General features: G+C 44.5%; 1 protein-coding gene across 1 annotated transcript; it reads left to right on the top strand.

The window, feature by feature from the left end:
- The first annotated feature begins 14,204 nt into the window (after nucleotides 1-14,204).
- LOC129813385 (isthmin-2-like) lies at nucleotides 14,205-60,658 on the top strand. Its single transcript, XM_055865728.1, has 8 exons — nucleotides 14,205-14,233; nucleotides 18,041-18,239; nucleotides 30,112-30,357; nucleotides 33,373-33,662; nucleotides 34,077-34,156; nucleotides 51,436-51,573; nucleotides 53,840-53,908; nucleotides 59,114-60,658. Exons 1-8 carry the CDS (start codon nucleotides 14,205-14,207, stop codon nucleotides 59,629-59,631), a joined length of 1,569 nt encoding a protein of 522 aa, XP_055721703.1. The 3' UTR covers nucleotides 59,632-60,658.
- Nucleotides 60,659-64,471: the final 3,813 nt, after the last annotated feature.

Raw genomic sequence — 64,471 nt, forward strand, 5'->3', positions numbered from 1 at the left:
TGTGCAAGTTAACATTTTACATTTAAACAAGCTATCAAGGAGGCATGTCGACTTTGAGCAACAACAAAAAAATGAAGGTCTCCCTGGCAACAGGAACCCTCAGCCACTCTGTTGCCCTGAAAGTGCTGTACCTGTGTGGGGAGCACACGTGTCAAGATTACATGCCTACAGTCAGGTTCTGTGAGGTAATAATTTTGTATTCATATATCTGACCTCACTTATTGATCACTCATTGAGCTCAGGGAATTACATTTAAAATGCAAACCAAGCCATTTCTTGTTATGTAACAGATCAGAGGCCTCAGGTCAACAATGACAATCTGCACCAAACTGTCACATTCCCGAGGGAATGGAGGAGGTACCTGCTCTACTTAAAACATGGGGACAAACCTCTATACAACATCAACAGGTGAATTGCTATGTTTAATGCACAACAAAACCACAACTTTAAAAACCACAGCAATATCTGAAGTTGTTTCTCAGCTTCCGTCCATTGACAACAAATACACTGTGAGAGCAGAATCTTAAATAGAGAGGTGTGTGTCACTCAAACTTTCACAGAAATTATCAAATCAGTGTAGAATTTGCAGGAAGAACATGTCACATGCACATATCTCAGTGAGAATCAGTGATTGAGAATGAGGAATCAGTTGGTATTGAGAATGAGGAATCAGTTTGTATTGAGAATGAGGAATCAGTTGGTATTGAGAATGAGGAATCTGTTGGTATTGAGAATGAGGAATCAGTTGGTATTGAGGATGAGGAATCAGTTTGTATTGAGAATGAGGAATCAGTTTGTATTGAGGATGAGGAATCAGTTGGTATTGAGGATGAGGAATCAGTTGGTATTGAGAATGAGGAATCAGTTGGTATTGAGGATGAGGAATCAGTTGGTTTTGAGAATGAGGAATCAGTTGGTTTTGAGAATGAGGAATCAGTTGGTATTGAGAATGAGGAATCTGTTGGTATTGAGAATGAGGAATCAGTTGGTTTTGAGAATGAGGAATCAGTTGGTATTGAGGATGAGGAATCAGTTGGTTTTGAGAATGAGGAATCAGTTGGTATTGAGAATGAGGAATCTGTTGGTATTGAGAATGAGGAATCTGTTGGTTTTGAGAATGAGGAATCAGTTGGTTTTGAGAATGAAGAATGAACAGATGTTCAATGAGAGAATTGAGAATGAAGAATCAGAAGAAGTGATTGAGTGAGACGTTCTCATCCTAGATGATGTTTTCAAACTTCATCTTGGCCTGTTAGAAAAAAAAAGATTCAAAACCCTTTTCTCTCTGTGTAACACAGATAAATTACCCTAAATTACTAGTTGATCTCCTAGCCATCCAGTATAGTTGATCTCCTAGCCATCTAGTATAGTTGATCTCCTAGCCAGCAGGTATAGTTGATCTCCTAGCCATCCAGTATAGTTGATCTCCTAGCCATCCAGTATAGTTGATCTCCTAGCCATCCAGTATAGTTGATCTCCTAGCCATCCAGTATAGTTGATCTCCTAGCCATCCAGTATAGTTGATCTCCTAGCCATCTAGTATAGTTGATCTCCTAGCCATCCAGTATAGTTGATCTCCTAGCCATCCAGTATAGTTGATCTCCTAGCCATCCAGTATAGTTGATCTCCTAGCCAGCAGGTATAGTTGATCTCCTAGCCATCCAGTATAGTTGATCTCCTAGCCATCCAGTATAGTTGATCTCCTAGCCATCCAGTATAGTTGATCTCCTAGCCATCCAGTATAGTTGATCTCCTAGCCATCCAGTATAGTTGATCTCCTAGCCATCCAGTATAGTTGATCTCCTAGCCATCCAGTATAGTTGATCTCCTAGCCATCCAGTATAGTTGATCTCCTAGCCAGCAGGTATAGTTGATCTCCTAGCCAGCAGGTATAGTTGATCTCCTAGCCAGCTAGTATAGTTGATCTCCTAGCCAGCAGGTATAGTTGATCTCCTAGCCATCCAGTATAGTTGATCTCCTAGCCATCCAGTATAGTTGATCTCCTAGCCATCCAGTATAGTTGATCTCCTAGCCATCTAGTATAGTTGATCTCCTAGCCATCCAGTATAGTTGATCTCCTAGCCATCCAGTATAGTTGATCTCCTAGCCATCCAGTATAGTTGATCTCCTAGCCATCCAGTATAGTTGATCTCCTAGCCATCCAGTATAGTTGATCTCCTAGCCAGCAGGTATAGTTGATCTCCTAGCCAGCAGGTATAGTTGATCTCCTAGCCAGCTAGTATAGTTGATCTCCTAGCCAGCAGGTATAGTTGATCTCCTAGCCATCCAGTATAGTTGATCTCCTAGCCATCCAGTATAGTTGATCTCCTAGCCATCCAGTATAGTTAATCTCCTAGCCATCCAGTATAGTTGATCTCCTAGCCATCCAGTATAGTTGATCTCCTAGCCATCCAGTATAGTTGATCTCCTAGCCATCCAGTATAGTTGATCTCCTAGCCATCTAGTATAGTTGATCTCCTAGCCATCCAGTATAGTTGATCTCCTAGCCATCCAGTATAGTTGATCTCCTAGCCATCCAGTATAGTTGATCTCCTAGCCAGCCAGTATAGTTGATCTCCTAGCCATCCAGTATAGTTGATCTCCTAGCCATCCAGTATAGTTGATCTCCTAGCCATCCAGTATAGTTGATCTCCTAGCCAGCAGGTATAGTTGATCTCCTAGCCAGCCAGTATAGTTGATCTCCTAGCCAGCAGGTATAGTTGATCTCCTAGCCAGCAGGTATAGTTGATCTCCTAGCCAGCCAGTATAGTTGATCTCCTAGCCAGCCAGTATAGTTGATCTCCTAGCCATCCAGTATAGTTGATCTCCTAGCCATCCAGTATAGTTGATCTCCTAGCCATCCAGTATAGTTGATCTCCTAGCCAGCAGGTATAGTTGATCTCCTAGCCAGCAGGTATAGTTGATCTCCTAGCCAGCAGGTATAGTTGATCTCCTAGCCAGCAGGTATAGTTGATCTCCTAGCCAGCCAGTATAGTTGATCTCCTAGCCAGCCAGTATAGTTGATCTCCTAGCCTGTCACGGCTGTCGAAAGGAGAGGACCAAGGTGCAGCGTGGTGAGCGTACATTTTCTTTTATTAATCAAAATGACGCAGACAAAACAATAAACATTACAAAAACAAACTGTGAAGCTCAAAGGCTATGTGCCCTAAACAAAGTCAACTTCCCACAAAACATAGAACACAAAACATAGAATGCCCACCCCAACTCACGCCCGGACCAAACCAAAATAGAGGCATAAAAAGGATCTCTAAGGTCAGGGCGTGACAGTACCCCCCCCCCCCCCCCCCAAAGGTGCGGACTCCGGCCGCAAAACCTAAACCTATAGGGGAGGGTCTGGGTGGGCATCTATCCGAGGCGGTGGCTCAGGTGTGGGACGCAGACACCGCTCCACCGCTGGCTCACCCCACTTTGGTGGCACCTCTGGTGCGGGGACCCTCACCGCCGACCCCGGACTGGGGACCCTCGTTGCGGGCCCCGGACTGGGCACCCTCGTTGCGGGCCCCGGACTGGGCACCCTCGTTGCGGGCCCCGGACTGGGCACCCTCGTTGCGGGCCCCGGACTGGGCACCCTCGTCACCCCTGGAGGCTTCTTGCCATGGATCATCACTGGAGGCTTCTTGCCATGGATCATCAATGGCGGCTTCTTGCCATGGATCATCACTGGAGGCTTCGTGCCATGGATCATCACTGGAGGCTTCTTGCCATGGATCATCACTGGAGGCTGGACTACAGCCTGCCTAATGAAGACGACCCAGGGACCTGGACTACAGCCAGACAGCCTAATGAAGACGACCCGGGACCTGGACTACAGCCAGCCTAATGAAGATGACCCAAGGGCCTGGACAACAGCCAGCCTAATGAAGATGACCCGGTACCTGGGCTACAGCCAGACAGCCTAATGAAGACAACCCAAGGGCCTGGACTACAGCCAGCCTAATGAAGATGACCCGGGACCTGGACTACAGCCAGCCTAATGTAGATGACCCGGGACCTGGGCTACAGCCAGCCAGCCTAATGAAGACGACCCAGGGGCCTGGACTACAGCCAGCTTAATGAAGACAACCCGGGACCTGGACTACAGCCAGCCTAATGAAGACGACCCAGGGGCCTGGACTACAGCCAGACAGCCTAATGAAGACGACCCAGGGGCCTGGACTACAGCCAGCCAGCCTAATGAAGATGACCCAGGGCCTGGACTACAGCCAGCCTAATGAAGACGACCCGGGACCTGGGCTACAGCCAGACAGCCTAATGAAGACAACCCGGAACCTGGACTACAGCCAGCCTAATAAAGACGACCCAGGGCCTGGGCTACAGCAAGCCTAATGAAGACGACCCGGGACCTGGACTACAGCCAGACAGCCTAATGAAGACGACCCGGGACCTGGGCTACAGCCAGCCAGCCTAATGAAGACGACCCGGGACCTGGACTACAGCCAGCCTAATGAAGACGACCCAGGGGCCTGGACTACAGCCAGCCTAATGAAGACGACCCAGGGGCCTGGACTACAGCCAGACAGCCTAATGAAGACGACCCAGGGGCCTGGACTACAGCCAGCCTAATGAAGACGACCCAGGGCCTGGGCTACAGCAAGCCTAATGAAGACGACCCAGGGGCCTGGACTACAGCCAGCCTAATGAAGACGACCCGGGACCTGGACTACAGCCAGCCTAATGAAGACGACCCAGGGGCCTGGACTACAGCCAGCCAGCCTAATGAAGACGACCCAAGGGCCTGGACTACAGCCAGCCAGCCTAATAAAGACGACCCAGGGCCTGGACTACAGCCAGTCAGTCTTCCTCATATCCCTATGATGCTACTGAGACCTATAGACGGGTGGATACGATTCTAGCTGAAAGAGAGACATGGGAGTCTGGGTTAGTGTTACCAGGTCAGGTCCTCATCAGTACATGGAGCAGAGGTGGAGCCATCACTGCAAAGCATCAGCCTTCCTGCCAGCTAGCTTCAAACCCAGATATACATACAGGCAGGCAAAACTTTAAAGATGTATAAAGCTGCTGTGATGGATCCACGTTTCACAGGTGAATGAGATTTAAACTGATAGGGCAAGATGATGTTGAGTAATAGATGTGTTATTATTCTTCAGAGTGGGTTTACTAAGCCCTGTCACATGATGATTAACATATTGTAACCCTAGAAACGTTTTGAAGGGATACATTTTCTCCCCGGAGAAGCCCAGAAGGAGGTCTTGGGAATGATCCCTGTTTTCTCACCGGTAAAACTCCATTTGAGAATGCCCTCCGGCTTTCCCGGGGGTGTTTGGGAAGTTGGGAAGTCTCAGTTACGCCTGGAAGCATGTGGGTCAGGACTAAAGCTGGGTGATATGGCCTAAAAAATCGAATCAAATATTTTTCAAACTTATGGGCGATTCACAAAATATATCTAAAATGTTTTGTGTGACAGAGAGAGAGCGAGAGCGCCAGGGCTGAGGTCCGTCAGTTAGTGTGTTAGCCAGGGCTGAGGTCCGTCAGTTGGTGTGTTAGCCAGGGCTGAGGCGTGTCAGTTGGTGTGTTAGCCAGGGCTGAGGTATGTCAGTTGGTGTGTTAGCCAGGGCTGAGGTGAGGGTCTGGCTGGGGCGTGAGGGTCTGGCTGGGGCGTAAAGGTCTGGCTTGGGCGTGAGGGTCTGGCTGGGGCGTGAGGGTCTGGCTGGGGCGTGAGGGTCTGGCTGGGGCGTGAGGGTCAGGCTGGGGCGTGAGGGCCTGGCTGGGGCGTGAGGGTCTGGCTGGGGCGTGAGGGTCTGGCTGGGGCGTGAGGGTCTGGCTGGGGCGTGAAGGTCTGGCTGGGGCGTGAGGGTCAGGCTGGGGCGTGAGGGTCAGGCTGGGGCGTGAGGGTCTGGCTGGGGCGTGAGGGTCAGGCTGGGGCGTGAGGGTCTGGCTGGGGCGTGAGGGTCTGGCTGGGGCGTGAGGGTCTGGCTGGGGCGTGAGGGTCAGACTGGGTCATTTTTAAAAATATAATTTTTACTAGGCAAGGTAGTTAATAACAAATTCTTATTTACAGTGACGGCCTACTTGGTGGGGCCTGGGAGGGCATAGGCCCACCCACTGGGGAGCCAGGCCCAGCCAATCAGGATACGTTTTTGCCCACAAAAGGGCTTTATTACAGACAGAAATACTCCTCAGTTACATCAGCTGTCCAGATGGCTGGTCTCAGACGATCCTGCAGGTGAAGAAGCCGGATGTGGAGGTCCTGGGCTGGCGTGGTTACACATGGTTGGACGTATGCCGGTTGGACGTAGCACCAAATTCTCTGAAATTACGTTTGAGGTGGCTTATGGTAGAGAAATGAACATTAAATTCTCTGACAACAGCTCTGGTGAACATTCCTGTTGTCAGTACACCAATTGCACCAACCATCAAAACTTGAGACATCTGTGGATTGTGTTGTGTGACAAAACTGCACATTTTAGAGTGCCGTTTTTTTATTGTCCCCAGCACAAGGTTCCCCTGTGTAATGATCATGCTGTTTAATCAGCTTCTTGACATGCCACACCTGTCAGGTGGATGGATTATATTGGCAAAGGGGAAATGCTCATTAACAGGGATGTAAACAAATTTCTGCCCAATTTTTTTTTACATGTTGCGTTTATATTTTAGTTGAAAATATTAAAATCTGTTTGTTTAAGCGAGAGATATATTCGTTTTTTTGCATGGACTCCGTCTCAATCCACCGCATCCGTCGATGTCAGCCTTCCGCATCTGCGGTGGAAGGTGGCAGAGCTACACCGGTGTCTCACAGTGCTACACCGGTGTCTGACAGACCAGGAGACAGATGCGAAAATATGTCTTCTCACCAAAACCCCTGTAGTGTCCGAACAGTTTGGGGTACAAACTGACCCCTCTATGGTGTTCTCCGTTTTGCTTTACGACCCCCACATGTGTCACGGGAATTATCTGAAGTTGTTACCGCCAATCTGCCAACTTCTGCCTGTAGCGTCAGAACAGTTTGGGCTACACACTACGTTGACCTTACCATGGAAAGGTGAGACTCTCACAAACGCGTACATGTCGGTTGTTTTGCTCTAAGACACCCACAAGCCTCACAAGACTTGTCTGAAGGTAGCAATTTATGTAAGTAATGTATACAGAGCCTTCAGAAAGTATTCACACCCCTTGACTTACTCCACATTTTGTTGTTTTACAAAGTGGGATTAAAATGCATTTGTCATTATTTGTTGACAATCTACACAAAATACTCTGTAATGGGAAAGTGATTTTTTTTACAATTTGTAAAAAATGACATGTGAAAAATAAAACAGTAATATATCTTGATAAGATAAGTATTCAACCCACTGAGTCAATACATGTTAGAATCACCGTTGGCAGCGATTACAGCTGTGAGTCTTCCTGGGTAAGTCTATAAGAGCTTTCCCCCCCAGGATTGTGCAACATTTGCCCATTGTTCTTTTTAAATTTCTTCAAGCTCTGTCAAATTGTTTGTTGATCATTGCTAGACAACCATTTTCAGGTTTTGCCTTAGATTTTCAAGCAGATGTAAGTAAAAACTGTAACTCGGCCACTCAGGACCATTTACTCTCGTGCTGGTAAGCAACCAGTGTAGATTTGGTCTTGTGTTTTAAGTTTTGTCCTGCTGAAAGGTTAATTAATCTCCCAGTGTCTGATGGAAAGCATACTGAACTAGGTTTTCCTCTAGGATTTTGCCTGAGCTTAGCTCCATTCCATTTGTTTTTTATCCTGAAAAATTCCCCAGTCCTTAAAGATTACCAGCATACCCATAACATGATGCAGCCACCATTATGTTTGAAAATAAGGAGAGCGGTAAGCAGTAATATGTTTGGGGTAGATCCAATACAACATAACACTTTGTATTCAGGACAAAAAGTTAATTGCTTTGCCACATTTTTTGCTGTTTTAATTTAGTGCCTTGTTGCCAACAGGATGCATGTTTTAGAATATCTATATTCTATACAGGCTTCCTTCTGAAATCCCTGAGTAGTTTCCTTCCTCTCCCGCAACTTAGTTAGGAAGGAAGCCTGTATCCTTGTAGTGACTGGGTGTGTTGATAATCCAAAGTGTAATTAATACCGTCGCCATGCTCAAAGGGATATTCAATGTTTGCTTTGTTTTTTACCCATCTACCAATAGGTGCCCTTCTTTGCGAGGCATTAGAAAACCTCCCTGGTCTTTGTAGTTAAATCTGTGTTTGAAATTCACTGCTCGACTAAGGGACCTTACAGATAATTGTGTGTGTGGGGTACAGAGATGCGGTAGTCATTCAATAATCATGTTAAACATTATTATTGCACACAGAGTGAGTCCATGCAGCTTATTATGTGATTTGTTACTCCTGAATTTATTTAGGCTTGCCATAACAAAGGGGTTGAATACTGATTAAATCAATTTGAGCTTTTCATTTTTGAATTCATTTGTTTTAAACATAATTGCACTTTGACATTATGGGGTAATGTGTGTAGGACAGTGACCAAAAATCTCAATTTAATCAATTTTAAATTCCTGTAACACAACAAAATGGGGGGGAAATCAAGGGGTGAATACCTTTCTATATGGGTGTGCTTTAGTGCCAAAAAAAAGGCTTAAATTTGTGATAAAAAATATAAATATATAATAATTTCCTGAACTTTCTTATAATACAAAATATAAAAACAAACGGATTTATTTATTGACTATCTGTTGTGCCATGTATGAATATGTTATTCAATATGTTTCTATGGGCTAATAGCAGTAAAACCAAATTAGCCAAATTCATGAAATCTTTTTTTTAATACTTACGAGGGTCCTTCAATTTTAAATCAGATAGCTAAATGATCCTTGGTATCTTAAAACAGTTCCATTTTTGTTTTATTGTAGTGTGCACCTACTCTACTCTACTCCTCTATCCTCTTGTTATCTCTCTCTTTTCAATTCAAGGGGCTTTATTGGCATGGGAAACACGTGTTAACATTGCCAAGGCAAGTGAGGTAGATAATATACAAAAGTTGAAATAAACAATAAAAATTAACAGTAAACATTACACTCACAGAAGTTCCAAAAGAATAAAGACATTTCAAATGTCATATGTCTATATGTCTAGTGTTGTAACAATGTGCAAATAGTTAAAGTACAAAATAAACATAAATATGGGTTGTATTTACAATGGTGTTTGTTCTTCACTGGTTGCCCTTTTCTTGTGGCAACAGGTCACAAATCTTGCTGCTGTCATGGTACACTGTGGAATTTCACCCAGTAGATATGGGAGTTTGTCAATATTGGGTTTGTTGTCAAATTCTTTGTGGATCTGTGTAATCTGAGGGTAATATGTGTCTCAAATATGGTCATAAATTTGGCAGGAGGTTAGGAAGTGCAGCTCAGTTTCCACCTCATTTTGTGGCCAGTGTGCACATAGCCTGTCTTCTCTTGAGAGCCAGGTCTGCTTACGGCAGCCTTTCTCAATAGCAAGGCTATGCTCACTGAGTCTGTACATAGTCAAAAGTTAGTTTTGGGTCAGTCACAGTGGTCAGCTATTCTGCCACTGTGTACTCTCTGTTAAGGGCAAAATAGCATTCTAGTTTTTTATTTTTTATTCTTTCCAATGTGTCGAGTAATTATCTTTTAGTTTTTTCAGGATTTGGTTGGGTCTAATTGTGCTGCTGACCTGTGGTTCTGTGGGGTCTGTTTGTGTTTGTGAACAGAGCCCCAGGACCAACTTGCTTAGGGGACTCTTCTCCAGGTTCATCTCTCTGTAGGTGATGGCTTTGTAATGAAAAGTGTGGTAATTGCTTCCTTTAAGGTGGTTGTAGAATTTAACTTCTCACAAGTCACCATCCCGGATCCGGGAGCACCCTCATCAGTAAAAAAGCTGACTAGCATAGCCTAGCATAGTGCCACAAGTAAATACTAGCATCTAAATATCATGAAATCACAAGTCCAAGACACCAGATGAAAGATACACATCTTGTGAATCCAGCCATCATTTCAGATTTTTTTAAATGTTTTACAGGGAAGACACAATATGTATTTCTATTAGCTAACCACGATAGCAAAAGACCCAACTTTTTTTTTCACCATTTTTTTACTGCATAGCTATCACAAATTCGACCAAATAAAGATATAAATAGTCACTAACCAAGAAACAACTTCATCAGATGACAGTCTGATAACATATTTATTGTATAGCATATGTTTTGTTCGAAAAATGTGAATATTTCAGGTATGAATCATATTTTTACATTGCAGCCACCATCACAACTCTCACCAAAGCAACTAGAATAACTACAGAGAGCAACGTGAATTACCTAAATACTCATCATAAAACATTTATGAAAAATACACAGAGTACAGCAAATGAAAGACAAACATCTTGTGAATCCAGCCATTATTTCAGATTTTTTCGGTGTTTTACAGCGAAAACACAATATAGCATTATATTAGCTTACTACAATAGCCTACCACACAGCCCCATTCATTCAACATAACGTTGGCAATAGCGAATAATCCAGCAAAAGACATACATTTTTTTCACTAACCTTCTCAAACTCCATCAGATTACAGTCCTATAACATCATATTACTGTTAAGGCAGTCAATGTCGTTCTCCTCCTCAGACGAGGAGGAGCATGGATCAGACCAAGATGCGGAGAGGTAAGTGTTCATGATTTAATGAAAATAACAGGAAAACACTACAAACTACAAAACAACAAACGTGACATACCTCAAAACAGTCCTGTGTGGTCCAACCACTGGCACAGGAAACAAACACCCACAAAACACCAGTGAAACCCTGGCTGCCTTTGTATGACTCTCAATTAGAGACAAACAATACACACCTGTCTCTAATTGAGAATCATACCAGGCCGAACACAAAACCCCACATAGAAATACAAAACATAGACAAACCCACCCAACTCACGCCCTGACCAACTAAAATGAATACAAAACAAAGGAAAACAGGTCAGGAACGTGACAGAACCCCCCCCTTAAGGTGCGAACTCCGGGCGCACCAGCACAAAGTCTAGGGGAGGGTCTGGGTGGGCGTCTGTCCACGGTGGCGGCTCTGGCGGTGGACGAGGTCCCCACCCCACCATAATCAATCCCCGCTTCTTTATCCCCCTCCCAATGACCACCCTCCCACTAACCCCACCTAAATGAAGGGGCAGCACCGGGATAAGGGGCAGCACCGGGATAAGGGGCAGCACCGGGACAAGGGGCAGCACCGGGACAAGGGGCAGCACCGGGATAAGGGGCAGCACCGGGACAAGGGGCAGCACCGGGACAAGGAGCAGCACCGGGACAAGGGGCAGCACCGGGACAAGGGGCAGCACCGGGACAAGGGGCAGCACCGGGACAAGGGGCAGCACCGGGACAAGGGGCAGCACCGGGACAAGGGGCAGCACCGGGACAAGGGGCAGCACCGGGACAAGGGGCAACACCGGGATAAGGGGCAGCAGGTCCTGGCTGAGGGACTCCAGCAGGTCCTGGCTGAGGGACTCCGGCAGGTCCGGGCTGAGTGGCAGCTCCGGACTGTAGGGCAGCTCCGGACTGTAGGGCAGCTCCGGACTGTACGGCAGCTCCGGACTGTACGGCAGCTCCGGACTGTACGGCAGCTCCGGACTGTACGGCAGCTCCGGACTGTCGGACGTCTCTGGCAGCTCCTGACTGGCGGGCGTCTCTGGCAGCTCCTGACTGGCGGGCGTCTCTGGCAGCTCCTGACTGGCGGGCGTCTCTGGCAGCTCCTGACTGGCGGGCGTCTCTGGCAGCTCCTGACTGGCGGGCGTCTCTGGCAGATCCTGACTGGCGGGCGTCTCTGGCAGATCCTGACTGGCGGGCGTCTCTGGCAGCTCCTGACTGACGGACGGCTCTAGCGGCTCCTGACTGACGGACGGCTCTACTGGCTCGGGACAGACGGGCGGCTCTAATGGCTCGTGGCAGACGGATGGCTCAGACGGCGCTGGGCAGACAGATGGCTCAGACGGCGCTGGGCAGACAGATGGCTCAGACGGCGCTGGGCAGACAGATGGCTCAGACGGCGCTGGGCAGACAGATGGCTCAGACGGCGCTGGGCAGACAGATGGCTCAGACGGCGCTGGGCAGACAGATGGCTCAGACGGCGCTGGGCAGACAGATGGCTCTGGCCGGCTGAGACGCACTATAGGCCTGGTGCGTGGTACCGGAACTGGAGGTACCGGGCTGAGGGCACGCACCTCAGGGCGAGTGCGGGGAACAGGAACAGGGCACACTGGACTCTCGTGGCGCACTCTAGGCCTGGTGCGTGGTACCGGAACTGGAGGTACCGGGCTGAGGGCACGCACCTCAGGGCGAGTGCGGGGAGAAGGAACAGTGCGTCCAGGGCTCTGGAGACGCACAGGAGGCTTGGTGCGTGGTGCCGGAACTGGAGGCACTGGGCTGGAGACAAGCACCATAGGGAGAGTACGTGGAGGAGGAACAGGGCTCTGGAGATGCACTGGAAGCCTGGTGCGTGGTGTAGGCACTGGTGGTACTGAGCTGGGGTGGGAAGGTGGCGCCGGATATACCGGACCGTGAAGGAGGACACGTGCTCTTGAGCACCGAGCCTCCCCAACCCTACCAGGTTGAATGGACCCCGTAGCCCTGCCAGTGCGGCGAGGTGGAATAGCCCGCACTGGGCTATGCAGGCGAACCGGGGACACCACCTGTAAGGCTGGTGCCATGTACGCCGGCCCGAGGAGACGTACTGGAGGCCAGATACGTTGGGCCGGCTTCATGGCATCCGGCTCGATGCCCAACCTAGCCCTCCCAGTGCGGCAAGGTGGAATAGCCCGCACTGGGCTAAGCACGCGTACTGGGGACACCGTGCGCTTTACCGCATAACACGGTGTCTGACCAGTACGACGCCCTCTTACTCCACGGCAAGCCCGGGGAGTTGGCTCAGGTATCCAACCCGGCTTCGCCACACTCCCCTTTAGCCCCCCCCCAAGAAATTTTTGGGTGAGCCTCTCGGGCTTCCAGCCGCTCTTACGTGCTTTTGCCTCATAGAACCTCCTCTCCGCTTTCGCTGCCTCCAGCTCCGCTTTGGGGCGGCGACACTCCTCTGGCTCTGCCCAGGGTCCTTCTCCGTCCAGAATCTCCTCCCAAGTCCATTCCTCTTTTCCCCATTGCTGTTGTTCTTGCCTTCCTTCCTCAATCCGCTTGGTCCTGTTGTGGTGGGTGTTTCTGTTAAGGCAGTCAATGTCGTTCTCCTCCTCAGACGAGGAGGAGCATGGATCAGACCAAGATGCGGAGAGGTAAGTGTTCATGATTTAATGAAAATAACAGGAAAACACTACAAACTACAAAACAACAAACGTGACATACCTCAAAACAGTCCTGTGTGGTCCAACCACTGGCACAGGAAACAAACACCCACAAAACACCAGTGAAACCCTGGCTGCCTTTGTATGACTCTCAATTAGAGACAAACAATACACACCTGTCTCTAATTGAGAATCATACCAGGCCGAACACAAAACCCCACATAGAAATACAAAACATAGACAAACCCACCCAACTCACGCCCTGACCAACTAAAATGAATACAAAACAAAGGAAAACAGGTCAGGAACGTGACAATTACACAATACATATATGGTTTGTTCGAAAATGTGCATATTTAGCGGTACAATTCGTGGTTGAACAATGTGAATAGTAGCCAAACTGCAAACAAAATGTCGGGAGAAATCTTGGAGAGGCACCTAATCTAATCAATAACTAATCATAAACTTGACTAAAAACTACAGGTTGGACAGCAAATTAAAGATACATTAGTTCGTAATGCAACCGCTGTGTTAGATTTTTAAAATTAACGTTACTACGACATACAGCGTACGTTAAAGCGAGACCGCGCCGAAATTAATGGCGGAATAATAGTTTAACATTTTCGACAGAAATACGAATTAACATCATAAATAGTTCTTACTATTTGATGAGCTTCCATCAGAATCTTGTACACATTGTCCTTTGTCCAGAATAATCGTTGCTCAGTTGTAGAATGTCGTCTTCAACTGTGGAATTACCAGCAAACGTTAGCCATGTGGCGCAGACGTGTCCAAATCCCCAGAATGCAGCACAACGAAAATACCGAAAATCGCAATATACTGATATAAACTGATATAACTCGGTTTAAAATAACTACATTATGATGTTTTTAACACATGTAGCGAATAAAATCAAAGCCGGATATATCTAACGCATATAATGACAGCTTTTGAGAACGCTATCCTGAGGTCTGTCTTGCGCCATGACGAACGTTGAAAAGACTGCACCCCCGGTTCCAAGAGCTCTTGTTCGGCCTCAGATCTAGCTAGACACCCCATTCCAATTCTCACTATCTACTGACATCTAGGGGAAGGCGTATGCAGTGCATGTCGACCCATAGATTACATGCAAATTAGAAAATGACCCTGGAACAGAGCCCCCGATTTGAGATTTTTCAGTTCCTGACAGGAAGGTTGCTGCAAAATGAGTTCTGTTTTACTCACAGATATAATTCAAACGGTTTTATAAACTAGTGAGTGTTTTCTATCCAATAGTAATAATAATATGCATATTGTACGAGCAAGAATTGAGTATGAGGCAGTTTAATTTGGGAACAAATATTTACAAAGTGAAAACAGCGCCCCCATATTGACAAAAATTAACGTCCTTTTCTGGATTTTGATAATTAGAGGGTATCAGCCTAATTCTGCTCTGCATGCGTTATTTGATGTTTTACGTTGTACACGGAGGATGTTTTTGCAGAATTCTGCATGCAGTCTCAATTTGGTGTTTGTCCCATTTTGTGAATTCTGTTGGTGAGCGGACCCCAGACATGGAGGGCAATGGGTTCTATAACTGATTCAAGTAAACTCAACAAATAAGAAATATCCTCTCTCTGTCAACTGCATTTATTTTCAGCAAACTTAACTTGTGTAAATATTTGTATGAACATAACAAGATTCAACAACTGAGACATAAACTGAACAAGTTCCACAGACATGTGACTAACAGAAACGGAATAATGTGTCCCTGAACAAAGGGGGGGTCAAAATCAAAAGTAACAGTCAGTATCTGGTGTGGCCACCAGCTGCAATAAGTACTGCAGTGCATCTCCTCCTCATGAACTGCACCAGATTTGCCAGTTCTTGCTGTGAGATGTTACCCCACTCTTCCACCAAGGCACCTGCAAGTTCCCGGAAATTCTGGGGGGAATGGCCCTAGCCCTCACCCTCCGATCCAACAGGTCTCAGACGTGCTCAATGGGATTGAGATCCGGGCTCTTCGCTGGCCATGGCAGAACACTGACATTCCTGTCTTGCAGGAAATTACGCACAGAACGAGCAGTATGGCTGGTGGTATTGTCATGCTGGAAGGTCATGTCAGGATGAGCCTGGAGGAAGGGTACCACATGAGGGAGGAGGATGTCTTCCCTGTAATACACAGCGTTGAGATTGCCTGCAATGACAACAAGCTCAGTCAGATGATGCTGTGATACACCGCCCCAGACTGTAACGGACCCTCCACGTCCAAATCGATCCCGCTCCAGAGTACAGGCCTCGGTGTAACATTCATTATATCGACGATAAAGGTGAATCCGACCATCACCCCTGGTGAGACAAAATCGCGACTCGTCAGTGAAAAGCACTTTTTGCCAGTCCTGCCTGGTCCAGTGATGATGTAAGGTTTTTAGGAGAGGTAATAAGTGAAGGTTTTAGGAGAGGTAATAAGTGAAGTAAGGGTTTTAGGAGAGGTAATAAGTGAAGTCAGGGTTTTAGGAGAGGTAATAAGTGGTATTGGTTCAGTGGCTCGGGTTCAGTGGCGTTGGTTCAGTGGTGCTGGTTCAGTGGTGCTGGTTCAGTGGTGTTGGTTCAGTGGCGTTGGTTCAGTGGTGCTGGTTCAGTGGTGTTGGTTCAGTGGCGTTGGTTCAGTGTTGCTGGTTAAGTGGTGTTGGTTCAGTGGTGTTGGTTCAGTGGTGCTGGTTCAGTGGTGTTGGTTCAGTGGTGCTGGTTCAGTGGTGTTGGTTCAGTGTCAGGGTTCAGTGGCGTTGGTTCAGTGTCAGGGTTCAGTGGTGCTGGTTCAGTGGTGCTGGTTCAGTGGTGTTGGTTCAGTGGCGTTGGTTCAGTGGTGCTGGTTCAGTGTCAGGGTTCAGTGGTGCTGGTTCAGTGGTGCTGGTTCAGTGGTGCTGGTTCAGTGTCAGGGTTCAGTGGTGCTGGTTCAGTGGTGTTGGTTCAGTGGTGCTGGTTCAGTGGTGCTGGTTCAGTGGTGCTGGTTCAGTGGTGCTAGTTCAGTGGTGCTGGTTCAGTGTCAGGGTTCAGTGGTGCTGGTTCAGTGGTGTTGGTTCAGTGGTGCTGGTTCAGTGGTGTTGGTTCAGTGGTGCTGGTTCAGTGGTGTTGGTTCAGTGGTGTTGGTTCAGTGGTGCTGGTTCAGTGGTGCTGGTTCAGTGGTGCTAGTTCAGTGGTGTTGGTTCAGTGTCAGGGTTCAGTGGTGCTGGTTCAGTGGTGCTGGTTTAGTGTCAGGGTTCAGTGGTGTTGGTTCAGTGGTGCTGGTTCAGTGGTGCTGGTTCAGTGGTGCTGTTTGGCCGTCGGAAGAGGCATTTAAATATAGGTTAAATCAATTAAATTAATAAAATGTATCTGTTTTTTTTGCTCTGCCTCGCCCATACAGTAATAAAAATAAAGATCTTAAATTGTTATGTTTTATTTTTTATATTAATATTTATATTAATATTTTTTTAAATTGTGATTTATCAGTGGGTTTTATCATCTGGACCCATGCCAGATAGCTATTAGGATAGCAATTGTTTATCATTCCTCCCATTTTAGTTTACATGGTCACACCCCTCTGCTTCACTTCATATCTATGTATCTTCAGTCTATGAGAAAACATGAACAAGATGAAAACAAGATAAATCGGAACTCTGTGGGAAAAGTTATTTAAGCCCCCCTAAAAATAGTGTTTATTCTCTGTTTACTTGACATCTTCAGTGTTATCATTTCTCTCTTTCATCCTTTCATTTAGCTCATATTCAATCTTCCCGTTCACAGACATTCATTCATCCGGGTCTCTCATTCATTCACTACTTTATTGTGGGCTCTCTGGTAGGACCCTCCCCTATAAAGTTACCCTGGCAGCGGGAGATGCAGGTCCAGCCCTCAGCTAATGAAGCCACTACTACTATGACTCTGTAAAGGTGAGTGGTACTGAACAGATAAAAGGGCTGGGGCTTAGTGAAGAGGGTACGCAGGGCACATGCCCTGGGGACAGACCTCCAGGGGGCCCACAACCCCAAAAAATCATCAAATAGAGGTCGGGGCACCCCAGATAGTATAAAAATAAATCACAGCAATGGTCAAATGTGTAGAATTGCCGGAAATATGCTATAGGGGGGGGGGGGGGGCGGGGCTGGAGGTAGGTGCCCCAGGGCCCCACATGCCATAGTCTGGTACTGAACAGATGGTGACAGAGAGACATGCAGTGTCAAAACCAGTGGGCTGTAGATGACAAACGGTTGTTCTCAAGCATTCAAAGAAGAGATTCCGTACAACTAACGATAGAAATATTTTCTCAGAGGAAAAATATTTATGTGTACATTTGCAGTCATAATGGTTAGACAAAGTTCCCAATCTACAATTATATCAACTTATTTCAAAGGAGTTTAAGGTCGCAACAAAAGCAGCACAGAGAAGATGCGTGCACGGAAAGCGAGCAAGGAATGAGACGGTGTGAAGTCAACGAAGGATAAATAGAATAGATACCAGCTTCGGAACGCTTTTGATACAAGAACACGTGTGGATATAAGCCGGAGATTAATCGACGGGAATTATTGATCACAGCGCCAAATGTTCCAAGCAACTTTTGAGCGTCAACATAAACGACGCTTAACGGAAAGCAAATAGCACTGGTAAGACGCATCAAATTGGTTAAAAGTTCCAGTCACTTTTAGACAATGTTGGATTAAGTATCATCTATGTTGATTTCGGATTTATATTGATGATATTTATGGACCAAATGCGAGGGTACTGAACATGTGTCTAGGACGCTAAGGGCTTCTAAAGATCAAAGGAGAGACCGACCACAGCATCCCAACACCAGCGGACTTTGTCCCAACGTGGAGAAAGCATACAGAAGATGCGCAGGCAGGTTCAGCTACTGTGTGTTGTCCTCCTGGCGACCATCCAGGTGTCAGTCAAGAGCTTCCCCACCAACAGTCAAAAAAGCGCAGTCCCCAACGGCAGGAGCACTTCGACCACGGAGGTAATAGCCTACCCATTTGATCAATAACGAGGGGTTTATGTCATTTGTTAATTTTATCTTTAAAAAAAAATCTAAACTTTCATAAACTGTCTTATGATTGGGAAATGTGAAATGTGCTGAAACTTCACAGCGTGCATTTATGACTTGATGCGTAATGTCACATTCACACCTTGGCTGCGTGTAACACATTGTAGTCTGAAATGACGTTATTGTTTAGGAATTGGCAGCATACGTCATAAGGTGAATCTATCGGGTGAAACTCTTAATTCTGAGAGCCCAATAGGTCAGAGACCGTGAACAACGATTGGATTAGTCCAAAGTTGCTCTATTCCGCAATTACATTTACATTTACATTTTAGTCATTTAGCAGACGCTCTTATCCAGTGCGACTTAGCAATCACTTTGATGAGGTGAAAACTGCAGGGGTGTCGGGAGCTGGGAAGGGCACTAGACACGTTTGTCTTCTCTTTACGTGTGTAGTCAAACAATTGAAACACATCAAATAATGTACAGCAGAGTGAATGATTTCAGGCAGTTCTGGGGCCGACAGGGAGAGGAGCAGAGAGCGTTATTTTTGGCCGATAAGGAGATGGTCCAGTTATGTTGACACCCTGTGAGGGAGGAAGGTCTGCCAGTCTGGTTGTCTACTGTGATCCTGGAGGCCTCAGTTGGTAGAGTATGACGCCCTGCAACGTCAGGATTGTGGGCTGGATTCCCGGGAACCACCCATATGCAAATTGTATGCACAAATGACTTTAAATCGCTTTGGGTAAAGGCATCTGCTAAATGACATATATATGATTGTATTATGTTGCTGAATAGACTTGCTCCATAGACTTGCTCCATAGACTTGCTCCACAGACTTTCTCTATAGACTTGTTCCATAGACTTGCTCCATAGACTTTCTCCATAGACTTGCTCCATTGACTTTCTCCATAGACTTTCTCCATTGACTTTCTCCAGTTTATACAGTGATGGGCTGTATTCTAATCCGTATGAAGATGAAGGCATTACACTTCACATAGACCTGTATTTGTTTATGCTGTTATTACTTTTACAGGTATGACTGGAGTTACTAGTGATCATGTGTCTTCCAGGGTTCAGGGAGCATGTCAGAAGTAAAGGGTCAGAGGTCAGAAGGTTAAGCAAGTGTAGCCTTCGGCTAGTACACTTAAAGATGATTTACAGAACTGGGGAGGGGTCCTCGTACTCTCTCTCTCTCATTCTCTCTCTCGTTTTCTCGTCTCGTCTCGTCCCGTCTCGTCTCGTCTCGTCCCGTCCCGTCCCGTCCCGTCCCGTCCCGTCTTGTCTTGTCTTGTCTTGTCTTGTCTTGTCTTGTCTTGTCTTGTCTTGTCCTGTCCTGTCCTGTCCAGAGAACATTGCTTTGAGTTTTAGGTTGTTTCCTCTCATCTCGTCCTCTTACTCCTTATCAACGTAGCACATAAATGACCTGGTAAAGATCTGCTGTATGAAGCTGAGCTGAACTGCAGTGTATTTTGGTTGTTTGAAGTTAGAGAGCTACCTCCTGTCTTTCTACCTCTCGATTTACGGGCTGTTTCTAGAACACAGAAACCATACCTCTCTCTCTCTCTCTCTCTGTCTCTGTCTCTCTCTCTGTCTCTTTCAATTCAATTCAATTCAATTCAATTTGCTTTATTGGCATGACGTAACAATGTACATATTGCCAAAGCTTATTTACAATATAAAAATGAGAATCAAAATGGTCAACGGGACAACAGTAACAACAACAACAATTCTCTGTCTCTCTCTCTGTCTCTCTCTCTCTCTCTCTGTCTCTCTCTCTCTCTCTCTCTCTCTCTCTCTCTCTCTCTCTCTCTCTCTCTCTCTCTCTCTCTCTCTCTCTCTCTCTCTCTCTCTCTCTCTCTCTCTCTCTCTCTCTGTCTCTCTCTCTCTCTCTCTCTCTCTGTCTCTCTCTCTCTCTCTCTGTCTCTCTCTCTCTCTCTGTCTCTCTCTCTGTCTCTCTCTCTGTCTCTCTCTCTCTGTCTCTCTCTCTCTCTCTGTCTCTCTCTCTCTCTGTCTCTCTGTCTCTCTCTCTCTCTGTCTCTCTCTCTCTCTCTCTCTCTCTCTCTCTCTGTCTCTCTCTCTCTCTCTGTCTCTCTCTCTCTCTGTCTCTCTCTCTCTCTGTCTCTCTCTCTCTCTCTGTCTCTCTCTGTCTGTCTCTCTCTGTCTCTCTCTGTCTCTCTCTCTCTCTGTCTCTCTCTGTCTCTCTCTGTCTCTCTCTGTCTCTCTCTGTCTCTCTCTGTCTCTCTCTGTCTCTCTCAATTCAATTAAATTCAAGGGGCTTTATTGGCATGGGAAACATGTGTTAACATTGCCAAAGCAAGTGAGGTAGACAATACACAAAAGTGAAACAAACAATACAAATTAACAGTAAACATTACACATACAGAAGTTTCAAAACAATAAAGACATTACAAATGTCATATTATATATATACAGTGTTGTAACAATGTACAAATGGTTAAAGTACAAAAGGGAAAATAAATAAGCATAAATATGGGTTGTATTTACAATGGTGTTTGTTCTTCACTGGTTGCCCTTTTCTTGTTGCAACAGGTCACAAATCTTGCTGCTGTGATGGCACACTGTGGTATTTCACCCAGTAGATATGGGAGTTTATCAAAATTTGATTTGTTTTCAAATTCTTTGTGGATCTGTGTGATCTGAGGGAAATATGTGTCTCTAATATGGTCATACATTGGGCAGGAATTTAGAAAGTGCAGCTCGGTTTCCAACTCATTTTGTGGGCAGTGTGCACATAGCCTGTCTTCTCTTGAGAGCCATGTCTGCCTACGGCGGCCTTTCTCAATAGCAAGGCTATGCTCACTGAGTCTGTACATAGTCAAAGCTTTCCTTAAGTTTGGGTCAGTCACAGTGGTCAGATATTCTGTTTAGGGTCAAATAGCATTCTAGTTTGCTCAGTTTTTTTGTTAATTCTTTCCAATATGTCAAGTAATTATCTTTTTGTTTTCTCATGATCTGGTTGGGTCTAATCGTGCTGCTGTCTGCTGATTGTGAACAGAGCCCCAGGACCAGCTTGCTAAGGGGACTCTTCTCCAGGTTCATCTCTCTGTAGGTGATGGCTTTGTTATGGAAGGTTTGGGAATTGCTTCCTTTTAGGTGGTCTCTCTCTATCTTATTCTATTTCTCCCCTCTCACTCTCTCTCTTATTCTATTTCTCCCCTCTCACTCTCTCTATCTTATTCTATTTCTCCCCCTCTCTCTATCTTATTCTATTTCTCCCCCTCTCTCTATCTTATTCTATTTCTCCCCCTCTCTCTCTCTCTCCCTCCATCCATCTTATTCTATTTCTCCCCCTCTCTCTCTCTCTCTCTCTCTCTCTCTCTCTCTCTCTCTCTCCCTCCATCCATCTTACTCTATTTCTCCCCCTCTCTCTCCCTCATCCATCTTATTCTCTATCTATCTCTCTATTTTATTATCTCTCTCTCCCTCCATCCATCTTATTCTCTTTCTCCCCCCCTTTCTCCCTCTCCCTCTATCTTATTCTCTTTCTCCCCCTCTCTCTCTCTCTCTCTCCCTCCGTCCATCTTATTCTCTCTCTCTCCCTCCATCCATCTTATTCTCTCTCTCTCCCTCCATCCATCTTATTATCTTTCTCCCTTCTCTCTCTCGCTCCCTCTATTTTATTCTCTCTCTCTCTCCCTCCCTCCAGCTTATTCTCTTTCTCCCCCTCTCTCTCCCTCTCCCTCTATCTTATTCTCTTTCTCCCCCCCTCTCTCTCTCTCTCTCTCTCCCTCCATCCATCTCATTCTCTCTCTCCCTCCATCCATCTTATTCTCTTTCTCCCCCCTCTCTCTCTCTCTCTCCCTCCATCCATCTTATTCTCTTTCTCCCCCCTCTCTCTCTCTCTCCCTCCATCCATCTTATTCTCTCTCTCTCCCTCCATCCATCTTATTATCTGTCTCCCTTCTCTCTCTCTCTCCCTCTATTTTATTCTCTCTCTCTCTCCCTCCCTCCAGCTTATTCTCTTTCTCCCCCCCCTCTCTCTCCCTCTATCGTATTCTCATTCTCCCCTCTCTTTCTCTCTCTCCCTCCATCCATCTTATTCTCTTTCTCCCCTTTCTCTCTCTCTCTCTCTCTCTCTCTCTTTCTTTCTCTCCCTCCATCCATCTTATTCTCTTTCTCCCTCCCTCTATCTTATTCTCTTTCTCCCCTCTCTTTCTCTCTCTCTCTCCCTCCATCCATCTTATTCTCTTTATCCCTTCTCTCTCCCTCTCTCTCTATCTTATTCTCTTTCTCCCCCTCTCTCTCTATCTTATTCTCTTTCTCCCTTCTCTCTCTATCTTGTTCTCTTTCTCCCCCCCTCTCTCTCCTCTATCTTATTCTCTTTCTCCCCTCTCTTCCACCCCCTCCCTATCTATCTCCGTAGAGTGCTGGGGGTATGTGTTTTCATTGAAGCGAGAGGTTGGGTCATGTAGGTCAGAGGGAGCCGGCGAGGCTGAAGGTTTGAGGGACGCCTGTTTTACACACAAACAACCACTTACTAATCCAAACTCTGGCCTGGAATGTATGCAGCGATATTGGATATGACTCTCGTGGTGTGTGTGTGTGTGTGTGTGTGTGTGTGTGTGTGTGTGTGTGTGTGTGTGTGTGTGTGTGTGTGTGTGTGTGTGTGTGTGTGTGTGTGTGTGTGTGTGTGTGTGTGTGTGTGTGTGTGTGTGTGTGTGTGTGTGTGTGTGTGAAGACAGAGAGCAGCGGGGATGGAGGGGTAGAACTAGAGTAAAGGCTCTGGTAAATTGTTACACCAAATCATTCTGGAAGATCGTTCGGTTCCCCCTCTTAGAGGGGAGCTAAAGCCGATGCCGCCATTTCACGTAGGGTGATAAATTCTTCGCCACGTTCAGAAGTTCATGTTGCTCTTCTATATGGTAGCAGGGGATGACTGTGTGGTCTGGCAATCTCTCAAATGTCCGGCGCCCTAATTGAGGTTCATCTGAAACTGTAAACCATCATGTAGGTATGAAAGTATAGCCTGCTGGGGACACACACTGCAAGCTCAGCTCAGAGTTTTAATGAGGACGAAACATAAGCTAATGTTTCGGCGGAACACACTTACACACACACAGACACGCACGTGCACTCACATGGTGCACACACACACGTGCACTCACACGGTGCACACACACACACACGGTGCACACACGCGCGGTGCGCACACACACACACACGGTACACACACACACGGTGCACACACAGACACACACACACACACACACACACACACACACACACACACACACACACACACACACACACACACACACACACACACACACACACACACACACACACACACACACACACACACACACACACACACAGAGATCTGAAAGAATTCATTGGAAGCATAACACTGAACTAACATAGAAATGCAGCATGTAAAGTGTTGGTCCCATGTTTCATGAGCTGAAGTGAAGGATCCCAGAAATGTTCCAAAAAGCTTATTTCTCTCAACACTTGGTGTACAAGTGTGTTTACATCCCGGTTAGTGAGCATTTCTCCTTTGCCAAGATAATCCATCCATTTGACAGGCGTGGCATATCAAGAAGCTGATAAAACAGCATGATCGTTACACAGGTGCACCTTGTGCTGGGGACAATAAAAGGCCATTCTAAAAAGTTAAGTTTTGTCACACAACACAATGCCACAGATGTCTCAAGTTTTGAGGGAGTGTGCAGTTGGCATGCTGACTGCAGGAATGTCCACCAGAGCTGTTGCCAGAGAATGTAATGTTAATTTCTCTACCATAAACTGCCTCCAATGTCATTTTAGAGAATTTGGCAGTACGTCCAACCGGCCTCACAACCGCAGACCACGTGTATGGCGTTGTGTGGGTGAGCGGTTTCCTGCTCACGTTTTGGGCGGTGTGGTTATGAAATGGGCAGGCATAAGCTACGGACAATTAACACAATTGCATTTTATCAATGGCAATTTGAATGCACAGAGATACCGTGACTTGATCCTATGACCCGTTGTTGTGCCAATCATCCACCAACATCACCTCATGTTTCAGCATGATAATGAACAGCCCCCATGTCGCAAGAATCTGTACACAATTCCTGGAAGATGAAAATGTCCCAGTTCTTTCATGGCCTACATACTTGCCAGACATGTCACCCATTGAGCATGTTTGGGATGCTCTGGATCGACGTGTACAACAGCTTGTTCCAGTTCCCATCAATATCCAGCAACTTCACACAACCATTGAAGAGGAGTGGGATAACATTCCACAGGCCACAATCAACAGCCCGATCAACTCTATGTGAAGGAGATGTGTTGGGCTGCATGAGGCAAATGGTGGTCACATCAGATACTGACTGGTTTTCTGATCCACGCCCCTACCTTTTTTAAAGGTATATTTGACCAACAGATGCTTATCTGTATTCCCAGTCATGTGAAAACCATAAATTAGGGCATAAAGAATGTATTTAAAATGACTGATTTCCTTGAACTGTAACTCAGTAAAATCTTTGAAATTGTTGAATGTTGCGTTTATACTTTTGTTGTTGCTCTTTTATCTAATAGGGCTATGTTCTGTATACCACCCCTACCTTGGCACAACACAACTGATTGGCTCAAACGCATTAAGAAGGAAAGAAATTCCACAAATGAACTTTTAAGAAGGCACACCTGTTAATTGAAATGCAATTCCAGGTTACTACCTCATGAAGCAGGTTGAGAGAATGCCAAGAGTGTGCAAAGCTGTCATCAAGGCAAAGGGTGGCTACTTTGAAGAATCTCAAATATAAAATATATTTTGATTTGTTTTACACTCTTTTTGGTTACTACATGATTCCATATGTGTTATTCCATAGTTTTGATGTCTTCACTATTATTCTACAATGTACAAAATAGTTTTTTTTTTAAATAAGAAAAACCCTCGAATGAGTAGGTGTGTCCAAACGTTTGACTGGTAGTGTATTTATTTTTTATTAGTCATTCATACATTATGGAGCTGAACCAGTTTCTACGTGACCTGTCATTATGGTCACCAGAGAAAGAGTAAAGAGGCTAGAGGTCCTAAGTCATTCTAGACTACAGTAATGTACAGTAATGTAGTGCTAATCAAGGGTTATGGAAGGAGCATCTCTGCACTTCTCGCCTCTCCTTTTCTCTTATGTTTTTTGGTCTTGTCTTCTCCAGCCTTCTACCCCTCTATCGCCATCCTCTCTGTGTGTCATACTGTATCTGGATGGGAGTTGTTAAAGGTCCAATATAGCCAGGTTTTTTTTCTTCTAATTTCTGGGTAACAATTAAGTACCTTAATGTGATTGTTTTAAATTAAAATGGTCAGAAAGAAACAAAAATAGTTTCTTAAGCAAAGAGCAAATTTCTCAAGCAAGGATTTTGCTAGGACTGTCTGCGAGTGGTCTGAGTGGGGAGGGGAAAACTGACGACTAGCTGTTATTGGATGATAGATTTGGAACTCTCGTTTTTAGTGATGTCACCAGGCAGGCCAAAACTCCATCCTACAAAAACAGGTTACATTTTCAGGCGGTCTTTTCAAACAGCTCTTACCCTAAAAGGTCATTATCATCATTTTCACAATTTCACCGTATTATTCAAACTTCATATTGTGGAAATATACAGTATATAAAATACAGGAAATCATGTTTTTGACTGCACTGGGCCTTTAAGACTAGAATAACTTACATTACACGGTGTGCCTGGTGAATCCAGACTTACTCATGAATAGTTATTTTTCCTGGCACAGAACCTTCCGTTCGTGGTCTCCAACTCTGTCTTTGACTCATTCAAAGGCAGGCTCATCTGTTATGAGTACTGGGATAGATGTGCTTTAACACCCAGCCTTCCGCTAAAGTAAAGCCCCAACCTAAACCCTCTCTGCTGCAGACCTCTGGTTTTAGGTCCTGCTGAAATCTAGCCGAGGGTTGTAGCCCGGAGATGGAATGTACAGTATGTACGGGTGGTATGGTTAGGATTGGGGAGAGGACATCTGTTTTGCGTGTGTTAGAGACACAGCCAGAGACATGAGTCAAGACAGGATACACATGATCACATGATCAGGGGAGAGAAGGCTTTGATCAGAGGCAGAGCAGTCCCCCCCCCCCCCCATTACCTCCTCACTCCTTCTCCCCTCCTCATCCTCCCCTTACCTTCTCTCACCTTTCTCCCCTCCTCATCCTCCCCTTACCTTCTCTCACCCTTCTCCCCTCCTCATCCTCCCCTTACCTTCTCTCACCTTTCTCCCCTCCTCATCCTCCCATTACATTCTCTCACCTTTCTCCCCTCACCTTCTCTCACCTTTCACCCCTCCTCATCCTACCCTTACCTTCTCTCACCTTTCTCCCCTCCTCATCCTTCCCTTACCTTCTCTCACCTTTCTCCCCTCCTCATCCTTCCCTTACCTTCTCTCATCTTTCTCCCCTCCTCATCCTCACCTTCTCTCATCTTTCTCCCCTCCTCATCCTCCCCTTACCTTCTCTCACCCTTCTCCCCTCCTCATCCTTCCCTTACCTTCTCTCATCTTTCTCCCCTCCTCATCCTCCCCTTACCTTCTCTCACCTTTCTCCCCTCCTCATCCTCCCCTTCTCTCATCTTTCTCCCCTCCTCATCCTCCCCTTACCATCTCTCATCTTTCTCCCCTCCTCATCCTCACCTTCTCTCATCCTCCTACCTTCCTCATCCTCCCCTCCTCATCCTCCTCCTCCCCCTCTTCCTTTACCCCCTGTCCCCCTCCCCCTCTCTACCATCTTCTTTCTCCCATCTCCTCCTCCTCCTCCTCCTCCCCCTCTCCCTACCCCCTGTCCCCCTCCCCCTCTCTACCATCTTCTTTCTCCCATCCCTCCTCCTCCTCCTCCTCCTCCTCCTCCTCCTCCTCCTTTACCCCCTGTTCCCCTCCCCCTCTCTACCATCTTCTTTCTCCAATAACTCTTAACCTCAACTCACCTTATCCCCCCCCCCCCTCCCTGTATACAGAACATCTCAACTCTTGCCCCACCTGGCCCTACCCGTCTCCCTGTAGTTCTCTCACTGCAAACCCAGCAGCATTGACTCCAATGTAATATATATCCTTTGGAACAGTACAATGTGATGTCTCACGATACAGACAGACAGACAGACAGACAGACAGACAGACAGACAGACAGACAGACAGACAGACAGTGATGGGTTAGACAGACAGACAGACAGACAGTACCATCCCTACAGATGGTATTACTGCTAACACCAACCAGATGTGATGTAGACTGACTGACTGACTGACTGACTGACTGACTGACTGACTGTGAGACTGACTGTGAGACTGACTTACTGACTGATGGTGAGACTGACTTACTGACTGAATGACTGACTGACTGATGGAGAGACTGACTGACTGACTGACTGACTGATGGTGAGACTGACTTACTGACTGAATGACTGACTGAATGACTGACTGACTGACTGATGGAGAGACTGACTGATTGACTGACTGATGGTGAGACTGACTTACTGACTGAATGACTGACTGACTGGAGAGACTGACTGACTGACTGACTGACTGACTGATGGAGAGACTGACTGACTAATGGAGAGACTGACTGACTGACTGATTAACAGACTGACTGACTAATGGAGAGACTGAATGACTGACTGACTGACTGACTGACTAATGGAGAGACTGACTGACTGACTGACTGAATGACTGATGGACTGACCGACTGACTAATGGACTGACTGACTGATGGAGAGACTGACTGACTGACTAATGGACTGACTGACTTATGGAGAGACTGAATGACTGACGGACTGATTGACTAATGGACTGACTGACTGACTAATGGACTGACTGACTGATGGAGAGACTGACTGACTGACTAATGGACTGACTGACTGATGGAGAGACTGAATGACTGACGGACTGATTGACTAATGGACTGACTGACTGACTAATGGACTGACTGACTGATGGAGAGACTGACTGATTGACTAATGGACTGACTGACTGACTAATGGACTGACTGACTGATGGAGAGACTGACTGACTGACTAATGGACTGACTGACTTATGGAGAGACTGAATGACTGACGGACTGATTGACTAATGGACTGACTGACTGACTGATGGACTGACTGACTGATGGAGAGACTGACTGACTCTTCTCTGTAAAGAGGAAACCTAGACATGTGTTGTATGTATATCATCCTGTTAAGGGTTTTGTTTTGCTTCATTGTCCTGATTTGTCTCAGATCAGAGCAGGAGGGAGGGAGGGAGGGAGGGAGGGAGAGAGAGAAGGGGCAGAGAGAGAGGGTGGGAGGGCGGGAGAGAGAGAGAGAAGAGGCAGAGAGAGCGGGTGGGAAGGAGAGACAGGGGGGGGGGGGGGGGTTACAGACTGTTTTAACACTTGGTTTGACCTCCAGATGACAGATAGAGAAAGAAAACAGTTATGAGCTGAACATAACAGTCAGTGGAAGAGAGGACAGTAACAGGAGACACTATGAGCTGAACGTAACAGTCAGTGGAAGAGAGGACAGTAACAGGAGACACTATGAGCTGAACATAACAGTCAGTGGAAGAGAGGACAGTAACAGATGACCCAGCTGTGGTTTGTGACTACTATGATTTTCCGTTATAGCCAATTCAATTGCAGTAATTCCGTTACTTATTTTTCTGAAATTATTTTACCAATCCGTTACCAATCTGTTACCAATGAATCCTTTAATTATTCATGAACCAAATAAATTTCAATAGAAACACTGTAACTCGTTAGTAGGTTTATCTTTACTTGTTACTTCTGTGAACTTTCATTATCATCCCTCATCACGAGGGAGAGAAATTAGAAAAATATCTTTACATTTGAAATAACTTTAAAATATGTGGGTTTTTTTGGTAACGTACAGGGCAATGTTTCTTAAATCATATCAAATTATTTATTCTAAACTAAATATACGTTTTGATATTACCTGGCAGGGGTCATTGCTTCAACATTGTTGTTTTATGTATTTCTGATACCTTTAAAGACTTTTTCTGAGAGAGGTTTTATAAGACCTCATTTTTCCATCTGTTTGACCCAGAAATCAATGCCTTTACTTATTCCTAATATTTAGGATAGAAAATGGTTTGAAAAATGTATATATGCCTTGATTTATCAAACATATGGACTCTTGGCTTTCATTCGACACCAGATTTGACATTCTTTTATAACCTTCACATGTTGGCGCTCATGGGGCTTTTACACAGAAATGACCTTATCTGACTATGTGTGAAATGTTCTGTAATGTCACAGGAATGTTCTTCCCTCAACATTTACAAGATTATTGTCAGCAAGACAATTGGACGTTGTTATTCTCTCGGGAACATTTCACAACATTTTGAAAACATTCCGACAAAAAAAAAAGAATTGTGCCCAATTATTATAATTGTATTATTTGTATTGCTTTTTTTTCCCGTTGAGGTGGGTTTCAGCCAGGTACAATATTTTAATTGATATAATTTCATATTCTATATATTTTCAATTCATTATTTCTACATTGTCCCTGTGGGCTGCCACTCAAAGAAGAAAAAAAGAAAAGATAGTAAAATAAAACATCACAAAAGGTAAATAAACTACAAAGTATTGATCATTTTGGTCATATTTTTTAAGGTTTAAGTAATAATAAATTCAGTATAAACAGGAAAAAGAAGTGAGCCTCCAACCTCCAACCTCCCATCCCATTCCTCCAGCCCCACCCAGCCAACAAAAGAGATACCTACTCTCAACTTTTCAAGTCAACATATCAATGTAAATGATGTCAGAGATCATGTCAATGGATCAAATACTGGATTCTACTGTCCACCTGTATGAGATGATGCATGAAAAAAAGATCTCTCTCTTTTTTTTCCCGACAGGCAATATCTCAGGCCAGCCCGGGTGGCGATGTGGATGAGACTCTGGAGGACCTCCAGCAGCAGAACCAGCTGCAAAACCTGGCGTCCTCCACCCAGCCCTCCCAGAGACCCCGACACCGGAGCTGGTCCCACGGGGTTCTGCCCAAACCAGAACCAGAGGAGGAACCAGAACCCTTCATCCTGGACCTCAGGAACTTCCCTGAGCTGGCCAACGCAGACCTGGGATCTCACAACCCTAACATACAGGTAGAACCCTAACCCGCACACCCTAAGATAACAACCACAACATACTGTACAGGTGGGATAGTACCGTTTCATTCTGGCAGAAAGGGAAGGATGTCTGAAAGATTAGAGGTTTCACATCAAAGATCTCAGGGTGTTTTTAATGGCATCTCCCAGAGGAATGATATTCAACACAGCATTACCGTAACACACACACACACACACACACACACACACACACCTGCATTAAAGCTAAAGGTGCCAGGTAGCCTAGCGGTTGGAGCGTTGGGCCAATAACTGAAAGGTCACTGGTTTGAATCTCTGAGCCAAAAAAAACAACAAATCAGAGGGGTGAAAGGTCAGCGTATTAACGTGCTCTCCAAGAGCAGCAGCTCTCAATTATCTACCAGGACGTTTTTTTATACAGAGGTTTTATTTTATATTTTGGGTTATTACAGATATAGTTTATATGTGCAAGTGGATTTGAAAATAAATGAAGTTTAACTTTGGGGTCAAACCGACACAAGAGAAGTCCAGGTATCCAGAAATTGAGAGCGCCTCGTTTTTTTTTTTTATAACGAGGAACATGTGTCCTTCCTCCAAGTGGGATTGGGCCATCCTCTTCTAGTTTATAGGAACCAGACAGAGATATTTGGTTTGATCATTCTTTCTTTGGGAGCCAGCGGCTAATACCCTCGTCTGCTTTAATGGGCTTTTCACCTTGTTATCACGTCGGCTGGAATTCATTGGTTTTGACTGTGGAGGGGCATAGCTTGACGAGCTGAGTGAACCATACCAGATTGTACTGGTGCACTATGGGGAATAGAATACAACAGTAGAGTAGAATAGAACGCAGTAGATCCATAATATAAATGAGGGTGTTCAAATATGTCTGTCTTGCACAAAAACACTGGCCTGGTCTCTTCACCGTTAATACATGACTAACATTCTGTACATTACCATCTCCTGATTGACAATATCCAGTAAATATTTGACTGGAGTGGCTCGGCTCATTTATGATTTGTCTGGGGCATTATGGGTGGAAGTGGCTATCCTTCAGATCCACAGCTATGTACGAGTCACAGCCTCTAATGGGTCGTAGTGGGGCCTAATACACTCTTACAATTACCGCTCAGACAGGAGGGAGAAAACAGAGCTGAGCTTCAATATGCAGAGGTCCTATCCTGTACAGTACAGTACAGTACAGCTTCAATATACAGAGGTCCTATACAGTACAGTACAGCTTCAATATACAGAGGTCCTATACAGTACAGTACAGTACAGCTTCAATATACAGAGGTCCTATACAGTACAGTACAGTACAGCTTCAATATACAGAGGTCCTATACAGTACAGTACAGTACAGTACAGTACAGCTTCAATATACAGAGGTCCTGTACAGTACAGTACAGCTTCAATATACAGAGGTCCTATACAGTACAGTACAGTACAGCTTCAATATACAGAGGTCCTATACAGTACAGTACAGTACAGCTTCAATATACAGAGGTCCTATACAGTACAGTACAGTACAGCTTCAATATACAGAGGTCCTATACAGTACAGTACAGTACAGTACAGTACAGTACAGTACAGCTTCAATATACAGAGGTCCTATACAGTACAGTACAGTACAGTACAGCTTCAATATACAGAGGTCCTGTACAGTACAGTACAGTACAGCTTCAATATGCAGAAAAGGCACTAAAGTAAAACTGCAAAAAATTGGGCCAAAAAATGTACTTTACGTCCTGAATACAAAGAGTCATGTTTGGGGGCAAATCCAACACGTCACTGAGTACCACTCTTCATATTTTCAAGCATGGTGGTTGCTGCATCAGGTTATGGGTATGCTTGTCATCGGCAAGGACTGTGGAATGTTTTTAGGACTAAAATACATGGAATAGAGCTAAGCACAAAATCTTTGAAAATAACCTGTTTCAGTCTGCTTTCCACCAGACACTGAGAGACAAATTCACCGTTCAACAGGACAATAACCTAAAACACATGGCCAAATATACATTGGAGTTGCTTACCAATACAACATTGAATGATCCTGAGTGGCCTAGTTACGGTTCGGATTTAATCAGCTTGGAAATCTATGGCAAGACATGAAATTGGCTGTCTAGCAATGATCAACAAACATCTTGACAGAGCTTGAAGAACCGGTAAAAAGAATCATCTGCAAGTATTGCACAATTCAAGTGTGCATAGCTCTTAGAGACTCACAGTGTCACGACTTCCTCCAAAGTCGGTCCGTCTCCTTGTTCGGGCGGCGTTCGACGTCACCGGCCTTCTAGCCATCGCTGATCCTCTTTTCATTTTCCATTGGTTTTGTCTTGTCTTCCATCACACCTGGTTCCAATCCCATCAATTACATGTTGTGTATTTAACCCTCTGTTTCCCCTCATGTCCTTGTCGGAGATTGTTTGATTGTGTGTGATGTGTATGTATTATGTTGGTGTGCGACGGGTTTTGTACCCACTTTTGTTATTTTGTACATTTTGGTTTTTGGAGTTTTATCAGCAGTTATTAAAACAACTCCGTTTTTACCAAGTTCGTTCTCCTGCGCCTGACTTCCCTGCCACCAACACGCACCCCATTACACACCGCTGTAATCGCTGCTAAAGGTGATTCTAACATGTATTGACTCAGGGGGTTGAATACTAATGTAATGAAGATATATTAGTGTTTAATTTGTCATCTTTATTTTTTTTTCTCTGCTACTTAGACATTACAGAGTATTCTGTGTAGATGGCTAACAGAACATGACAATTAAGTCCATTTTGATCTTTATAACACAACAAAATGTGGGAAAAAATGTCAAAGGGGTGTGAATACTTAGTGAAGGCACTGTGTGTGTGATCAGCGTTGCTTTACAGTCATCTGGGACTGTGTGTTCAGTAAATGCTGGCCATCAACTGCATCAGAGTCTGGGACTCCATCTCTGCATCCCAAATGACCCCCTTTACCAATATATACCCCCCCCCCCCCCTCTCAATTTCTCTCTCTCTCTCCTCCCCCTCCCCTTCTCCCCAGGTGACCATTGAGGTGGTTGACGACCCCCAGACGGAAACAGAGATGGAGATGGACCTGGCCAAGGAGGGGGGTGATGGGGGCCGTAACGACTGGTCCCTGTCCTCAAAGGAATGGCTCGGCCACAAGAAGCTGTTCTTGGCTCTGTTCTGGGAGTACCCGGACCAAGCTGAGACTGAGAGTGGGCTAGGCGGCAGGGCCAGCCTGGAGGAACAGGAACAGCCCACAGAGGACTACAACTATGACCCTGAGGAACAGGAACCTGAGCTTAGTGGGACCAGAGGGACTGGGGTGGAGACTGGGTTGGAGACCGGGGGGACTGGGACTGGGGTGGAGACTGGGGGGACTGGGGTGAAGACTGGGGAGACTGGGGTGGAGACTGGGGGGACTGGGGTGGAGACTGGGGGGACTGGGGTGGAGACCGGGGGGACTGGGTTGGAGACCGGGGGGACTGGGACTGGGGTGGAGACCGGGGAGACTGGGACAGGGGTGGAGACCGGGGGGACTGGGACAGGGGTGGAGACCGGGGGGACTGGGACTGGGTTGGAGACCGGGGGGACTGGGACTGGGGTGGAGACCGGGGGCACTGGGGCTGGGGTGGAGACCGGGGGGGCTGGGACCGAGGTGGGGGTGAAGACCGGGGGGGCTGGGACCGAGGTGGGGGTGAAAACCGGGGGGGCTGGGACCGGGGTGGGGGTGAAAACCGGGGGGGCTGGGACCGGGGTGGGGGGAAACTGGGGGAGCCACTGGAGAAACAACAAGGGATGGGACTCCAAGGAGAACTACGGTAAGTTTTTTATGTTTAAATGTTTTTGTTGTAATTATCTTGAAATGACGCATTAAGAAGGAACAATTCAACAGTATCAAGTTACAATGCGTACCAATGTGATGTGTATCACCAGCACCTACCTGGAAGATGCCCTGCAAATAGCATCCTCTTAAAGGGACACTGCACTACCAGATTTAGCCTCGTTTTTCATCAATGCTCATTAAGAAATAATAGCGGTCATAACTGACGACAAACAAGAATTAATATAATAATGACATGTAGCTAGCTAGCTAACCTAGCTAGCCTAGCTAACCTAGCTAGCCTAGCTAACCTAGCTAGCCTAGCTAACCTAGCTATAAACTAAATGTATCTTTTACCAACAACACACCAGTCTCAGGTTTGACAGTTGACAGTAGAATCTAGTTGGATGGAATATTTATCCTGGCCATCTGCCCAAGATGGCCAACACAACTTTATGGAAGCCCGTTTTCACTAAAGTAGCTATTTTCCCGAGCAAAACCACATGAAAAAATACTATGGTATAAATAATATATGGTCACTGTAGTGTTTTTGCAGACTTTACTGTAGTATTCGCTGTAGTATTTACATTTAACTACAGTATAAAAATTGTAGTAATAGAAAAATGTATATACTACAGCAATTAATGTAGTGTTTTTGCAGACTGTAGTATACTGTCATATCTACTGTAGTATTTTTTGCAGATTGTAGTATACTGTCATATCTACTGTAGTATTTTTGTTTTAATCCCTTTGACATGGAAGTGTAAGCTTTTTTCTTCAGGAAACCTACTGGAGAAATAATAAAAGTGCACATTTTCTATAACCTGTAAATAGACTAGGATTGGGGTCTGAACGGAGAGTCCCGATCTTCTGCTCTTTTCTATAACCTGTAGGTAGATTAGGACTGGGGTCTGAACAGCAACAACACAAGATATGGTCTATAGGTCATTATCATTAAAACGTCACATTAACGTGCAGAGTGTTCGATTTGCCATCTGGGGGGCAAGGAGACCCCCCCCCCCCTCCCCCACACACACCCCTCAGCTCCGCTAAAACCATTGACAACTGCATGCCCTTTTCTCGGGATTGTTCAATAAATGTTAACTATTTGGTTGTAATACTGTATCATACTGTATCATCAACTATTGGACAGCATAGTAAAAACTACACATTTCTGATTATTCCAGGCAAAACAATTGTGCACATTTAGGTTATACGTTAAGTACTGAAAATGCTTTTCATGGTCAGTAAACATCAATGTCATTTCAGATAGGTCAGTGGTTCTTAATTAACCTTGTTGGAGGTACTGAACCCCACCAGTTTCATATGCGCATTCACCGAACCCTTCTTAATTGGAAAAATAAAATATGATTTTTTCAAATTCAAAACATAGGTATATATTTTACTGTTGCACAAAATGAACCGTGCATCAACATCAACACCGTGTGTTCAAAGAACAAAATCATCAAAACATGATTTTCACACAAAAACAAAAACATAATAATGAATATTTACTGCAAATCAGTGTGACTTCTGCTGTTGCCTTTCAGAGACCAGTTCAGAAATGCGCGGCTTCACCTTGGCAAGTGCCACTCTCATGTCATTTTCGCAACAAAGTCTGTTCCTTTTCTTCGTTTTTATGTCCAGCATCCTCGAAAAGGATTGCTCGTAAAGATATGTTGTAACAAACGATATGAAAATCTCCAGAGCTTTCTTAGCAATAACAGGGTACGTTACCATTTGTTGACACCAAAACGCTGAAAGCGTTGTTGTTCTGAAGAGTTGCTGTTGAACCTGGCTCTGCTGAATTTCAATGATTTCATCGAGGTATTCATCATTGACATCTGTTGTCTCAACACTAAACGTGAACGGCTGTCTCACCCATGCTGGATATGACTCTCTTGTAGGGAAGTATCCGTCGAGAGACTTTGCAAGCTCATCTAAGTGCGTGGCAATTGCTTGCTTCAGTTCCGCGGGTACAGAAATGTCTTCGATTCCAGATACATCTTCGATCTTACTTACACAGTCGTCCAGCAGGGGAAAGTTTGCGAAGTTATCGTTCTCTGTTCGTCGTTTCCAAAACGGTAGCTTTTTTTGAAAAGCCTTCAGGTTTTCTTCCGCTTCGATGATGTTGACTCCATCGCCCTGCATCTTTTGATTGAGATGATTGAGAGCTGTGAAGATATCAGCCATGTACGCTAAAATGAGAATGAACTAAGAATTTTTGAAGCAATCTGCATGACAATGTTGGTGCTCTTGCAAAAACAGGGCTAATTCCACTCGCACGGCAAAAACACGATTCAGCACCTGTCCCCGGGATAACCACCGAACGTTAGAATGGTACCTCGAATTCAGAGCCCATTTCTTTACACAGCTCACTGAAGATGCAGTGCCTCAGAGCACTAGTTCGCACATAGTTCACGCATTCCACTACAATTTTTAATACTTCTGCCAGTTTTGGAGGCAAGGTTTTTGTTGCCAACGCATGCCTGTGCAGAATACAATGCGTAACAATGATGTGTGGTGCATCGGCTTTCACTAGCGCACCAAAACCAGACTTTCTTCCCAGCATGACTGGAGCTCGGTCCGAACAAACTGCAGAAACCATATCCCACGAAAGATTGTTGTCTTTGAAGAAGTCATCCACAAGTTTCTTCACATCGGCTGCCTTAGTTGTTGTTGTAAGAGGCTTACAAAATAAAAAATCTTCCTTTATCACGTCGTCTTTCACATAGCGCACGAATACAGCAAGCTGGCTTAGATTGGAAACGTCTGTGGTCTCGTCGAGTTGAAGGCTGAATTTTGCCGGGCTTGAAATCAGATCTGCAACTACTTGAGCCAAGATGTCTTTGCTCATGTCCTCTATTCTGTCGCTGATGGTGTCATTTGAAAGAGGAATTTGGGATAACTTAACTTCAGCCTCTTTTCCCAGCATGATATTCGCCATCTTCAACACAGCTGGTTTTATGAGTGTTTCACCAATGGTGTGTGGTTTGCCCTGCTTTGCGATCAGGTAAGCAACTTCGTACGATGCTGTGAGGATCGGTTTGTTGATGGGTACAAAGCCGAGAACAGGCAGAGTAGCCTTTTCATCGAATCTGGCTCTCTTCACCTTGAATTCAGCGAGCGTTGTGTTCTTGTATTTTCCATCTCCATGCAGCTTAAGGAAGTGTTCTCTTAGTTTTGCCGGTGCTAGACTAGAATTGCTCAACTTGGCATTGCAAATCATGCAGTTAGGACGCTGACTCCCATCACGTTCCGTTATACATGTGAATCCATATTGTACATATTCGTCCGACCACTTTCTTTTTTTGCTCGACATAGTAAGTATGAAGGGATTAAAATATTAAGAAAGAAATCACAAGACGTACCATCACGGCAGTCACAAGTCGACTACTGAGCGCACCAAATTCCCTGCAGCACAGATAGGCCAAGCGATGTAGCGTGATCACCTGCAGCCAATGATGGCCACGCGGGGCGTGTCATCACGAATCATATGAGTCGGATGTGTGTCTTGACCTCCGCCGTACCCCTGAGACTGACTCACCGAACCCCTGGGGTTCGATCAAACCCAGGTTAAGAACCACTGAGATAGGTGATGGTAGCCTCACGATATCTCTCAAAATTGGCCACCATTAATTGGATATTAATGGTAATAAAAGTCAACTATACCTGACAGGTGTGAAGTGGTTGCAGGTTCATTTCTCATCCTTTGTGGGCTCTGCCTGTCGAGCAGCAGAAGGACACATTTTGCCGATATACCGTTCGCTGATGATGTTTATTTTGCAAGTTACCGGTGGAAACTTTGTACAATAGGCTAATCCTAGTGGTAAGTAGACCTGATGAGCTGTTTTTCTCTAACCAACGTAGGACTACCTAGCGAAGTTCACTAACATTATCTCCTCTTCAAGTGTTTAATCACGATTGCTGCTGACAGACATGATAGGCTACATTGTTTGATGGACCACGTCACATTGGCTAGCTAGCTAATAAGAGATCACATCAATATAGCTAGGTAACAAGCTAACTTTCAGAGGATAAACTAGATGGCTGTATATCCAAATATTGTTTGATTTTCTTTCCGTCTACAGTGGTGATGACAGTAGTCCGACTGGCTACTTTACCAGGACGAGGACTTGCCGATATCAAGCTCTTTTCCAAAAGTCCAATCTCCGATGAAACAAACTAAATGACACATTGTTTCCTTAGCTAGCTAGCTACATGCCAAATGGATTAGCTTACCTTCAAGTATCTGAAAACACATGATCAATTGATGTTTATTGATCATGAAAAGCATGAGGTTACTTGCTGTATAACTCTGACGATAGAGCTGTGTGGAATAATCAAATCAAATTGTAATGTTCACATACACATGGTTAGCAGATGTTAATGCGAGTGTAGCGAAATGCTTGTGCTTCTAGTTCCCGACCGTCCAGTATTATCTAACAAGTAATCTAAAAATTTCACAACAACTACCTTATACACACAAGTGTAAAGGGATGAATAAGAATATGTACATATCTCTAACCATTGGTTTTAGCGGAGCTGGGGATCTCCTTGCCCCTTCCAGCATCCAAATCGAATGCCCAACACCGTATACTATAGTATTCTACAGTATACTACAACGTTCTATAGTAAGTACTACACATGATCCAGCGATACTACAGTGTGTAGTATAGTATTCTACAGTATACTACAACGTTCTATAGTAAGTACTACACATGATCCAGCGATACTACAGTGTACAGTATAGTATTCTACAGTATACTACAACGTTCTATAGTAAGTACTACACATGATCCAGCGATACTACAGTGTGTAGTATAGTATTCTACAGTATACTACAACGTTCTATAGTAAGTACTACACATGATCCAGTGATACTACAGTGTACAGTATAGTATTCTACAGTATACTACAACGTTCTATAGTAAGTACTACACATGATCCAGCGATACTACAGTGTGTAGTATTCTACAGTATACTACAACGTTCTATAGTAAGTACTACACATGATCCAGCAATACTACAGTGTGTAGTATAGTATTCTACAGTATACTACAACGTTCTATAGTAAGTACTACACATGATCCAGCGATACTACAGTGTGTAGTATAGTATTCTACAGTATACTACAACGTTCTATAGTAAGTACTACACATGATCCAGCGATACTACAGTGTACAGTATAGTATTCTACAGTATACTACAACGTTCTATAGTAAGTACTACACATGATCCAGCGATACTACAGTGTACAGTATAGTATTCTACAGTATACTACAACGTTCTATAGTAAGTACTACACATGATCCAGCGATACTACAGTGTGTAGTATTCTACAGTATACTACAACGTTCTATAGTAAGTACTACACATGATCCAGCAATACTACAGTGTGTAGTATAGTATTCTACAGTATACTACAACGTTCTATAGTAAGTACTACACATGATCCAGTGATACTACATTGTGTAGTATAGTATTCTACAGTATACTACAACTTTCTATAGTAAGTACTACACATGATCCAGCGATACTACAGTGTGTAGTATAGTATTCTACAGTATACTACAACGTTCTATAGTAAGTACTACACATGATCCAGCGATACTACAGTGTGTAGTAGTGTAGTATAGTATTCTACAGTATACTACAACGTTCTATAGTAAGTACTACACATGATCCAGCGATACTACAGTGTGTAGTATAGTATACTACAGTATACTACAATGTTCTATAGTAAGTACTACACATGATCCAGTGATACTACATTGTGTAGTATAGTATTCTACAGTATACTACAACGTTCTATAGTAAGTACTACACATGATCCAGTGATACTACATTGTGTAGTATAGTATTCTACAGTATACTACAACGTTCTATAGTAAGTACTACACATGGTCCAGCGATACTACAGTGTGTAGTATAGTATACTACATTTTACTATAGAATTCCATAGTAAGTGCTGTAATGTTCTACAGAAAACAGTAGTATTTGTTTCATGTGGGAAGGGCAAGTACCAACCACATGTTGTCTGGGGAAGGCTTTTCAGTGGGCCATTTCATGTTGAGTGACCCTGTGGGCCGGGTTTGCTCATTTTCGACCATTCCATTGGTCATCCCAAGGAGAGGTCTCTGACCGGCCGTGGTCACCGGGCCGTGGAAAGCGAACTCGCCAAGCTTTATCCCAGAAAACAAGGTGCCACCACGTGTTAATAGGATAAAAGAGCCATTGACTGTTGATTTAATTGTAATCCAAAACCCAACCAGGTTCCAAACTCAGTTTTGGACGAGTCTAACTTTATGACCCAAATTATTCTATTTACACTTTGTAGTCAATTTTGACACTCGTGTTTTTGACTAATAACTATGACACATAGTTTTCAAAAGGTAAACCTTTAAAAAAAAAAAAAAAACTTTTCAGAAAGCAGAAGCTTTGTCTCTTTTAGTTTCTTCGATAATGTCTAGATAAGGTTTCTAAGAGAATGTATTGGCTTGTGTATTGTTACTGTATCTCTCTATTGTAGAAGCGGGTTACTCCTGTTTGTTTGGTGTCCCTTATCACAGGCCTGAGAGAGGGCTGGTGTTTGTGTATGATTCTGGGTCAGGGGTCAGGGGTCAGGGGCCAGGGCATGTATGCAGCGAGCTGTCGGAGATGTTTTCGTTCTGACAGTTCCCCCCCCCCCCCCCCCCCGCTCTGTCCCTCTGTTCCTCTGACATGATTTATGATTCCAGGCTGTTCTTTCAAGGTCGGCTACATAAACATGCCAACTCCCTCCCTCCCTCATCCTCCCTCCCTCCCTCATCCTCCCTCCCTCAATCATCCTCCATCCCTCCCACCCTCATCCTCCCTCATCCTCCCTCCCTCCTTCATCCTCCCTCCCACCCTCATCCTCTCTCCCACCCTCATCCTCCCTCAATCCTCCCTCATTCCTCCCTCAATCCTCCCACCCTCCCTCATCCTCCTTCCCTCCCTCATCCTCCCTCCCTCATCCTCCCTCACTCCCACCCTCATCCTCCCTCACTCCCACCCTCATCCTCCCTCATCCTCCCTCCCTCCATGCTCCCTGCCTCATCCTCCTTCCCTCCCTCCCTTCCTCCCTCCCTCTCATCCCTCCTCCCTCCCTCCTTCGGGCTCTCTCCCAAACTTTCCCTCCCTCAGCTCTCTGATGCCTATTTTAAAACAGCCAGGGTGAGGGACGAACAGGCTGGACTTGGCCTGTAAGGTATACTGTGTTCACCCTGCCTAGGTAAGGAAGGGGCTTTCTGTCTTCTGGGGACACATTTAGAGGTGTTTGTTAACATCCTAGAGTTTTGGATATACGATCTTTAAACTTGCTATGGTATATTGTAGGCCTGTAGGGTGATTTCTTTAGAAATACTGCTATCCCTCTCTCTCGCTTTCTATCTCGCTCTCTTTCTGTCTATTTTTCTCTCACTCTGTCTCTCTCTCTCAGTTCAATTCAATTAAAAGGGCTTGAATGGCATGTGTTTACATTGCCAAAGGAAGTGAAATAGACAAGAAACAAAAGGGAAATAAACAATCAAAATATCAGTAAACATTACACACACAATAGTTTTAAAATAATAGAGAGACTTTAGATGTTATATTATTCGCAATGTTTTAAAAATGTGCAAATAGTATGAAAGTGAAAATAAATAAACAGATAATGATTGCAGGATGAACTAATCTCCTCTCCTACTTATTTCATCCCTCTCATTTCCTCTCCTCTTCTCTCTTCTTCTCTTCTTCTCTTCTCTTCGCTCCTCTCATTTCCTCTTCTCTTCTCTCTCCTCTCATTTCCTCTTCTCTCTCCTCTAATTTCCTATTCTCTCTCCTCTCATTTCCTATTCTCTCTCCTCTCATTTCCTCTTCTCCTCTCGTTCTCTCCATGTTGAGTATGTCCCTTGCTGGATCTCTCCCGATCTCCTACCTAGCATTGCTCCCTCTCCCTATCTCCTACCTAGCATTGCTCCCTCTCTTTATCTCCTACCTAGCATTGCTCCCTCTCCCTGTCTCCTACCTAGCATTGCTCCCTCTCTCTATCTCCTACCTAGCATTGCTCCCTCTCCCTATCTCCTACCTAGCATTGCTCCCTCTCCCTATCTCCTACCTAGCATTGCTCCCTCTCCCTATCTCCTACCTAGCATTGCTCGCTCTCTCCATCTCCTACCTAGCATTGCTCCCTCTCCCTATCTCCTACCTACCATTGCTCCCTCTCCCTATCTCCTACCTAGCATTGCTCCCTCTCTCCATCTTCTCCCCACTCACCCTCCCCCTTCAATGTTAACCCTCTCATTTTTTTACATTGCTCTCCCTCGCTGTGTGTCTCTATCTTCCCTCCTTCTATCCCTTCTATTCCTTCTCACGCTCTCCCTCCATCCCTCCACTGAGTCTGTAATCTTTTTAACATGGGGAGAGAACTCATTGTTCATTAAAAAGAAAACCTATTAGGCTTCTACTAGGCAGGCTAACTGTCCTGGGGCATTGTTTGTTTTGGCTCTGTCCACTCTGCTGGAAGCTGCTGAATTTACCATTGACATACTGTATGTATTTAATTCCAGGAGAAACACACACACACACACACGCTGGCACATACACTCACACACACACAGACTGGTACATGAACGAGCATGCAAGCATACACACTTACGCGGATACACACACGTCCACACACACACACGTGCACTCAGACTGGTGCATACACATACTGTACGTGTTCGTACACACATGCACGCTCATACACACACACACACACAAACAAACACACACATCTTAAACTGCCAGCTGGCCCCATAGCCTAATCATTAGTGACATCATACTTTCCTGAAAAATATACAATATTAATTTAGTCCCACGTCGTTAACTTCTTTGTGGAAACAGAACCGAACAGTTAAGAGTCTCTGGTGCTGGGATGGAGTCTAACTAAGACAGAGACAGGTCCTAGATCTGTTTACAGCAGGTTGGTGTCTGTCTCTGTTAACGGAGATTCACTTTACTTGGCAGGTCCTAGATCAGTTTACAGCAGGTTGGTGTCTGTCTCTGTTAAGGAGATTCACTTTACTTGACAGGTCCTAGATCAGTTTACAGCAGGTTGGTCTCTGTTAACGGAGATTAACTTTACTTGACAGGTCCTAGATCAGTTTACAGCAGGTTGGTCTCTGTTAAGGAGATTCACTTTACTTGACAGGGCCTACATCAGTTTACAGCAGGTTGGTCTCTGTTAAGGAGATTCACTTTACTTGACAGGTCCTAGATCAGTTTACAGCAGGTTGGTCTCTGTTAAGGAGATTAACTTTACTTGACAGGTCCTAGATCAGTTTACAGCAGGTTGGTCTCTATTAAGGAGATTCACTTTACTTGACAGGTCCTAGATCAGTTTACAGCAGGTTGGTCTCTGTTAAGGAGATTCACTTTACTTGACAGGGCCTACATCAGTTTACAGCAGGTTGGTCTCTGTTAAGGAGATTCACTTTACTTGACAGGGCCTACATCAGTTTACAGCAGGTTGGTCTCTATTAAGGAGATTCACTTTACTTGACAGGTCCTAGATCAGTTTACAGCAGGTTGGTCTCTGTTAAGGAGATTCACTTTACTTGACAGGGCCTACATCAGTTTACAGCAGGTTGGTCTCTATTAAGGAGATTCACTTTACTTGACAGGGCCTACATCAGTTTACAGCAGGTTGGTGTCTATCTCTGTTAAGTATATTCCCTGACTGGTCATTGTATTGCACAGCCTAGTCTATTTAATCTCAGAGCCTGTATGTAGCCTCGCTACTGTCTTTTTCACTGTCTTTTTACTGTTGTTTTTGTTTCATTACTTACCTATTGTCGTCAAAATACATTTTTTGCACTATTGGTTAGAGCCTGTAAGTAAGCATTTCACTGTATTCGGGCACATGACAAATAAACTTTGATTTGATTCATACCAAGGCAGGACAGCAGTGTGACAGTCTATTTAATCCCAGAGACTATACCAAGGCAGGATAGGAGGGTAACAGTCTATTTAATCCCAGAGACTATACCAAGGCAGGATAGGAGGGGGACAGTCTATTTAATCTCAGAGACTATACCAAGGCAGGATAGGAGGGGGACAGTCTATTTAATCTCAGAGACTATACCAAGGCAGGATAGGAGGGGGACAGTCTATTTAATCCCAGAGACTATACCAAGGCAGGATAGGAGGGGGACAGTCTATTTAATCCCAGAGACTATACCAAGGCAGGATAGGAGGGGGACAGTCTATTTAATCTCAGAGACTATACCAAGGCAGGATAGGAGGGGGACAGTCTATTTAATCTCAGAGACTATACCAAGGCAGGATAGGAGGGTGACAGTCTATTTAATCTCAGAGACTATACCAAGGCAGGATAGGAGGGGGACAGTCTATTTAATCCCAGAGACTATACCAAGGCAGGATAGGAGGGTGACAGTCTATTTAATCCCAGAGACTATACCAAGGCAGGATAGGAGGGGGACAGTCTATTTAATCCCAGAGACTATACCAAGGCAGGATAGGAGGGTGACAGTCTATTTAATCTCAGAGACTATTGTCTGAGATAAATTTATGTTCGTTTTTACTTGCATTTGCAGCTGCAATTGTCTCGTTATGTGAACCTTAAGTTTCAGTTTAAGCACGTTTGGAATTATAGTAGTAATAGCTTTGCCTGTGGAAAATGTTTTGGATATTCATGAATTTATCGGTTCGTATTTTAAAATCATGTTGTTCTGCAGTGCAGCCCCGAAGTGACTCTCATCATTAACCGTATTCAACGAATTCCTTTGTGTTGTCATAGGAATGCCTCATTACCTTGCCACTCCCCATTGTCTCATCTTTGAGAAGCAGAGAGTTACATCCCGTAGGATGTACATGAATACGATTGGTCGACAACTCATATGCTAATAAAAGGGGTCTTAGATTCATTGTTTATCTTATTTGTTTCTGACTTGCTGTGGTGAGATACGCATGTACCTACATACTTTCTCTTTCTCTCTCCCACGAGTTATGGGCCATGGCAAAAGCCATGGTTTCTATTTCTCTATCTCTCTCTCCCTCAATTTCAATTCAATTGTAGGGCTTTATTGGCATGGAAAACATATGTTAACATTGCCAAAGCAATTGAAATAAATAATAAACAAAAGTGAAATAAACAATAAAAATTAACAGTAAACATTAGATTCACAGAATTTCCAAAAGAATAAAGACATTACAAATGTCATATTGTGTACAGTTGAAGTCGGAAGTTTACATACACTTAGGTTGGAGTCATTAAAACTCGTTTTTCAACCACTCCACAAATCTCTTAACAAACTATAGTTTTGGCAAGTCGGTTAGGACATTACTTTGTTCCATCAATTGTTTACAGACAGATTATTTCACTTATAATTCACTGTATCACAATTCCAGTGGGTCAGAAGTTTACATACACTAAGTTGACTGTGTCTTTAAACAGCTTGGAAAATTCCAGAAAATGATGTCATGGCTTTAGAAGCTTCTGATAGGCTAATTGACATAATTTGAGTCAATTGGAGGTGTATCTGTGGATGTATTTCAAGGCCTACCTTCAAACTCAGTGCCTCCTTGCTTGACATCATGGGAAAATCAAAAGAAATCAGCCAAGACCTCAGAAAATAAAATGTAGACCTCCACAAGTCTGGTTCATCCTTGGGAGAAATTTCCAACTGCCTGAAGGTACCACGTTCATCTGTACAAACAATAGTACGCAAGTATAAACACCATGGGACCACGCAGCCGTCATACCGCTCAGGAAGGAGACATGTTCTGTCTCCTAGAGATGAACGTACTTTGGTGCGAAAAGTGCAAATCAATCCCAGAACAACAGCAAAGGACCTTATGAAGATGCTGGAGGAAACAGGTACAAAAGTATCTATATCCATACTAAAACGAGTCCTATATCGACATAACCTGAAAGGCTGCTCAGCAAGGAAGAAGCCACTGCTCCAAAACCGCCATAAAAAGGCCAGACTACGGTTTGTAACTGCACATGGGGATAAAGATTGTACTTTTTGGAGAAATGTCCTCTGGTCTGATGAAACAAAGATAGAACTGTTTGGCCATAATGACTATTGTTATGTTTGGATGAAAAGGGGGGAGGCTTGCAAGCTGAATAACACCATCCCAACCGTGAAGCACGGGGGTGGCAGCATCATGTTGTGAGGGTGCTTTGCTGCAGGAGGGACTGGAGCACTTCACAAAATAGATGGCATCATGAGGCAGGAAAAGTGTGGATATATTGAAGCAGCATCTCAAGACATCAGTCAGGAAGTTAAAGCTTGGTCGCAAATGGGTCTTCCAAATGGACAATGACCCCCAAGCATACTTCCAAAGTTGTGGCAAAATGGCTCAAGCACAACAAAGTCAAGGTATTGGAGTGGCCATCACAAAGTCCTGACCTCAATCCTATAGGAAATTTGTGGGCAGAACTGAAAATGCGTGTGCAAGCAAGGAGGCCTACAAACCTGACTAAGTTACACCAGCTCTGTCAGGAAGAATGGGCCAAAATTCACCCAACATATTGTGGGAAGCTTGTGGAAGGCTACCCGAAACGTTTGACCCAAATTATACAGTTTAAAGGCAATGCTACCAAATACTATCTGAGTGTATGTAAACTTCTGACCCACTGAGAATGTGATGAAAGCTGAAATAAATCATTCTCTCTGCTATTATTCTGGCATTTCACATTCTTAAAATACAGTGCTGTCCTAACTGACCTAAGACAGGGAATTTTTACTTGGATTAAATGTCAGTTATTGTGAAAGATTGAGTTTAAATGTATTTGTCTAAAGTGTATGTAAACTTCCAACTTTAACTGTATATACAGTTGAAGTCGGAAGTTTACATACCTTAGCCAAATACATTGTGCACTGTGTTTGTCCCATTTTGTGAATTCTTGGTTGGTGAGCGGACCCCAGATCTCACAACCATAAAGGGCTCTATAACTGGGCTCTATAACCATAAATGGGCTCTATAACTGATTCAAGTATTTTTAGCCAGATCCTAAATGGTATGTCAAATTTTATGATCCTTTTGATGGCATAGAAGGACCTTCTTGCCTTGTCTCTCAGCTCTTTCACAGCTTTGTGGAAGTTACCTGTGATGCTGATGTTTAGGCCGAGGTATGTAATGTTTCTTGTGTGCTATAGGGCAACGGTGTCTAGATGGGCCCAGGTCTGACAGAATCAGTGCAGAAGATATACATGCTGCTGTAGGCCCTCATTGGTTGGTGACAGAAGCACCAGATCATCAGCAAACAGTAGACATCTGACTTCAGATTCTAGTAGGGTGAGGCCGGGTGCTGCAGACTGTTCTAGTGACCTCGCCAATTTGTTGATATGTATGTTGAAGAGGGTGGGGCTTAAGCTGCATCCTTGTCTCACCCCACGGCCCTGTCGAAAGAAATGGGTGTGTTTTTTGCCAATTTTAACTGCACACTTATTATTTGTGTACATGGATTTTATATTGTTTGTTTTTTTCCCCAACACCACTTTCCATCAATTTGTATAGCAGACCCTCATGCCAAATTGAGGGAAAAGCTTTTTTGAAATCAACAAAGCATGCGAAGACTTTGCCTTTGTTTTGGGGTTTTTGTTAGTCAATTAGGGTGTGCAGGGTGAATACATGGTCTGTCGTACAGTAATTTGGTAAAAAGACAATTTGACATTTGCTCAGTACCTTGTTTTCATTGAGGAAATGTATGAGTCTGCGGTTAATGATAATGCAGAGGATTTTCCCACAGTTGCTGTTGACGCATAGCCCACGGTAGTTATTGGGATCAAATTTGTCTCCACTTTTGTGGATTGGGATGATCAGTCCTTGTTTCCAAATATTGGGGAAGATGCCAGTGCTGAGGATGATGTGACATAATTTAAGTATAGCCAATTGGAATTTGTTGTCTGTATATTTCATAATTTCATTGAGGATACCATCAACACCACGGGCCTTTTTGGGTTGGAGGGTTTTTATTTTGTCTTGTAGTTCATTCAGGGTAATTGGATAATCCAGTGTTTTCTGGTAGTCTTTAATAGTTGATTCTAAGATTTGTATTTGATCATGTTTATGTTTTTGCTGTTCTTTGTTATAGAGCCAAACAGATTGGAGAAGTAGTTTACTCATCTCCATTTTGGATAGATAATTCTTTGTGTTTGTTTAGTTTTTTCAATTTTCCCAGAAGTGGTTAGAGTATATGGATTCTTCATTTTCATTGAGCTGATTTCTGACGTACTGTTCCTTCTCTTTCCATAGTGTATTTCTGTATTGTTTTAGTGATTCACCATAGTGAAGGCGTAGGCTCAGGTTTTCTGGGTCTCTGTTTTTGGTTGGAAATGTTTCTCAATTTCTTTCCTAGGTTTTTAAATTCTTCATCAAACCATTTGTCATTGTTGTTTTTTTTCTTCTGTTTGAATTTTTTTGATTTGATAGGGAAGCTGAGAGGTGAAATATATTGTTTTGATTTTCTACTGCCAAGTTTACACCTTCACTATTACAGTGGAACGTTTTGTCCAGGGAGTTGTCTAGAAGGGATGTAATTTGTTGTTGCCTCATTGTTTTTCGGTAGGTTTCCACAATACTTTCCTTCCATCTATGGCATTTCTTAATATTTTTCAGGGCCTTTGGCTTCAATGCCTCATGATTTACTATTGCTCTGTTCAAGTAGACTGTGGTTTTGCTGTGATCTAATAGGTGTGTCAGTGGGCTGACTGTGAAAGCTCTGAGTGACTCTGGGTTGAGGTCAGTGACAAAGTAGTCTACAGTACTGCTGCCAAGAGATTAGCTATTGGTGTACCTACCATAGGAGTCCCCTCAAAGCCTACCATTGACTATGTACATACCCAGCATGCAACAGAGCTGCAGGAGTTATGACCCGTTTATGTTGGTTATGTTGTCGTAGTTGTGCCTAGGGGGGCATATGGTGGAGGGAATGCTGTCACCTCCAGGTAGGTGTTTGTCCCTCGGTGTGCTGAGGGTGTCAGGGTCTTGTCCAGTTCTGGCATTTAGTTTTCCACAGGCAAGTACATGTCCCTGGGCCTTGAAATTATTGATTTCCCCCTCCAGGATGTAGAAGCTGTCTCAATTAAAGTATGGGGATTCTAGTTGGGGGAATATAGGTAGCACACAGGAGAACATTTTCTCTGTTGAGATCATTTCCTTTTGAATTTCTAGCCAAATGTAAAATGTTCCTGTTTTGATTAATTAAATAGTGTGAGTTAGGTTAGGTTATCAAACAAATCAGGTAAGTATGTAATTGTTCCCTGACAGGTCTGCTCTATACAAAATTAGCATACTCCCTGAGTCCCTTCCCTGGTTCACACCTGGTGGTTTGGTGGATGGGACTACCAGCTCTCTGTAACCTAGAGGGAAACCAGTGGGTTCATCTCCTCTATACCCTGTTTAACACCTGGTGGTTTGATGGATGGGACTACCAGCTCTCTGTAACCTAGAGGAAAACCAGTGGGTTCATCTCCTCTATACCCTGTTTAACACCTGGTGGATGGGACTACCAGCTCTCTGTAACCTAGACGGAAACCAGTGGGTTCATCTCCTCTATACCCTGTTTAACACCTGGTGGATGGGACTATCAGCTCTCTATAACCTAGACGGAAACCAGTGGGTTCATCTCCTCTATACCCTGTTTAACACCTGGTGGATGGGACTACCAGCTCTCTGTAACCTAGACGGAAACCAGTGGGTTCATCTCCTCTATACCCTGTTTAACACCTGGTGGATGGGACTACCAGCTCTCTGCAACCTAGAGGGAATAGCAGGATGGCAATGTCTGTATTTCCGATTTCTTTGATGAAGTCCAGGTTCTTGCTCTTTGGGCCAAAGGCAGATGACCTCAGGCTTTGGATATTCCAGGATGAAATAGTGAAGTCTTTGTGTTCCAAAAAGTGTCCCAATGTTGTTATTCGTGTGAGCAGAGTCTGCTGATAATCTGGTACATGCCATTGGCTTGGGCTAGTGTAAGAGTGGGGGTTGGGCCTGTTTGCGCACGGCCTGGGCGTATGTGTGACTTTCATGTTGAGGCCCTCTTTGCGGGAGTGGGGGGCATGCGGTGTGCAGGAGGGGAATAGGTCTGATCTGAGGGGCCTAAATGTGGTGTGGGCACGGTTGACTTGGGGGCGTGTTGATTGGTTGGGGTGGGGGTGTGGATGTGGCTGGTGGTGCTGTGGTCTTGATGTAGGTCCTCTCGGCGTGGGCCCTCTATGTGTAGGTCCGGGGGGGGGGGGGGTCTGGGAGAGTGTCTCGCTGGTCTGGGCGGGGGGGTGTATATTGTTACTTCACCAAATCATTTGGCACCTCAAACTGATGGTAAATTGTCTCGCTCTAGTCAAATCAGGTTGTACAGCAATTCCTCTTTCTGTAAGCCACGGTGTCGATGTCACTAGGATATTGTGTCCCCATCTACACATAGCTTTGTGTTTTAACTGTATCTTTAGGTAGTCTCAGAATCCTATTGGTTAGGCATAAAACAATTGTCTTGGTTTTGTGTTATAATCTTCTAATCTTGGTGGTAAAACTCTAGAGGGTACAGTCCTCGTAATCAACCTGCATTCAGCACTTATAAAGTTCACACTGTAAGAAGTAGTCGCGGTAGGACCCATGACTATGCCCATGTAAAGATAGTTTGGATGTACCGATCCTGTGCAGGTGTTGTTACACGTGGTCTGCTACTGCGAGGACGATCAGCTGTCCATCCTGTCTCCCTGTAGCGCTGTCTTAGGCGTCTCACAGTACAGACATTGCAATTTATTGCCCTGGCCACTTCTGCAGTCCTCATGCCTCCTTGCAGCATGCCTAAGGCACATTCACGCAGATTAGCAGGGACCCTGGGCATCTTTCTTTTGGTGTTTTTCAGAGTCAGTAGAAAGGCCTCTTTAGTGCCCTAAGTTTTCATACCTGTGACCTTAATTGCCTACCGCCTGTAAGCTGTTAGTGTCTTAACGACCGTTCCACAGGTGCATGTTCATTAATTGTTTGTGGTTCATTGAACAAGCATGGGAAACAGTGTTTAAACCCTTTACAATGAAGATCTGGGAAGTTATTAGGATTTTTACGAATTATCTTTGAAAGACAGGGTCCTGAAAAAGGAAGTTGTTTTTTTGCTGAGTTTTTGTACAATGCATTCGGAAAGTATTCAGACCCCTTGACTTTTTCCTCATTTTGTTCCGTTACAACCTGAGTCACTTCAAACTGACAATGTGAACAAGGCTTTAAATACCCCAACGCCCTCTCATCCCTCCATCTCAGAGTACGAGGAGGAGGAGTGGAGTGACTGGTCGCCATGCAGCGTCACCTGCGGCAATGGCAACCAGAAGCGTATCCGTTCCTGTGGTTACGCATGCACAGCGACCGAGTCCCGGACCTGCGACCTGGACAGATGCCCAGGTGAGATAGAAACCTGGGTGATGTCATCAATAATGGCCTTGGTGATGTTATCTATAATGGCCTGGATGATGTCATCAATAATGGCCTGGGTGATATCATCAATAATGGCCTGGGTGATATCATCAATAATGCCCTGGGTGATATCATCAATAATGCCCTGGGTGATATCATCAATAATGCCCTGGGCGATGTCATCAATAATGCCCTGGTTGATGTCATCAATAATGGCCTGGTTGATGTCATCAATAATGGCCTTGGTGATGTTATCTATAATGGCCTGGATGATGTCATCAATAATGGCCTGGGCGATGTCATCAATAATGCCCTGGTTGATGTCATCAATAATGGCCTGGGTGATGTCATCAATAATGGCTGTGTCTCTGGTTGTGTCCCAGTAGTTCCAAATAGCATCTGTCTCCTTTCCTTCACGATCACTGATGTCAAAGGACTTCATAAGCGTTGAAGCAATAATTACAGGTCGTTTGCTTGTGTGTCTTGTACAGTGATCGTACCAGTAGGCTCTTCCTGATGGGTCAGCCTGATGCTTCCAGTACAAGGCTCTTTATATTAGTGGAATGTGCTCAGTCCAAATGGGACTTGGATTCAGTCCAGCTGGGACTCCTGTGTTTAGTAGTGAGCTGCCTGCTTGTTGCTCTCCTGAGGAGTCCTGGTGTGTACACAGATCCATTGCTGTTTCACTCCGCTCAATGGAGGCTTGTACCACAGAGCAGGAGGGTAGAGGAGATTGTGTGTGTGTGTGCGTGTGTGCGGGCACAGACATTCACTCCAGTCATATATCCACAGCTAATCATCAAATATAAATCTACTTTTATTGGTCGCGTACACAGATTTACAGATAATATCCCAGGTGCAACGAAATGCTTGTGTTCCTAGCTCCAACAGTAATACCTAGCTAAATGCTTGTGTTTCTAGCTCCAACAGTAATACCTAGCTAAATGCTTGTGTTTCTGGCTCCAACAGTAATACCTAGCTAAATGCTTGTGTTTCTGGCTCCAACAGTAATACCTAGCTAAATGCTTGTGTTTCTGGCTCCAACAGTAATACCTAGCTAAATGCTTGTGTTTCTAGCTCCAACAGTAATACCTAGCAAAATGCTTGTGTTTCTAGCTCCAACAGTAATACCTAGCTAAATGCTTGTGTTTCTAGCTCCAACAGTAATACCTAGCTAAATGCTTGTGTTTCTAGCTCCAACAGTAATACCTAGCTAAATGCTTGTGTTCCTAGCTCCAACAGTAATACCTAGCTAAATGCTTGTGTTTCTAGCTCCAACAGTGTGGTAATACCTAGCTAAATGCTTGTGTTTCTAGCTCCAACAGTGTGGTAATACCTAGCTAAATGCTTGTGTTTCTAGCTCCAACAGTGTGGTAATACCTAGCTAAATGCTTGTGTTTCTAGCTCCAACAGTAATACCTAGCTAAATGCTTGTGTTTCTAGCTCCAACAGTAATACCTAGCTAAATGCTTGTGTTTCTAGCTCCATCAGTAATACCTAGCTAAATGCTTGTGTTTCTAGGTCCAACAGTAATACCTAGCTAAATGCTTGTGTTTCTAGCTCCAACAGTAATACCTAGCTAAATGCTTGTGTTTCTAGCTCCAACAGTAATACCTAGCTAAATGCTTGTGTTTCTAGCTCCAACAGTAATACCTAGCTAAATGCTTGTGTTTCTAGCTCCAACAGTAATACCTAGCTAAATGCTTGTGTTTCTAGCTCCAACAGTAATACCTAGCTAAATGCTTGTGTTTCTAGCTCCAACAGTGATACCAAGCTAAATGCTTGTGTTTCTAGCTCCAACAGTAATACCTAGCTAAATGCTTGTGTTTCTAGCTCCAACAGTGATACCAAGCTAAATGCTTGTGTTTCTAGCTCCAACAGTAATACCTAGCTAAATGCTTGTGTTTCTAGCTCCAACTGTGCCTAGCAATACCTAGCAAGTTAAAAATCTATACACACGAAATCCAGAAGAAAAAAAAAATATATATATATATATATGTAAACATTATTAAAGTGACCAGTGTTCAATGACTCTATCTACATAGGGCAGCAGTCTCTAAGGTACAGGGTAGAGTACCAGGTGGTAGCCAGCTAGTAACAGTGACTAAGGTTCAGGGCAGGGTACTGGGCGGATGCCGGCTACTGGTGACTGTTTAACAGCTACCCACTGAAACTTATTTTTTTCCTTTTTGTGGTATCTTGTGCTACCCATTCAGCAGGCTTCATAATGTCTCTTTCCCCTCTCTTTCTGTAGATGACCTCCTAGCAGTTACTGAGCTGATGCCTCTGGAGAAAACGAATGGCACTGACTCCCTTGACACAAGTACGTTTGTTGCTGTGTGTGTGTGTGTGTGTGTGTATGTGTGTGTGTGTGTGTGTGTGTGTGTGTGTGTGTGTGTGTGTGTGTGTGTGTGTGTGTGTGTGTGTGTGTGTGTGTGTGTGTGTGTGTGTGTGTGTGTGTGTGTGTGTGTGTGTGTGTGTGTGTGTGTGTGTGTGTGGCCAACAGGGCCTGTTGTAGTATTTGGGGGGCCTTCGTGGTCTGTTCCGTTTAGGATGGTTTAAACTGCTCTACTGGGGCTCATCGAGGGACTGTGGGAGTCAGGGGGAGGGACTGTGGAAGTCAGGGGGAGGGACTGTGGGAGTCAGAAACCACCTTCCCCTTCACCTCGTTAAGGATTGCTCCACCGAGAGTATTGCACAGCCAATAGAAAACCTGACTGTTCCTCCAAGAAATTCTTGAATTGTTCTATAGTTTGTCTTTTAGTAGCCCCACTGATAGCTCTCTTCACTCCGGGCAATAATATCAAAGAATGAAACTATCAAAACATAACGAGAAAAAGTGTCTTTCCCCAATCCTCTATCGAACATACACTGTACATTCTTATAATGAATAGGTTCCAATTTGAACATAGCCTATAACATAGATTGTATTATTTGGCAGCGAGTACGGACGTGGCTCAGTTTTTCAACCCGCTGTTGTTCGAGCTCTGTTGTCTTTGAGAGCTTTGCAGTCCCCCGGTTTAAAGTAAAGGGTTTTAAGGTGCTGAAATCACTCGTTAATGCTTGGAAAGTCTCTCTCTCTCTTTGGTTTCCTCAAGGTAATCAATGCTGTCTTCACGTATAATCCTCCCAAGTTGTGTCAAGTTGGCTGGATGTCCTGTGAGTGGTGGACCATTCTTGATACACACGGGAAACTGTTGAGTGTGAAAAACTCCAGTAACGTTGCAGTTCTTGACACAAACTGGTGCGCCTGGCACCTACTACCATACCCCGTTCAAAGGCACTTAAATCTGTTATCCTGCCCATTCACCCTCTGAATGGCACACATACACAATGCATGTCTCGATTGTCTCAAGGTTTAAAAATTTGTCTGTAGCCCATTGCTGCAGTCAAATAACCTAGTGGCCTCATGGGTGGAATGTTACCTGCCGGGGCGGCAGCCTAGTGGTTAGAGCGATGGACTAGTAACCGAAAGGTTGCACGATTGAATCCCCGAGCTGACAAGGTAAAAAAATCTGTCGTTCTGCCCCTGAACAAGGCAGTTAACCCACTGTTCCTAGGCCGTTTTTGAAAATAAGATTTTGTTCTTATCTGACTTGCCTACCTAGTTAAATAAAGGTAAAATAAAATTTATATTTTTCATAATTTATTCCTGCCGAAAATCCAGTGTGTCTATGTCAAACAGCTTAGTTATATTTCAGTCTTCTGTGATGTACAGTACCGGTCAAAAGTTTGGACACACCATTTAACACTATGAAATAACACATATGGAATCATGTAGTAACCAAAAAGGTGTTAAACAAATCAAAATATATTTTATATTTGAGATTCTTAAAATAGCCACCCTTAACCTTGATGACACCTTTGCACTCTCTTGGCATTCTCTCAACCAGCTTCACCTGGAATGTTTTCCAACAGTCTTGAATGAGTTCCCACATATGTTGAGCACTTGTTTGGGGTGGCAACTTTGAAGAATGTAATATACAAAATATTTTTTGATTTGTTTAAAACTTTTTTGGTTTCTACATGATTCTATGTGTGTTATTTCATAGTTTTGATGTCTTTACTATTATTCTACAATGTAGAAAATAGTAAAAAAGAAAAGAAAAAGAAAAACCCTTGAATGAGTAGGTGTGTCCAAACCTTTGACTGGTACTGTAAATAAAATGTAATATTGGGATTCAAACTCAAAATGTAATACATTTCAACTCTATATCTGACATGGTACAGGTGTCTTCTTTTTTTAAAAGCCCATAACCATGTGTATGAGGTGTATACTTTTGTTTCAAAGTAGATTTGTTTAAGACTACCCAGAAACACTCTGTGTGACCCTGATTTAACCCACTAGAGTAAATGTTGAACCTGTATCCTCCCCTTCATTCTACACTGATTAGAGTGGATTCGACAGGTGACATCATTAAGGGACCTGTCGTGGAATATCTCATTGAAGGGAAGAAAGACAGTAGATTCTTTCAAACACTTTTATATGATTTGCAAAAAATGGAGAATCAACTATCCTCTCAACAGTGCATAGTTAAAAAGCTCAACGAACTGTGCCGGGTTAATGCAGTTATAGAGAACATACATACAACCCCTTTTCTGTATACTTGTCAGTCAGTAGATCGTGTGTAAAAGGTCATTAGTTGTCTGTGCAGATTTAAGACGTCACGAGGTTGATATCCCGAGGGCTCAACCGCCTAACTGCTGTTCACCACAGCAAAACACTATCATCCTTTCTGCAAGTTTCCATACGTGTGACTTCCTGTAGATAGTAAACCCACAGGAGGTCACCTGCTGCGATCGCACCCAAACGTACCTTAGCTATACGCCCAGAGTCTCATGACTAGGTCCCACAAAGACAAGTTTGTATCGGGTTAGAAAAAACACTAACATATAACAAGAGACAATTCTTTAAACAGTAAAATATGGGATAGCATAATTAATTTTGTAATTCTCCACGTTTTTATATATTTATTTATTTATTTAACTAGGCAAGTCCAGTTAAGAACAAATTCTTATTTTCAATGGTGGTCTAGGAACAGTGGGTTAACTGCCTTGTTCAGGGGGAGAACGACAGATTTGTACCTTGTCAGCTCGGGGATTTGAACTTGCAACCTTTCGGTTATTAGCCAAACGCTCTAACCTGTTGAGGATGGGGGCGCTGTTGAGACTATTTATGCTAATTGGGTAATTTTTGAAACGGCTTCCCACAAAATCCTTGATCGTACAATATGCATATTATTATTATTATTGGATAGAAAACAGTCTATAGTTTCTATAGGAGTTGAAATTTTGTCTCTAAGTGGAACAGAGCCCATTCTACAGCAATTTCCCTGACATGGAGTCAGATTTCAGAAATGTTGGCCACTGTTCTGAAGTCAGTTAAAAGGGCACTGTTATTGCTATGACTATACGGACACTTCTTACGTCTTCCCCTGGATGCCTTTACGTGATGACGATTCCAATGGGGTCGATTGCGCGTTCACAGGCCCTATAAATTAAAAAACCCTGTAGCTAGCAAGTCTTTTCTTGGTGCGTAACGCGCGTGGAGGACACCGACCCGCTCCTGTTCCAAGCGTTAGTTTAGCCTGTTATATTTCTCCGGTCATCTTTTCACTCGTTATAGGAGTTAAAAACATCATAAGGTAGTTAATTTAAAGCGTTTTATAGCAATTTATATCCGTTTAGTGCGATTTTGGGACATTTATTTTTGAAACGATGTGAATAGCTGGGCACGCTTTTCAGTTCATCCCGAACGCAGTTGGCATTTCCACATGGCAAGAGGACAGCTTTCCACCAAAAGACGATTACTCCCAAGAAAGGATCCTTTGCCCAAGATACTGATGGAAGAACAGCTCAAAGTAGGACATTTTTATTATGATAAATCGTGTTTCTGTCGAAACATTTTAGTGGCTTAGGACGCCATGTTTTTTGACGTAGCTTCGCTTGGCGCAAACTGTATTGAAAAGTAAGGATAAATTAAAAAATGTAATTCCGCAATTGTATTAAGAATTAAATTGTCTATCAATCCCTGTCCACCCTATATTTTTTAGTCACGTTTATGAGTATTTATGTATAAGAGTAGATCACTGTCTAAGTGGCGCAAGGACATTTTCTGACCAGCTGAGCTACATTTCACATTGTCTAACCATGATTTTGGTGGCTAAATATAAACATTTTCGATCAAACTCTATATGGATTGTGTAATATGATGTTACAGGAGTGTCATCTGAAGAATTCTGAGAAGGTTAGTGAAAAAATTAATATATTTTTGGCGATGTTGACGTTATCGCTCACTTTGGCTAGAATCAATGCTGGGCTGCTATGTGCTATGTGCTATGCTAATATAACGATTTATTGTGTTTTCGCTGTAAGACACTTAGAAAATCTGAAATATTGTCTGTATTCACAGGATCTGTGTCTTTCGATTCGTGTATGCTGTGTATTTTTACGAAATGTTTGATGATTAGTAAGTAGGTAAACACGTTGCTCTAAGTAGTTTTTCTATTCCATTTGTGACGGTGGGTGCAATTGTAACCTATGCCATCTACCTGAAATATGCACTTTTTTCTAACAAAACCTATCCCATACCATAAATATGTTATCAGACTGTCATCTGATGAGTTTTTTTGTTGGTTAGGGGCTATAAATATCTTAGTTTAGCCGAATTGGTGATGGCTACTGGTGTTGGTGGACAAATAAAAGATGGTGGATTATGCTAATGTGTTTTTAGGTAATAGATGTACATCTTTACATATTGTGTCTTCCCTGTAAAACATTTTAAAAATCGGACATGTTGACTGGATTCACAAGATCTGTGTCTTTCATTAGCTGTATTGGACTTTAATGTGTGAAAGTTAAATATTTAAAAAAAAAATTTTTTTGAATTTCGCGGCACTGGTTTTTCAGTGGGGGGGGGGGGGGTGTGCCGCTAGCGGCACGCTGATCCTAGACAGGCTAACCACTAGGCTACCTGCCACCCCAATGCAAAGAGCAGGTGTTCTTAATGATTTGTACACTCAGTGTATACGATTGACTCCTATATGATTGACTTCTATACGATTGACTCCTGTACGAATGACTCCTGTACGAATGACTCCTGTACGAATGACTCCTGTACGAATGACTCCTGTACGAATGACTCCTGTACGAATGACTCCTGTACGAATGACTCCTATACGAATGACTCCTATACGATTGACTCCTATACGATTGACTCCTATACGATTGACTCCTATACGAATGACTCCTGTACGATTGACTCCTGTACGATTGACTCCTGTACGATTGACTCCTGTACGATTGACTCCTATATGAATGACTCCTGTACGATGGACTCCTATACGATGGACTCCTATGTGAATGACTCCTGTACGATTGACTCCTGTACGATTGACTCCTGTACGATTGACTCCTATATGAATGACTCCTATATGAATGACTCCTGTACGATTGACTCCTATAGGATGGACTCCTGTACGATTGACTCCTATATGATGGACTCCTGTATGATTTCTCTCCTCCCCAGATGTGGACAGCTGTGACAAGTGGCTGAGCTGTAAGAACGACTTCCTCCAGAAGTACCTCCACCAGGTGCTGACCGAACTACCCAGCTGCCCCTGCTCCTACCCGTCCGAGGCCGTCTACAACGCCGTCAACATCTTCGACAAGACGCTGCGTAAGACCTACCGCTGGCGCGACGCCTCCGGCCCCAAAGAACGCCTGGACATCTACAGGCCTTCCGCTCGCTTCTGCACGCGCTCCATGATCTCCTCCAATAGCACCACCCTGGCCGCGCAGCACTGTTGCTACGACGACCACGCGAAGCTGATCACGCGGGGTAAAGGGGCGGGCGCTCCGAACCTCATCAGTACGGAGTTCTCCCCGGAGCTGCATTACAAAGTGGACGTGCTGCCCTGGATCCTGTGTAAAGGGGACTGGAGCCGCTTCCACTCGGTGAGGCCGCCCAACAACGGGCTGTTTTGTCCCGACAACCCACACGAGGAGGTGCATAAGGCCCAACTGGAGGAGGCCAGGGAGTACTGATGGGGAGGAGTACTGACGGAGGAGAGGGGGAGGAGAACTGAGACCCTGATGGGTGGAAGAGGTGGAAAGAAGGGGGTAGAAAGAGTCACATGGTCCCTAATTATGTCTCTGTTGGATTTCAGCATAGACCACATACTGAATATGTAGCGTTAACTATCAGTTGGTTTGGGGAGAAAAGGACTCCTGGATATCCCATCTGTAGCTCCTCCTCATTCAGTGTTCGGTCACGTTGAGGCACGGAGTTTATTAACGACTGAAATTGGACATTTCTCCAATCAGGGAACCCGGCAACCAGCCATCCAAAATAGCCAATTGGAATATGCTCTTCCACGAGTGACACACTGTGGCATTACAGAAAGAGTAAAAATTAAAATAATTCTAACTTGCTGCTGATGTTTTACTTGTGTAAGTCTGGATTTTGGAGGGCGTTTCTGAGACTACACTTATACCCTGTTCAATCAGAAGAAGAGGTTTAGACAGATAGAGGGATGGGTACAGATAGATAGGTACAGGGGGATGGGTACAGGGGAATGGGTACAGATAGATGGGTACAGATAGATGGGTACAGATAGATGGGTACAGATATATAGGTACAGGGGGATGGGTACAGGGGGATGGGTACAGATAGATGGGTACAGGGGGATGGGTACAGATAGATGGGTACAGGGGATGGGTACAGATATATAGGTACAGGGGATGGGTACAGATAGATGGGTACAGATATGTAGGTACAGGGGGATGGGTACAGATAGATGGGTACAGGGGGATGGGTACAGGTCTGTTAGCCTGTTACCACTCTGATGTCCCTCTAATCACTCTGACATCAATGCAAATGTTTTCAAAAAATATAATCAAACACTTGATGAGAGCCCATGAGCCCATGTTGCACAGAAGTGAAATAAAACAAAATGTACAGTAAACATTAGACTCACAAAAGTTCCAAAATAGTAAAAACATGTAAAATGTCATTATGTGCAAATAGTTAAAGTACAAAAGGGAAAATAAATAAACATAAATATGGGTTGTATTTACAATGGTATTTGTTATTTTCACTGGTTGTCATTTTCTTGTTGCAACAGGTCACACATCTTGCTGCTGTGATGGCACACTGTGGTATTTCACCCAGTAGATATGGGAGTTTATCAAAATGGGGTTTGTTTTTGAATTCTTTGTGGGTCTGTGTAATCTGAGGGAAATATGTCTCTCTAATATGGTCATACATTTGGCAGGAGGTTAGGAAGTGCAGCTCAGTTTCCACCTCATTTTGTGGCCAGTGAGCACATAGCCTGTCTTCTCTTGAGAGCCATGTCTGCCTACGGCGACATTTCTCAATAGCAAGGCTATGCTCACTGAGTCTGTACATAGTCAAAGCTGTCCTTTAATTTTGGGTCAGGGTGGGGAGGAGGTAAAGGAGAGGTGGGGGAGGAGTGGGGTGTCTGGGCTCAGTTGATGGATGGAGGTCCTTTATCCAGAGAGGAGTGGGAGTTGCCAGCTGGGGAAGTGGAGAAGCACCTCTGTAAACAGTGGGGCCCTTTGAAGAGTCCTCCTCCTCATCTTCCTCCCTCCTCTCCACCCTGACCATCTCCCTCCCTCCTCTCCACCCTGACCATCTCCCTCCCTCCTCTCCACCCTGACCAACTCCCTCCCTCCTCTCCACCCTGACCATCTCCCTCCCTCCTCTCCACCCTGACCATCTCCCTCCCTCCTCTCCACCCTGACCTTGGCCTGTGTGTTGTGAGGATGTTGTTTTGAGGTCTGCATCCTAACCCTGTTCATCAGGTTGAGTGTCACTGAGAGATGATGATGGACGGCCCTCTCCCACTATTCCCTCACTCTTTCCCTCACTCTCTCCCTCCCTCACTCTCTCTCCCACTACTCCCTCACTCACTCTCTCTCCCTCACTCTCTCTCCCACTACTCCCTCACTCTCTCTCTCACTCTCTCTCCAACTACTCCCTCACTCTTTCCCTCACTCTCACTCTCTCCCCCTCACTCTCACTCTCTCTCCCACTACTCCCTCACTCTCTCCCTCCCTCACTTTCTCCCTCCCTCACTCTCACTCTCTCTCTCCCTCAATCTCACTCTCTCTCACTCTCCCACACTCTCACTCTCCCCCTCACTCTCCCCTCACTCTCTCCCTCACTCTCCCCCTCCCTCACTCTCTCCCTCCCTCACTCTTACTCTCCCACACTCTCACTCTCTCTCCCACACTCTCCCACACTCTCTCCCTCACTGGCACTCACTCTCCCTCTCTCTCACTCTCCCACACTCTCACTCTCTCTCCCTCTCTCTCCCACACTCTCCCTCACTCACTACCTCACTCTCTCCCTCACCCTCTCCCTTTCTCTCTCTCTGTCTCTCTCCCTCACTCTCTCTCTGTCTCTCTCTCTCGTTCTCTCTCTGTCTCGGTCTCTCTCTCTTTCTCTCTCTCTCTGTCTCTATCTGTCTCTCCCTCACTCTCTCTCTGTCTCTGTCTCTCCCTCACGCTCTCTCTCTCTCTTTCTCTCCCTCCCTCACGCTCTCTCTCTCTCTTTCTCTCCCTCCCTCACTCTCTCCCTCCCTCACTCTCCCTCACTCTCCGTCTCTCTCTATGTCTCTGTCTGTCTGTCTGTCTGTCTGTCTGTCTGTCTGTCTGTCTGTCTCTGTCTTTCTCTGTCTCTCTCTCTCTCTCAGTGATCAGTACAGTGGTCCTCATCATGCCCCAGGACACAGTGGTCCTCATCATGCCCCAGGACACACAGTGGTACTCATCATGCACCAGAACACAGTGGTCCTCATCATGCCCCAGGACACAGTGGTACTCATCATGCCCCAGGATACAGTGGTACTCATCATGCCCCAGGACACACAGTGGTACTCATCATGCCCCAGGACACAGTGGTACTCATCATGCCCCAGGACACACAGTGGTCCTCATCATGCCCCAGGACACACAGTGGTCCTCATCATGCCCCAGGACACACAGTGGTCCTCATCATGCCCCAGGACACAGTGGTACTCATCATGCCCCAGGACACAGTGGTACTCATCATGCCCCAGGACACAGTGGTACTCATCATGCCCCAGGACACACAGTGGTACTCATCATGCCCCAGGACACACAGTGGTACTCATCATGCCCCAGGACACACAGTGGTACTCATCATGCCCCAGGAACTAAACTGGCTTCCAGTAATCAGTTGGTGCATATCAAACCGTTGATGTTATTTTAAAGTTCTACATGACCTTGCCCCCAGTTACCTGTCTGGTTATTCTAAGTTCACTAGAGGCTCCCATCACACCAGAGTCAATATCAGACCGCTGCGTTATAAGAGCATGTCTGGGGGAAACATCTATTTCTTTAACACTGGTGCAGAGGAATATAAAAAGCATCCCTACGCTGGGGAATGTTAAGATAAACCTTAAGGAATGGGTAATGGGCTGTCACGATCGTCGTAATGAGCGGACCAAGGCGCAGCGTGTGTTGAGTTCCACATCTTTATTACGGTAAAACTTTAAACTATAACAATAAACCAACAACGAAACTTGAAAGTAGTAGTGCACATGCACAAACACAAAACAATATCCCACAAACACAGGTGGGAAAAATGGCTACCTAAATATGATCCCCAATTAGAGGCAACGATTACCAGCTGCCTCTAATTGGGAACCATACAAAACACCAACATAGAAATATTTAACTAGAATACCCCCTAGTCACGCCCTGACCTACTACACCGTAGAGAACCAAGGGCTCTCTATGGTCCGGGCGTGACATGGGCAAAATGCTTCAAGACAAAACAGGCTAAGAAAAGTACTGTTTCCTCCCTATAGATGAAATGATGCATTTTGTTTTCATTTTAGAATATTGTGTGTATATTTTAAATCTCGTCTTTTCAAGAGGACCACGATGAAAATACGTTTTTTTTTTAACATACATTGTATTCACGTGTGGTTGTATTGGTGTGGTGTATTGGATTTTTAATCTGTCACACAAATAAAAATCTGAACGACAGAGAGAAAGCAACTGAATAAAACAGAGAGACAGAAAGAGAAAGTGAGAAAGAGTTGAATCACTCTGAGACAGAGATAGAAAGAGACTTGAATCACACTGAGATAGAGATAGAAAGATACTTGAATCACTTTAAGACAGAGATAGAAAGATACTTGAATCACTCAGACAGAGATAGAAAGAGACTTGAATCACTTTGAGACAGAGATAGAAAGAGACTTGAATCACTCTGAGACAGAGATAGAAAGAGACTTGAATCACTCTGAGACAGAGATAGAAAGAGACTTGAATCACTCTGAAAAGAGGGGAGTAGCACTCTAGGGACTTGTAGGCGTATCACAGAATAGCTATCTGGCTATGTCACTGCCATCTGGCACTGTAATAATCTAATTGCCTCCACATTAGGCATGGCTGCGATGCCTGACCCAGGACAAGGGCTGCCGCTACACCAGACAAGTCAGGTGTTGCCCTCGTCGGCTGGGTGGCTGGGTTACAGGATCACCCTAAATAATATTGCACCTCATCTACCCCCAAACCACAACTCAACCTCCCCTCAGTTCACCAATAAACCCCTAAACCTGTCAACCTCACCCTAGTAGAACGTTTCTGCTCTGGTCTGTTGTTCCTTTAAAACAGAATCTATATGGCCATCTTGATTTTAGATATCAGGTAATGGGGAATACGCTGCTAAGATTTGACATAAACATACTGTGAGTTTGATTACGTTTTGCCCGTTGACAGTCGTATCACCTTTTATAAAGCGTGACCCGTCGGCCTCATAAAAAAAGAAGACATTTGGCACTTTTTATATTGCTCAATATTTTTCTTTTCCAACCAAAACAAGACCTCT

Source organism: Salvelinus fontinalis, chromosome 16, assembly GCF_029448725.1.
Source record: "Salvelinus fontinalis isolate EN_2023a chromosome 16, ASM2944872v1, whole genome shotgun sequence".
NCBI lineage: Eukaryota > Metazoa > Chordata > Actinopteri > Salmoniformes > Salmonidae > Salvelinus > Salvelinus fontinalis.

Coding starts and splice junctions, on each gene's coding strand:
- LOC129813385 (XM_055865728.1), top strand. CDS start 14,205: ATGACAGCTTTTGAGAACGCTATCCTGAG. Junction 30,358..33,372: donor CTCACAACCCTAACATACAG/GTAGAACCCTAA, acceptor CCTTCTCCCCAG/GTGACCATTGAGGTGGTTGA. Junction 34,157..51,435: donor GGACTCCAAGGAGAACTACG/GTAAGTTTTTTA, acceptor CCTCCATCTCAG/AGTACGAGGAGGAGGAGTGG.